The 72089-nt window shown below is 35.8% G+C and overlaps 4 protein-coding genes and 1 long non-coding RNA gene across 6 annotated transcripts; 4 read left to right on the top strand and 1 right to left on the bottom strand.

The window, feature by feature from the left end:
- Nucleotides 1-30500: 30500 nt before the first annotated feature.
- Nucleotides 30501-31184, top strand: LOC136067325 (ethylene-responsive transcription factor ERF095-like). The gene has a single exon (XM_065773008.1). It carries the CDS (start codon nt 30501-30503, stop codon nt 31182-31184), a length of 684 nt encoding a protein of 227 aa, XP_065629080.1.
- Nucleotides 31185-32713: 1529 nt separating this feature from the next.
- On the top strand, nt 32714-33397 carry LOC112024166 (ethylene-responsive transcription factor ERF095). The gene has a single exon (XM_024056813.2). It carries the CDS (start codon nt 32714-32716, stop codon nt 33395-33397), a length of 684 nt encoding a protein of 227 aa, XP_023912581.2.
- Nucleotides 33398-35841: 2444 nt separating this feature from the next.
- On the bottom strand, nt 35842-36294 carry LOC136067324 (uncharacterized mitochondrial protein AtMg00810-like). The gene has a single exon (XM_065773007.1). It carries the CDS (start codon nt 36292-36294, stop codon nt 35842-35844), a length of 453 nt encoding a protein of 150 aa, XP_065629079.1.
- A 6956-nt stretch (nt 36295-43250) lies between these two features.
- LOC136067332 (uncharacterized) lies at nt 43251-47701 on the top strand. Of its 2 annotated transcripts, none has more exons than XR_010628807.1 (3): nt 43251-43632; nt 46527-47014; nt 47164-47701. It is a non-coding gene; the product is annotated as an uncharacterized LOC136067332 (long non-coding RNA). The 2 variants fall into 2 exon arrangements; XR_010628806.1 differs by having other exon boundaries at nt 46527-47045.
- A 9302-nt stretch (nt 47702-57003) lies between these two features.
- LOC136067323 (ethylene-responsive transcription factor ERF096-like) lies at nt 57004-57599 on the top strand. Its single transcript, XM_065773006.1, has 2 exons — nt 57004-57314; nt 57356-57599. The coding sequence occupies exons 1-2, from the start codon at nt 57004-57006 to the stop codon at nt 57597-57599; spliced, it is 555 nt and encodes a 184-aa protein (XP_065629078.1).
- Nucleotides 57600-72089: the final 14490 nt, after the last annotated feature.

The following is a 72089-nucleotide window of genomic DNA, read 5'->3' as shown; positions in this document are numbered from 1 at the left end:
GAGAAGGAGGAGATAATTTTACTGTAACTCCAAGAGTTGTAATCATCTTTCATTCAATAACATACCTCTTCGGACACACATTTCTTAAGTAAGATGAGCATGATCTTGTGTTAATGGATCCTTAAACACCATAACTAATCACTGTTTAATTCGCAACCAGCCCAGCTCTTTCGCCCACTCTCTACAAATTCATTGTCTTGGGTTTATTGGGCTCGTAATCCATCCTTCTTGGGCTTGGGCCACAAAAACAGACCCTACAATTGGCGCCGTCTGTGGGAAGGGCTTGTGCAGGGGTGAAAACAATAGTTGATGATGGTTGAATGGAGTCAACAACGGGCAGAGTCTAGGGCATCCCAGCATGTGGACCCTTTCCTTAATTTGGAGTAGAGACAGGATTGTGAGGGCAGTGCGCACACCGTGCACACTGGGCAAAGCCAGTCACGCAGTGGGAATCATGTATCCCATGCACAGAAGAACCGGGATTTGCAGCTGGAGGTTGAAAAGTTAAAAAGAGAGTTGCGTCAGGCAAAACGGAAACGGGTTCCTTCATATTACGATGAGGAGTCTGATGACCAAGAGGATTCCGCTTACCAATAAAGATCACGAACGCCAGTCAGTGAGTCCTTTTCCTACCAGGAGGAGCGTCGTTATGAGAGGCAACCTCAGAGCCCACCATGCGGAGGTGTAGGGAACGATGCCATGAGCAAGGTCTTGAACCAAATCTCTAGATAATGTAGGACACAATTTACTATTTAATTATTGTAAATTATTATTTTTGGTATTTTTATGTAAAAAAACGTTATTTTAGGTATAGGTGATTTATTTCCTTGTTTTTAGGTGCATTTAATGTTTTTTAGGTCAAATTTGGTTCTTGTTATGATTATGTATCAATTAGGAGTTATTTTAAATTATATTTTCTTGTCTGTCAAGTTTTAAGGAGCCTTTAAATAGGCCCTAAGTCTGTAAACGTTTTTCATAATCTATTATCAATAAAAATTCAGACTTGTGTCTTTTGTGTTCTCTGGTGGATTCCAGACCTATTATCTTGTAAATTTAAGGAACCCCTCGTGGATTCGAGGTTTACTACCCAGCGAGTTAGTAGTGTTTCTCAAGAAAAACCTTGATGTATTTGCCTGGGACGCCTATGAAGCCCCAGGGATGGACCCAGAATTCATTTGTCACCATCTGAGAGTCAACCCACTGATAACCCCTAAGAAGTAGCCTCCTCGGCGCCCATCCAAGGAACACGCTGAGGCAGTAAGGGAAGAAGTAGCGAAGCTCAAACAAGCTGGAGCTATTAAGGAAGTTTTCTACCCCGATTGACTAGCGAATACTGTGGTAGTGAAGAAAAAGAATGGGAAATGGCGAGTATGCGTGGACTTCACCGATTTAAATAAGGCTTGCCATAAAGATCCATTCCCTATGCCAAAGATCGATCAGCTAGTGGTTGCCACTGTCGGCCATCCTTGGATGAGCTTCCTGGATGCCTTCCAAGGCTACCACCAGATACCCTTAGCCCTAGACGACCAGGAAAAGACCGCTTTCGTCACCTCTTTTGGTAACTACCACTATAAGGTAATGTCATTTGGCTTAAAAAACGTGGGGTCTACCTATCAGAGAATGATGACGAGGATGTTTGAGCCACAGCTCGGTAGAAATATCGAAATTTATATAGACGACATGGTGGTGAAAAGCAAGGTTGTTGCTGAGCATGTGAAGGACCTTGGAAGTGCCTTTGAAGTCCTTAGGGAGTACAAGCTGCGCCTAAATGCCTCCAAGTGCTCAGTCGGTGTGGGATCTGGCAAGTTTTTGGGATACATGGTGACTCACAGGGGAATTGAGGTTAACCTCGACCAGATAAAGGCCATCAACAATTTACGAGCTCCTCGGAATCCCAAGGAAGTCCAGAAACTGACTGGAATGACTACTGCCCTGAATCGATTTATCTCCCAGTCAGTAGACAAGTGTCAGCCTTTCTTCTCTCTGCTCAATAAGTGGAAGGGATTCGAGTGGATTGAAGAATGCACTGTGGCCTTTCAGCAACTCAAAGACTATCTAGCTCGACCACCAATCATGTCCAGCCCTGAGCCGGACGAAGTTTTGTTTGCCTACATTGTAGTGGCCCCCTATGCTATGAGCTTGGTGTTGGTCCGAGCAAATTGCGGTGTGCAAAGACCAGTTTATTGCATAAGTAAGTCGCTGCATGAAGCCGAGATCCGTTACCTGCCATTGGAGAAGGCCATCCTAGCAGTAGTGCTTGGTACACAAAAGCTACCTCACTATTTCCAGGCCCATACGGTCATCGTCCTTACTCAGGTCCCACTCAAGGCTGTACTCTGAAGCCCTGACTACACCGGGTAGATTGCTAAATGGGGTACGATCTTAGGGGCATTCAACATTAAATATATGCCCCGCACGTTGGTCAAAGGCCAGATCTTTGCGGATTTAGTGGCCGAGTTCACGGAACCCCATTTAGAAGAAGCGATACCAACGTCAGACATGGATGAAAAGTTGGTTGGCATGATCTCTCAACAAAGTCCCTCCCATTGGAAAATGTACGTGGATGGCGCAGCAAATCAAAAGGGTTTTGGTGTAGGACTAGTATTAATATCTCCAGAGAAGATAGTTATCGAAAAATCGCTAAGACTGAACTTCACGGCCAAAAAATAATGAGGCTGAATATGAAGCCCTGCTGATAGGAATGGCCATGATTCGGAGAATGGGAGGAAAATCATTGGAAGCGTTCTCAGACTCGAGATTGGTGGTTGGTCAAGTGCAAGGTGAATTTGAAGCTAAGGATGAGAGAATGCAGGGATACCTGAGCCGAGTTAAGCACTTGCGGTCGGGGTTTGACTTTTTTAATTTGTTGCACATCCCCAGAAATGGTAATGCACATGCCGATTCTCTAGCCACGCTTGCTACCTCATCGGCGCAGAATTTACCGAGAGTCATCCTCGTCGAGGACCTGCAGGGGCCTCTAGAAGCAGGAACAGAGGTAGTGCAGGTTCACCAGATCAGGACCGAGCCTAGTTGGATGGATCCTATCATTAACTTCTTGCAATGTGATATTTTGCCCAAAGAAAAGGGGGAGGCAGATAAAGTCCGAGGGAAAGCAACCAGGTCTTGGCTGTTTGAGGACTAGAGACTGTACAAACGCTCCTATTCAGGACCTTACCTACTATGCATTCATCTTGGAACCGCTGAGTTGCTATTGGAAGAGCTACATGAAGGGATTTGTGGGAGTCACATTGGGGGTAGATCTTTGGCTCATCGAGCCATTACTCAAGGTTATTGGTGGCCGAATATGCAAAAGGAAGCCCAGGAGTATGTGAAGAAGTGCGATCAATGTCAACGATTTGCGCCGAATATAAACCAGCCGAGTGGGACCCTCAACCTACTATCTAGTCCGTGGCCATTCGCTCAATGGGGCTTAGATATCGTGGGGCTATTCCCTAAGGCCATAGGGAACAGGAAATACCTACTGGTCGGCACTGACTACTTCACCAAATGGGTCAAAGATGAACCTCTTGCCAACATCCGAGATGTAGATGTACAAAAGTTTGTGTGGAAGAATATCGTCACTCGTTTTGGGGTTCCTCATACTCTCATCTCGGACAATGGTCTACAGTTCGATAGCAAAGCATTCAGGAGTTATTGTAGCGAATTGGAAATCACAAACAGATATTCCACCCCAGCTTTTCCCTAGGGTAATGGCCAAGCAAAAGCTGTCAATAAGGTCATTGTAAATGGCCTAAAGAAGAGACTGGACGACGCAAAGGGTAAATGGGTAGAAGAATTGCGCATGTACTTTGGGCCTACAGAACTACGCCTCGTAGATCTATCGGGGAGACCCCTTTTTCAATGACCTATGGGGCTGAAGCGGTAATACCTTTGGAGACTGCGTTCCCGACGTTGAGAACTAGTTCATTCAATCCGATTGACAACAATGAGCAGCTAGAGAAGAGTTTGGACCTGGTTGAGGAAAAAAGGGAAAATGATTTGGTTCGTCTGGTACATTATCAACAAAAGGCAGGGCTACGACGCCAACGTAAGACCAAGACCTTTGGAACCTGGTGATTTAGTGCTGAGGAAAGTTGTCGACACTACAAAGAACCCAGCTTGGGAAAAATTAGGGCCTAATTGGGAGGGGCCATATCGTATTACTTCAGGGGCTGGCATTGGGGTGTATTTCCTTGAAGATCTAGATAGCCATGTGATACCCCGCCCTTGGAATGTAAATAACCTCAAAATGTACTATTATTAATCGAATCTTCCCTTTAATCAACGTGCCAACTCGTCATTTGAAGCACATATTTTCTAAGTGTTTAAACTTAAATCCATTCATGCCTGTAATCCTCGGACCAGATGATTTGGGTTAGTTAACACTCCGTTATAATTTCTCTAAGTGTTTAAACTTAAATCCATTCATGCCTGTAGTCCTTGGATCAGATGACTTGGGTTAGTTAACACTCCATTGCAACTTCTCTAAGTGTTTAAACTTAAATCCATTTATGCCTGTAGTTCTCGGACCAGATGATTTGGGTTAGTTAACATTCCGTTGCAACTTCTCTAAGTATTTAAACTTAAATCCATTCATACCTATAGTCCTCGGACTAGATGATTTGGGTTAGTTAACACTCCGTTGCAATTTTCTAAGTGTTTAAACTTAAATCCATTCATGCCTGTAGTCCTTGGACCAGATGATTTGGGTTAGTTAACACTCTGTTGCAATTTCCTAAGTGTTTAAACTTAAATCCATTCATGCCTGTACTCCTCGGACCAGATGATTTGGGTTAGTTAACACTCCGTTATAACTGCTCTAAGTGTTTAAACTTAAATCCATTCATGCCTGTAGTCATCGGACCAGATGATTTGGGTTAGTTAACACTCCGTTACAACTTCTCTAAGTGTTTAAACTTAAATTCATTCATGCCTGTAGTTCTCGGACCAGATGATTTGGGTTAATTAACCACTCCGTTACAATTTCTCTAAGTATTTAAACTTAAATCCATTCATGCCTGTAGTCCTCGAACCAGATGATTTGGTTTAATTAACAATCTGTTACAATTTCTTTAAGTGTTTAAACTTCAATCCATTTATACCTGTAGTCCTCGGACTAGATGATTTGGGTTAGTTAACACTCCATTACAATTTCTCTAAGTGTTTAAACTTAAATCCATTCATGTCTGTAGTCCTCGGACTAGATGATTTGGGTTAGTTAACACTCCGTTACAATTTCTCTGGGTGTTTGAACTTAAATTTAGTCATGCCTGGAGTCCTCGGATCAGATGATTTGGGTTAGTTAATATAAATTGAAACTCTCGAATGTGTTTAAGTTAATTCAAATTTATGATAAGACTCCTTAATCATACTTAATTCAAAAAGGAGGGGTAATAATTCTCTCTACGCATATCTGAAAAGACCTGCGAAGCTCCTATAACCACTTGCTGCTTTCGTGGCTTGTTAGTAAGCCTTATACTAACTGTTCCTTTTAGTGCCAATTTTAGCTACTTACGTCATCTACATGACATGATATATAAATTGTCACCATAATTACAAGGGACAGTTGCTTGCAACAATAACAAGTCATAAGATATACAATGAAGAGACAAAAATTTCATTAATTAAGAGAAAAAGAGTTTCCAAAATCCTTACATAACAGAAGAAACTATTGTAAGTACAAAATTGAAACCCCTAAAATTCTAGGCCTTCTTCTAAGAGACCAAGGAATCAGCAGCTTGGTCCGTGGACTCTTGAAGGGTCTTTTTCTCCCCCAAAATTTTGTCCTTGCCCTTGGGAGCCTCAATAGGCTTGTTCAGATCATCGGGCCGACTAGATTCCGTGGAAACCTCAAGGCTGACTGGTGGGAGTTGGCCGACCAAGGATTGCTCCGAAGCCTCAGGGAGCTGTGTAGGAGGAGGTGGATCAGACCCTGGGAGCTCTCGAATCTCAGGATCATAATATACACTCCCAGGTAACCTTAAGTCAGTTTCCGGGGGGACTCCAGTAGCATCCAATGCCTTTTGCCAAGTTATGTCGCAGTAGTCCTGACTAACCGCGGCAAATTGCTCCGAAAGCTGGGTCCCGGTCTCATCCACCCCCAGCTGGTAAGCTGCTTTCCTCTCAGCCTCAACTGCCTCCTTGGCCAGTCGATCATTCTGCTCGGCTATTCGGGCGCTCTCCTTAGCCTTTTGAAGTTCGGCCTTGAGACCCTTCACCAGCTCCCTCTCGATTGCCAGGTTGATCTCTGCCATGTGCAACCTTTTACACTGATCTTCGGCCTGAGCCTCAGCGTTTTTAAGTCCAGCATCGAGGCTATTCTTCTGGTTGGTCATCTCTTTTAATTGCTCGGAGAGCAGAGAATAATTCTCCTTCAGGCTGCCCAAAGATCTTTCTGCCTCTGATTGAGATTGGGCTACAACTCGGGCTTCGAGGTGGGCTTTCTTATTCCACTCCTCGGCCATATATATCTGCTGAGTAATCTGCATGACAAGAATTTTCAACATAGAGTAAAGACAGGAGGTAAAATAAAAAGCAGCACCTAAATTAAGAGGATCAGTTCACTCACTATGGCTATATCCCTCTTGAGGGATAGGAAGAGGTCGTATTGGTTAAAGCGTCGATACGAATCCATATCCTTTGGGAGAAGAAGAGGCTGCTCCAGAGCCTCGGCAACAACACCTGCTCTTCCCTCGTCGTAGTTTCTGAGGTGTCCTAGGGGATGGGGGCTCCATCTAGCTCCAGCTTTGGGGACCAAGTGCGGGGCCCTCGGCATACCTCGGTTACATGGACATCCTCTCGGCTCTTAGTAGAAGAGGCCCTCTTGTCCCGGTGACCTTTCGCCACCTTTTACTGCTTGGTTCCTTTTAGGGGAGCCACCTCCCTCTCCTCAGTGTCAACGATGGGTCTCTTCTTCTTCGGATCTGGCACTTGCTTGATGCCAAGATCTAGAGGAATCTGAGGGGGTGGCAGTGAAAGGTTCGCAGCTGGTTGGGACGTGCCAGTGCCTTTGGTCTCTGCCTTTTTGTCCCTATTTTTCATTAAAATTTTCAAGTCCACCATATCTTCGTTCGAAGAGTCTTCGGGAAGGGCAGTTATCAAGACGGGATGGATACTGGACTACCTGTCGCCTTCTTCTTCGATGTCTGAAAGCTCTATCACTCGTTCCCCTCCTAAAGCTTCTCCCCCGAACTCAAATTTATCTATCTACTCCTCTAGCGAGGAGGTAAAGGAACCAACCCTTTCGCCTACTACTACCGGTTCAAGGGGAATTTGCTAGATAGGCTAGACGAGCGGGAGTACACCCTGAGGATTTGGATGTGGAACGGGCGCGAGGTCGTATAGTGCCAAGAAACCTTTCCGAGCAACGTCTATTCGGTTGAGACGATAATCTCCCTGAGTTATCGCGTTGCCGATCTGCTGATAGTCCTTCGGTTTTTCTGTATACCCGAGGATAAGCGGAACCGACCTAAGCTGCCTGTCCTCGCTTACAAAGATCTCCGATCTTAGTAGATAATTAAGGGCGGCTGTGTTTGTGAGGCTAAGCCGAGGAGTAACCTGGTCTCTATTTGTTAGAAATCAGAGCAAAATTCGGTCAGAGACTTGAAAATAGTAGTGTGAAGAGAATTAAAAATTGCTAGAAGTCGAAGACCCTAAGCCTATTGTTAGTGAACCTAAGTCTAACATGTTTCACCTGGCTCTCCTTACTTGGTTGGGCAACGATGATCGTCGTGCCATTCGCCCGAGACGATCACATAGTCGTCCTTCATCCCTTTATTGGATTTAGGAAGACAGGAGATAAGCCTAACAATATCGGACCGGGATTTTAGGTAATATCCAGCCCCTTGCTGGCTGTGACACTCGTACATGTATACCACGTCCAGCCAGGTGAGCCCCAATCCTAGGTGACAGTTAAGATCCTCAACTGCTCCTAAGATCCTAAACATGTTGGGCGCACACTGGTCGGGACTAAGCCTATGGTTTCGAAGGTAGTTAGTAGTGATGGGTCCCATAGGGATTGTCATCCCCCATTCTAGGAAAGCAATGACCGGGATTACGACTTCGCCCGTTCTTCGATCCGTTAGTATTTTCTCTGAAGGGCAATACCTCACACCCACATTTGGGGGTATGCGATAGGTGGCCCTAAATTCCTCCAACTGGGTAGGACTGTCCACCACATATTGCAGTTTGCCCATCACACTTAACGGAAAGATGGAAGCATTGAGCGTAGCGACCAGGGAGTGATTGTTCAAAAGTCAAGAAAACTAGCCGTAGAGAAAATTGAAGGATCGAAAAGATAAAAACTTACAGGAATTGAACTGGAGATTGATCTTCGAACTCACACAAGGATCCTCAAAGGTTCTAGAGAAGACTGGGATCGATGACTGAAAGAGCGTGGTGAAGTTGTGTGCTTGTTCTTGCTGGGAAGTCTGATAGTTTGCAAAGTGAAGAAGGAGTAACTTCTCCTGAGATTTTATACGAGGTCAAACGAAGGGGCAGGAGTTACCTCGCCCAAATCCCAGAGAGGAACCATGCCCGTTAGATCAACAATCCACCGTTGGATACAAAGGACAAGGCGCCGCCTGGAGTAATTAATGCAGCGCCTTGGAAATACGAAAGTAACAGCGGCAATAATAAAGCGCTTATATCTAGGCCTACACATGTGCCAGTTCAAATATTTGTCTGTTCTCAAACTTCTCACCTCGTGGCAAGTCAAAATCCCACTTTTTCTCTTCGGATGCGAGGGAAAAATTAGGATTTTGTGGGGCTATTGTGGGGGGGTGAAAGCCCAGACATACCTATTGGCCGGGGGCCCTGTCTTGAGGAGTACTGTACGTCCGAAGAGGAATAACGGGTTGGGGTAGAATTCATCTGAACGCAACCAACTCAGAAGTGTGGGAAGAGTAACATCCGAAGAGGCCACCTTTTGTCCAAATAGGTTCTACTCCTCAGATACGAATAGTCTTAACCAAGCCAACAAATGGAAGGTTCGAATGAACTCTCTGGCAATCCCAATGACAAAGATAAGCTCTGGGCATACCTGGGGATGATAAGGACGAGGAAATATCTCAAGGAAAAGCTGCCACCACCACATTAAATGCACTGCAGCTGCTTTTCTGGCCGCATTAATGTGGAGAAGACCCCTGAACAATGTAATCTTAGTTACTACCACTCACGGAGGGGTAAAGAGAATACCTTATGGGACATGCACTCAAGTGGATGTTTAGATGGAGAACAAGTGGACGATGAAGATAATGGAGGAGGGTGCTATATAAGGAGAAGAGGTCTTTGATAGTAGGGATCGAGAAAAAGGGGGAGAGAAGGAGGAGATAATTTTACTGTAGCTCCAAGAGTTGTAATCATCTTTCATTCAATAACATACCTCTTTGAACACACATTTCTCAAGTAAGATGAGCATGATCTTGTGTCAATGGATCCTTAAACACCATAACTAATAACTGTTTAATTCGCAACTAACCCAGCTCTTTCGCTCACTCTCTACAAATTTATTGTCTTGAGTTCATTGGGCTTGTAATCCATCCTTCTTGGGTTTGGATCACAAAAATAGACCCTACAGTATGTTTGTCATTTTTTGTATATATATATATATATATATAAAGAAAAAGTAAAGTAATTATTTAAAAATAGGAAAAGAAAAACTGAAGGTGTTTTTTCTTTTTTTTGCTACACGTGGAGCTTTTAGATGGATAAAAACTTTTTGAAGGTGGGACCCAAATGAAATGATTGATCTCCATCCATCTTCTTCATGAGTCTGTTTAAATTTGCATTGCTGCGCTTGGACGGCATGTGATGTTTGACAGCGGAGCATCCCAACCAACCTAACTGTACGATGGATTTATATATGGTCCCCTTCTTCCAATCAGTCTGAAAGAGTCAAACCACATGTATGGTTTTCTTATCCTTTTTACCGTACGTACTACGTAAGCATACGTCATTTAAATGAGACATATTTTTTTATATTTATATATTGATTGAATAATATTTATATTTCGATATTTTTTATTTATAAAAAATTTATGTTTTGCTTTTTAAGATATAAAATTACTATTGATTATGTTTTTGTATTCAAATTTTGTTATTTTTTTTTTAAATTGTAATAGGATTAAAGGAAATGTTAAAGAATGTCCTAAGTATATTAGTTTATGAATTATTTTCAAAAATATTTTATAAAAAAATGATAAAATAATTACAAAATAATAAGACAGTGACACATAGAAGTGTTTACCGAGCATACAATATCATCATGATATAGGGACTTATTGCTAATTTCTTGACATCATTGTTACCCTTGCTTGTGACCATTTAAATTTTGTAATAGCAAAATCTACTAACCGAAGCCTTGACATCTTGTAATAGCTATCCAACACATGCATTAGAAGAAAGAATCTAGCATATTTTTATAAAATTCAATACGGAGTATTTTCATTTATGTAAAAACTATCAATTTAAAAAAAAAAAAAAGAGAATGAATCTGTCTTGACAATGTTAGACTTTAAGTATTGGACATTGAAGTTTAGTAATGAATCTGTCTAGATAATTATTAATTTCAATAGGGAAAAAAGAGAGTATTCACCATTCATATATGTTTGAGAGATTGAAATTTTTGTACTCTTAAAAAGTACTATCATAAACAAAGTAAAATGTATTTGCATAGTGTATAACATTCAAAAATAGAATAATTTTGTAAGAATAAATTTTATTCATTAAAATTTTTGGGTCTTAGTTACACTTTAAGACATAAACAATGCATTCTACCAGTTATTTTATTTATTTATTTATTTATTTATTTTTTAACTAGGTGATGAGCCTTCATTTTTTTATACAATAAAATAAATAGATACAATACGTTCTAATGTATCTGGGGGCTTTGGGCCATTGCCTAAATGGCCTAAGGGTTGAGTTGCCCTTATCTCTAACTTTATTAAAAAAAACTAAAGGTATTTATCTCTAAAAATTATAAAGTGGAAGATTCATTTTTTTATGAACTTAATATTTAAAATAATTACTTGTTGATGATGAAATAGCGTTACATTAATCATAACTTCAACATGTGGTTGTTATTTTATGCTAAAAAGAGTCTAGAGCACAATATAATCTTATAACATTTTTATAACACTCTTAATATAATCTTACAACATATTTATAACACTTTTATTTTAGGTTGTGGTGAGACTAAATAAAATTTTTAATTTATTATATTTTTTTATTGTGAAAATATTATGAGATTTTATTAAGTTCATAAAAGAATTCAATTCTAATTCCATACTTAAAAATGTATTGGGAGATGAAAAATTAAATTGGACGGCAGAATTCACCCGAGAGGATGCATCCTGCATGTGTCCAAGTTAGACAGTTATGCCGCCACATATCCATAACAACTGGTTTGACATAAACAAATGAAACATACCCTTTATTTCTAATACTTTTCGGAACAATAAATTGGCTGCTGCCTGCTGAGCTGGCTAAAAATGTTAAACATGTTCAAATCGACAAACCTATTTCACAGTAAAATCATGGGTCCCCTTAGTTTTGGAAACAAGAGCGAAATTGCGTTCCCTCCATGTCAAGGAAGAAAAAAACATTATTTCACCCTCTTTTTCCTCCGACCATTCTTTTGTTTTTACTAGAAAAGGCAATTTTTTTGAAGATAGTGAACAAGACTAGATTACAGATCGAATATGTAAGTTAGAGGCCACCAACGATCTCAAAAACTGAAGACACTCCTCTCAAACCAAACATTTGTAAAATACTTACTGGTTTATTTGAACAATACAGTCCAAGATTAACACTCCAGCCACTGAAGCCCACCAACGCTACCTTTATATATATATAGCGTCAACCAAGTGACCCCCAAGAAGAGACTGAAGGGGTTGGAGAAAGAAATTCCTTCGAAGGGAAACGGTCTCAGAGACAGTGGCTCCAAACCCTTGAGATCCAGCTCTCTACCAAAGAGAGCTGCAGAGGATACCAACTCTATGGCTTTTCTCTGCTCATAACTGTCATCAGATATGTTCTTTTGCTTTGACCAACACTGCATAACTCGCTTCAACTGAACTAGTAAGTGACAATTCTATTAGGCATCTCTGGTTCCAACTCCAAGTAGCACGGGTTGTTACAAAGTATGCTCTGTTTGCTATTTCATTTCATTACTTTTTTTTGTTGTGCATCATTATTTTCATTTCACAAGGTAATAATTAAAGAATCGCTTTGGTTGGTTCTCGAATCTGCTACAGAATACAAAAGTAATTCTGGTGATTTTTGGAATTCTTGAAAAGCTCTAGGACTTCAGGAATTGTGAATTTTCTTTTCAAATGACACCCGGCTTCGTGAGATGTCAACTAACCAACTTCATCTTCATTTTATTTACTGCCACCCGTTCATCATATCTGGTGAATTTTCAACAGCTAACACAGCGGCACAGCCACTTGTGAATTACAAATTATATGCGCAAACACATGACCTCTTAATTTGTAGTTCTCATATTTTTCTTAAATTCTTTTAACTTTTATAGTATATGGACATTTGTAAAAATATCCGCTAGTTGTTCATTTACATTGAAGAATTCCAATTGTATTTCGCCTTCTTACACCAATTTTTTGATGAAATGATGATGAAGTTTAATATGCTTTGTTCTACTGGGAAATACTGAAATTTTAGTTATAGCAAGGTCAGACGCATTATCATAGATTATGATTGCTACAAATAATTTGAGCTTTTTCAACATACTTTTAATCTACGGTCACTAAAAGCCATTGGTAGAAGCCTTAATTTTCTGCGGTTGTACTCAACCGTGGAGTAAAAGCAAGGAAATTAGCATACTTAAACGGTTGGGACAATTGTTGAGATAAGTATTAAAAATAAAGGCGCTCCCCATTTCCGGGTGTTTTTCCCTGCTAATATTTTGGTTTTAACTTTGGCTTGATCACCATTAATTACATGGACCAAAAGTTTGATGGGTCAAGGCCTTAGTGTTGGGATTGATGATTTGGTTTGTCCAATCAATGCCTTTGTGAGGTTGATATAATGCCATGGTTGTTCTCTAAAAGAAAAGGGTCTAAGAATTTAAATGTGGATTCTAGTAAAATTGAGATTTACTGGACCTTAACTAATGCTAAATTTGGTTCTGGGCTAGAGCCAGTGGAGGGATTATTTAGCTGTTGTGTTTTATCAGGAAATAGTTTTACTTCTAAGAGGGAACATATATTTGGGAGGAGGTTTTATGGGGCAAAAACTAAATTTTGTGATAAGGGGAACATGCATGATGTCACAATTGAGTGTGACATACTGACACTGTTGGGTTAGTGATCCGCAGACAGTGATGCCAGGTCAAGAGGTTGAAGTGGAAGTTTAGGGGCAACCACGGCATTGTAGTGGATGGTCTTCCAGTTGAAGTGCTTTGGGATGTTCACTATGGGCAATGCAGTTTTCATATTCCAAACTTGCCTCTCAACTGAGAAGTTATGGTCCAGCCACTCTATTTTTGATCCTTCGGTATTAACTTGATCATACGCTCAGCAATTTAGAGATTCCCAATCACAAGGTCCAGCCACTGAGAAGTTTCTCACTAATTTTGTTTACTTGGAAGAATGAATAGAGAAATGTATTTTTCACTTTTGAGTGTGAACAAATACTTGTAGCGGCGTTTTGCTTAAAAAAATGTGAATTATGGTTCTCCATTATTCATTCTCATTTTACTTCTCAAGTAATTCATAAGTCAAATAGCATAGAACTGTTACTGGTACTCTTGCTTGCTTTTAATAGTTCAACTAAGAATTCTTGTTTTGAACTAGAATTTGAGGCTCCTTAAGAATTTGTGGTAATTGTTGGAAAATTTCAACTCACAACTGACCTTTAGGTGTTCATTGGAAATATTGTTTTAATGGATATTCAAAATGTTAGTGTTGAACTATGATTAATGCCATACATTTATGTCTCCTAAATTCTTTGGGTACTATTTTACCCATTAGATAGCCTACAATCTGATTAATGTATGTACTATTATATATCTATAGGTATGGCATTAAGTCACAAATTGAACTTGATATTGAATCAGTGTGATCTCTCCACACTCCAAAATCCAAATGAACCAGAATTGTTCTTTTTCTTGTGATTTCTTTTGCATATATTGCAGGCCACATATAACCAGAATTCTTTACTTTACTGTGAAACATTGAATCAGTGTGATCTCTCCACACTCCAAAATCCAAATGAACCAGAATTGTTCTTTTTCTTGTGATTTCTTTTGCATATATTGCAGGCCACATATAACCAGAATTCTTTACTTTACTGTGAAACAAAGAGCGGTGGAACTAGTTTCCTAAGCCACATGTTACGTTAAAGCTTGACTTGTTCGTTCAATAGTTGGGAATTGGTGCAAACTTCCTGGCCTTGTTCTACATAGTTAAGGAATTATATCTCTCTGACCCTTGTTAAAGTATTTGGTCAAACTGGAATTTAATTAATTTGTCTTGACAATTTGAAATTTGTGAAACAGTCTTTGCCTTGCTGCACACAGTTGTTGGTATCTGAAATACTACATTTTTTTAAAAAAATTTATTATAAAAAGATTAACTAATTATAGATTCTTTCTTTTTTTATTGCAGGCATACAAGTGTTTTACCTGTATCTGCTATGGATTCAGCTTCTATTGATAATAATGTCATAGCTCTCTGTTTCTTTGATGTACAAGAAAATGGTTTTGTGTTGGAAAATATGGCTAAATAAACAAGATTTGATTCAACAATATAAACCCTAAAAAATTAGCAATGACAAAAAATATATAGATAGAGTTAGAAAGATCTCACGAATTAACTATATAGAATCACGCAAATTGCGTTGTCCTTAAAGGTTGATTCGTACCACTCGGAGTAGAATTCGGTGCGAATGGCTCTCTTGGTCGAACAATCCCCCAAGATTAGATTATAGCAATTTCTTTAAGTTGGACGCACAACCAAGTAAGAAGAACCAAGAACAACCTTATTTGCCTTTTCTTAAAACCAAAATTAGATGCTGAAATTTCTGTGGTGAAAAGCAGAGAAACAAAAGTAGAACAGAGGGAGAGAAGTTGTGGAGTGCGGCTGGAAAAAGAAAAGGTTGATTAAAAGAAAATGAGAGCTAATAAGTGTAATTTTTACATGATTTTTATTATCCTCTTATTTATTAAAATTGTTAGTTTTCCTTTATTTCTTTTGATTTGATTTGATTTTTTATTTATATTTATCTATTCATTTGTGCTTTGAAGGATTGGGAAGATTTCAGATTAATCCACATCTTGTGGATGTAAATCAGTTGACTTGAAGACCCAATTAAATTTAAGTCCAATTCGGATTAGGATTCCAGCCCACACATCAGTTAGTATTTTTGGCATAACTTTCGGCTTAGATGTCCAATCGAGATGATTCAAGTTGGGCTGGAAAGTTAAATTAAAGGGCTACAGCTTTGTAATTTACCAAGAGCCCGAATTCTGAAGTTAAATGGGCCAAAATCGTCGGTTAAGTGAATTCTAAAAATTTGGGATTTTCTCCAAACGAGAATTCAACTTGTAATAGGATTCCTAGACCTATTTAAAGGCTCTTTAGGGCAAATTCAAGGGGAGCTGCATTGAAGAATATTTTTTGGGAGTCTTTCTGAGGAGGAGGATCTGAGGACAATGGCGAGAGCTTCATGTTAATCAACCAATTCAAATGAAAAACATAAGTTTTATTTTTTTTCTTTTTAATTTTATTATGAACTAAATTTTATATTCTAGAGCGTGATGTAGTCTGGCAATGAACACACAATTTATTTTCTGAGTTATTTTATTTTTAATATTTCCATGATTGAGTGTTTAATTCTTATTCTTAATGCTAACTATTTTTTTTTACGAATTATTGTTTGATCAATTGAATTACAATGAGACCGAGAGGTGATTTGTTATTTTAGTTCTAGAATTAAACACCATTAGTTGAGCAAAAGTAGAGATGCTTTACCGCAATTAATGCGATTTTTTAGAAAATTCAAAGAACGTAATTAGTCTCCAGTTAATTAAATTCACATAGAGATATGGAATTGTTAGCTGAAGATATTTTTGATATTATTCGAAAGATGATATTGAATAGTTAAGGAATTTTTAATCATCAACGGGAGATTATTAGAATTTAATAATTAGGAAGAATAAATTGTGTGGGATTTGTTAGGTGAAATCAACTGCTCTAGATCCATTATTGTTTCTTTTTACCTTATTATTTGTGGAACTTGCTTGATTCATTCATAAATTTGGAGATGAGATTGATTGGATATACAATACCTAGACTTGCACTATTCAATTAAATTAATTAAGCTTCCAACCAAACTTCGATAGTTCCTTGCATCCAATTTTTCTATGCTATCATTTGAGTGCAGCTTTCTCGTTCAATGCCATTAGGGTGGACACAGACAGTGGCTTACTATTGTTCATATGGAACCTTTTGAGTAGGTCTTCTAGAGCTTCAATGTGTTGTTCCTCCCAATGGATGCGAATATTTGATTTCTTCATTCATGACTTTTATCCAAATTGCTTCTTTTGCAACTTCTTCAAAATAAAAAATGTTGCTTGTTTTTACTTTTTCAAGCTATTTTCATATGCATTTCTTGCATGTTAAAAATGCCATTTTCGTGCTCTCATTAACCACCGATGTTTCACTATTACCTTTTTTACATAATCTCAATCAACATTTACTTTCCACACATTTCTTGGGGTTTGGATAATGATTTTCTCGCACACAATTTATTTTTTTACATTTTCTATGTATATTCACTTTTCTCACACCTATTTTTAGGTTTTAAAATAAGTATATAAGTGTATATAATTGTGGATATGAGTGTGTGAAAAAAACTGTGAGAAAATATTTACCGCATTCCTTGTTGCAAACTATAATTAGATTATGCTAAAAATAGCTTAGGTAGCTAAGATGAAATATATGACTGCTAGTTTAACTGTTTAAGTATTCTCTAGCGTAGAGTAAGCTACTATGACCATTGATTATTCTCTAAGAAAAGCTTTGTTGGTTCATATAAAATGGTACTTTTTAGATACAATGATGGTACTGACCGAAACCGAAACCCAACAGAATTCGATTAATTTCCAATTACTTCGGTGATCAGTTTCGGTTGAGATATTCATAAACCCAAAATTTCGGTTTCGGTTGTCTAGCACTAAGAAAACCAGCTGGGCCTAACCGATTACATCCCTAGTGCTATTACTAAAATTTACCGTTTGAACTATAGTGACTGCCATCTATGCCAATGCACTGTAGCTTAAAAGTATACCAAAATATTACTATTTTATTGAATCCTCCAATTAAATAATGTTTTTCTTTCCTTTTCTATTTCCTATTTCCTATCCTGTAGCTTTCTCTTCACCCTTTCCCTTAAATTTTTTTTTTTTCTCTCGTCCTCCACTCCTCGTTGACCCATCTCCCCCTCCCCAGCCGTTGACCCATCTCTTCCTCCACTCGCTGCCGACCCAAGCCCCAAGCTGCCACCATTCACTTCTCCCTTTCATTTTTTTTTCTTTCTTCCTCCACTCCTCGCCAACCCATATCGCTCTCTTCCCCCACTCCTAGTCATTTGAGTGTCACTTCTTCTCAAATCAGGTTGTTGTTGGGATTAGTGGTTGGATTGTTGCTATTGTGGTTGAAATCGGGTTATTGCTGTGGTGGGTGTGTTGTTGAGGTAGGTTTGTGGTGGTGGTGGTGGTGGTGGTTGTTGTTGTTGTTGTTGTTTTTTTTTTTTTTTTTAATTTTAAATCAGAGTTCTGGTGGGCTAGTTGTGGTTGTGGTAATGGGCGACTGTGACTGAGTTGGTTGTGCCAGTGGAGGAGGTTGTGGCTCTTGCTTCAGATGAGAGTGAGACTGATATGAAGAGAGAAAGAGGCATTGAAAAAGAAGAAAAAAAATCACCACCCTACCCCTAAGCAGCAGCCAGTCAGCCACCATAGCCCACCCAAAACCAATTAGAACCCACCCAATCACTGCAATGCACATCCAAAAACAACCATACCATAGAGATCAGAACCCATTATTGATGACCCAAGAACTGCTACCACTAAACTGACCCAAACCACGTACATAGAGATAGGCCAACGGCAATAACCCATTGCAGCCCACTATTACCCCTCCCACAGCAACCAAAAAAGGGCCACACATCCAAAACCAATCAAACCACAAAGATTGGAACAAGCTCTAGAAAAAAAGACCACAAAAAAAAAAAACCTCCACAACTAGATTGAATTAAGAATTTTTATATTGTAATCATAAACCTCTCTCTGTTCTAACAAGGTCGGAGATCCTAGTCTTTTTCAATCTCTCCTACGTACGGCCAGATAGTTCAGCGACTAAAATTGGTGAGTTTGGTGGCGTGGCAACTGGCAGGATCAGCGATACGGTGAGGTCAGAGATTGAGTGTGAGAGAGGAAGAGAGGAAGATAGGTTAAGAGAAAAACCATAAGAAGAGAGAGAGATACATATGTGAGATAAAAGAGAGGACAGAGAAAAGTTAAATTTAAAAAGAATAAATTTTTTTACAATTCCTATTTGTATTGTTCTATATTTGGAATTGTATTGTTAATGAATACCAAAATGTTTGGCATTTAAAACATTTGATGTGGGAGGTTTTTTAGTGTTTTGTGTGCCAAGTGCTAAAAATTTAGTATTTGACACAACCGATGTCAATGCTTTGATAGCCACAAAACAACATTCCAAGCTCTTCAATATTTTATCTAAAATACTATTTTTCCCACTAATTTGAATGGATTATTATTAACTGGCACTTTTTTAAAAAAAAAATTGAATAAGTGTTTGAATTATGTTCACAACAAATCAATTGATGTCTTAATCTAATAATAAACACTCATAAAAAAAAAAAGAAAAAAGAAAAAAGAAAAAAGGTAGACACTATAAGTTAAAATTTTATTGTATCTATAAAAAAATTTACCTTATATTATACTCTATTTAAATAATATTTCTTTATTTTTTCACAAACCCATCTACTACCATTTACTTTTCCAAAAAGATTCTCCTAACTAACCCCACAAGAAACGTACAAGTGCCTACAATAAAAGTTACAATCATCTTAATAAATATTTATATTAGAATTATTACAAATTTTCTTGCATAAGTTTACAAATTAACATGTCAACTTAAAACATAAAAAAATTGGTTAAAAAATTTCTATTGCATCTAGTCACCCTAATGCGACTCTGTGTGTGTATATATATATTATAAGAAAAACAAAAAGTATTTATCTCTTAAAGTTATAAAGTAGAAGATTTTTTTTTTTTTTTTGTGAATTTAACAATTAAAATAACATACAGAGAAGTATCAATGAACCTTACATTAACTATATTTATTTTTCAAAAGCTCTATATCTGAACTGGTTGACACATTTTAACATTTCTATAAAAAAAAAATTGGTGTTTAAATCCCCATCTCTATTATAATTTTTGAATTAAAAAAAAAAAAAATTTTTAATTAACTCCAATGTGTGGTCCTTATTGTACGCTAAATCCATAGTTTTTTTGGGGCTTAAATATGTTATATCCTTAAATTAATATGTATGATTTTTTACTAATATAATAAAATTGTACAATATCTTTAAAAAAAAAAGTGTCAATTTGTTATAAATCAAAATAAAATAAAAGATTACAATAAAACTCACTACAATTTAAAATAAAGTATTATCAAAATGATTTTTTTGTCCCCCCCCCCCCCCCCCCTTGGAATTCAAAAATGAAATTGGGTGGCAGAATTTAAGAGAGGATGCATGAGACCGAGTCGGACCTCAGTAAATGGGCCCAAACTAGTTTTGTAAGCAATGCCGAAATATCTTTTTCTCCTGAGCCAGTTGCATGAAATACTAACTCCTATAATGTCTCCGACCTATTTTTGGTTTTTAATAGAAAATTGCAAATTTATTGAAGAAAATGAACAAGTCATGATTTCATTATATATACATTAAAGGATACTGACCATCTCAAAAACTGAAGACACTCCTCAAATCTAATATTTTAGAAAATATTTATTGGGACATGATTAGTTAAAGTATATAAGTGAGTTTCAGTTAGCTCTACTGATAAAATTTCTGATAATTGAATAAGAGATTTGATGTTCAATCTTAGTTTACACCAAAAATTTATTGATGTTTTAATCCAATGATCATGTTAGTTCAACTGGTAAAAAGTCTCTGATGTAATAGTTGGTTTATTTGAAAAATTAATACTGTCCAAGATTATAACACAAAGGCACACCACAATTCCACTTAAAAGCTGTGATAACTTTTAAGAAAAGGTAAAGCAAGTTATACTACACACAACACACTCTCTTATGTAAAGGCATGTGCACATGGGCTTTTTTGTCAATCAAGAAAAAATTAATCTTCACTTAGTTTTCTCTCCATTTTAGGGAAAAGACATTTTGGTGGGCTCGAGAAGAAAACACTTGGACTCTACCATTTATTTTCTTTTCTCTTCACCCAACCAAATACACTCCAAAAAAGTTTTCCTCTCTATTTTCTCTCCAAAATTTTTCATCCACCATATTTTACCTCCAAACAAACACACCCTAAAGGCAGGGTCGGCCCTAGGCTTAGGCCAATTAGGCCATTGCCTAGGCGCCCTTACTAGGGAAGGCTCTAAATTTGGGGGTAAATTTATTTATTTATTTATTTATTTTATATGAAAATATTTTTGGGAGATATTAAAACATTTTAGTTTACATTTTTTTTCACTATTAAGAAGGCTCAAAGAATTAAGTAATGCTAGAGATAAAGATAAGACAAATTTAAATAAATAAGTCTTACATATAGATGTGTTACTAATCACAAGTAATTCAAATAGGAAAATGTTAAAAATACTATAAATTTTACTACATAACTTTTATTCATTTAATTACCTAATCGAAGTATATATGTGTCGAAACTCTCTTTTAGAGACTTAAATCTCGGCCATTGCTTTCTACACCTCACAAAAACTTATACTTGTAGAGTGATCACTATACCAAGGGTGCGTAGTGGTCTCCATAATTTTTATAATTTAATGTGACAATGAATATAATAGGTAGATTTCAACAAACTATTGAATTCATTTTTGAATGAATATTTGTGATTAGTGATATATCTTTGTAATTCTCATATTGTAAATTTTATAATATTTCTAGTATTTTTGTAAGCCTCATGTCATTGATCACATTCATTACAACACTAGTTTGTGGTTAAATTTGTTATAACTTTAGCATTTTCTTAAAAAAAAAAAAAAAATCATATTAAAGAGTAAAAAGAATGGATTTTTAAAAAATTATTAAACAAAATGCTAGTTAAATATTATTTAGATGATAACATAAATACCCTATTTGAAAATTTCACCTTCGGCCTCGGAAAGGCTTGGGCTGGCCTTGCCTAAAGGGTTCGCACTTGACTACTTGTGATGTACTAGTTTGGATGGTCAACTACGCGTACGCATGTCTGATACTTTAGCGTTGTAAATTTGTAATAACAGACATACACGAAATCGGAAATACCAAGGAAAGCAGCACACACAGCAACATGCAAGAACAAATAAAAATTTCACAAAGATATTATTCTTCTCTTTTGCATAAGCTGTTAGCTACAGAGTAGCATTAAAGATTAAAAAAACTTTGATCATTACAAACTTTGAGCTCCAACAAAATAGCATAAAGGGTGAGTTCCAACTGTTAGAGATATATTAGCCCATTAGCATATGCCCAAGCTTAATTCTATTTTGTGTATAAGCCAAGTCTCCTATTTGTACTAGAAGTCTATTAGTCTAGGATTTAGTCTACTATATATACACATATTATGATTCATTGTAACACAAAATTTGTACTACACTCTAATATATTATTGATGTAGCTCTTTAGGGTTTCTTCAGTGAATGTAGGCCATTAGGCTAAACCACGTAATCCTCGTGTGTTATTGTGTTCTATACTTTATGTTTTTGCTTCCGTATCCATACTAGCATATTCAACATTGTGTATCGCTGCTAATATTTAACATGGTATCAGAGCCACCTTCTTGTGGCCATGGTTTTTTGTCTTTACGGTATATTTAAGAGTAATTTTTGTCTTCCACAGTGTTTTTTTCGCTGCATTCATCTTCTTTGACTTCCTACTGCTACCGTCAAAACTCTCTGTTATAGTCATGCCACCGTTAGAAGTCGTATCAATACTGCGAGACCATTGCCTTCCTCAAACTACCGTAACAGAGCCAAACTTCATTCAAGAGATCTTCTTAACCTTATCAAATCTCAAGATTTCATCAAGTTTCTATCTCGAGTTTGAGAGGAGGTGTTAGAGATATATTAGTCCATTAGCATAGACCCAAGCTTAATTCTACTTTGTGTGCAAGCCAAGTCTCATATTTGTACTAGAAGTCTATTAGTTTAGGATTTAGTCTACTACATATATACACATGTTATGATTCATTGTAACACAGGATTTGTACTACACTCTAATATATTATTGATGTAGCCCTTTAGGGTTTCCTCCGTGAATGTAGGCCGTTAGGCTGAATTACGTAATCCTCGTGTGTTATTATGTTTTATACTTTATACTTTTCCTTCCGTATCTATACTAGCATATTCAACATTGTGTATCACTGCTAATATTTAACACCGACAATTAAAAATTTTGGCCATTGACAATCATTCAAAATTAAGAATTCGATGCATCCATTCAAAGACAGGTAGAAAACACTTCAATTCTACCAGTTGTAGACTCTGTAAGCATTGAATTGATATCACCTCTTTGGAGATTGTTAGGATTCTTAGAACAAGAAAAAGGAATATGAGGATTTCTCCTTCCTACTTGACACATTACAGATATTAGCCAAATATTAATTATTAGAAAATTCATATAAGTCTCTTGAAAATTCTCCATTTCTTTTCTTACTATAAAAATTTACTGAATTTTCAAAAGTTCAAAATGAATTTTGTTCTTGAACTTCTTTGATTTTCACGATCTCTCTATAAGGCTTTATATCCCTCTTTACAACATATAAATTTTCTTTAAGTCACCACACCATCTTTTTTTTTTTTTTTTTCCTTTTATTACACCATTCTCTACGAATACTAAATTTAAAATTTCTTCCACACTCATTATAGACGTTATATGCCTCTTGTTAAGATCAAATTCAATGCCAAGTTTTGGAATATAATTATAGTACCCAAAATTTGACCAACACCATTGTTTTTCTTTTCCATGTAACTATTAAATATAACTTAAAATGTACAAGAAACATGATTTACCACTGAAAAATTAAAATAAATAAATGAATGATGATGGAACTTTTGTAGTCTTATATGGTAATTGGATATTAACAATGAAAGAAAACCCCATAGTTTTTTCATATTTAACCTACATAAATTTATTAACTTAATCATACTCATAAAGGAAGACTTAAATTTAATCTTTTAATTATTTTGACATCTCATAAATTAACATAGGATTGAATAAGAAATCAAAAGTAAATAATACACGATTAGATGTCCTTCTCTTATACTTTTTTTTTTTAATGAATATCTTCCCATACTTTGATAGTTTGAAAAGAGATTTCTTCTCCTTCTTCGCTCTTTTTTTTTTCTTTCTTTTTTCTAAAAATTATACCGAATAGTTTCAAATTCTAAAAATTATACCGAATAGTTTCAAATCTAATTTGGCTGGTAAGAAATATTTTTCTCATTAGTCATTTTATTTTGCACTTGTTTAAGATTTAAGCATTAGTGATGTTAAAAAAGAAAGAAAAAGAAAAGTCTTAACATCAGTGGCAGCTCCAGAATTTTTTTCTTGGAGGGTTCGTAGTGACAGATCTAGGAATTTTTCATGAGGGGCAAGTAAAAAATAAAATAATTAATTTTTTTCTATATATACAACTTCTATATTATATACATGTTATAAAATAATTTAAAATAGTATTTAAAATATAATTTAGTATACAATACAACTATATTGTACAATAGTTTAAAAAATTTATAAATAGTTTAAAGATTGGTAAGACAATAATCATTGAATGCATAAACAAATATAATTAAATAACTAATCATACATTTTTTTCAAATCAATAATACTAATTATATTTATATGTAATACAATTAAATAAAAATATATGATAAAGAAGAATAGTAACACACCTAGTAGTTGGACTAGCATTAAATGTGAAACTAAGAAAAAATAGTAACTGATATAAATTTATACTTTTGAAGTGTATGACTTCTTAATTAATTATACATGTGGTCAGTCTCTGGGAATTGGAGCAAGCACTAAAAAAACTTCTTGGACATGAAAATCTATAGAACATTTATCAAACCACTTGATCAAATAGAGAGAAAACTTAAAAACAAAGAAAGGAGAAAGAAAGATAGAGAGAAAGAGGAAAGAATAAAAAATATAGATATAGATATGTTGTGATGATGGTGTATTTTTTTTTTGTTGATGAAGAAGAAAAGTGGAAGGAAAAACAACTTCATTTTGTTGTCAATGGAAAAGTAAGCTAGACTCCTGGAAATAAATAAATAAATAAATAAATATATTTTTAACAAATGAGCAAAAATTTGGAACATAATTTTTTCTTATAAATTTAAATATTTTAAGAGTAATGCTGTTAATATAACACTTTTATAACAAAATCTACGTGGCAAGTTGTTAAAGGTATGTCAAAAAGTAATATCAATTGTGGGTTTTAATAAAAAATCTAATTACAATTTGCCACTTAACTTTTATTGTTAAATTATTATGAAAATATTGTGAAGGTAGCTTTAAGATGATCATATTCAAACTTATTTCAATTGGTTTTAAACAAAATTTAGGGTTAGAGTGTTCAAAAAAAAATTATTAAAAATTTTATATATAAAAAAAAAAAATTTGGCCAAGTCAGGGGGTTCATTTGAATCCCCTGACCTTGGGGTAATGCCATCCCTACTTAACATTATTAGTTTTGCATTGGATTTAAAATGGTTTTTTCCATTAGATTTTGCTTGAATTTTAATGAGATGACATTGGATTTTAATCTCCATCGTAAGTTAATCGGTGATCGATGTATCAACTTTTGTTCAAAACAAAAGGAAATATCCTATTATAATTTTACTGAAGGTAAGCTGAACCCAAGAACTAGGGTCGTCCACTAATTCTTTAATGACCATTTTCAATTTTTCTCTTCCCTATCATATACAAAATAGAATTATTATCATCTAATTACCCACTTTAATTAATAACAAGGAAAAAAGTAAAAATAAAAAGAGTCATTTCATTTTTAGTAACATATATTACATTTTTTTGCAAGTGAGGTGGTCATGTGACCACCCAAAGTAATAGCTGGTTTATTTGATACATTCCAAGATTAACACTCCAGCCACTAATGCTCACCAACGCTACCTTTATATCGTAAATCAAGTGATCGCAAGAAGAGAGCCAAAGGGTTGGAGAAACCAAAAGTACTGAGGATTTTATTTATGTTTCAATTTTTTATAGAAGTCACAAATGGTCGTCTTCTTCTGTAGATAAAGCACACGGCCTCAGAGTCATGGATGAGTTAATGAAAGGAGCACTAATGAGACTAATCGAGTACAGATCACAGGTGCACAGTTTCATATTCACTTGGGAGTCAATTCCAAACAATAACATTATCTTTAAACTCACAATTCTTCTCCCTCATTGTTTCAATAGTCGAGATATGATTGAATGATGTATTTCTGTACCCATGAAGATACCGATTGACTCTTGAGGCAAATCTGTTTCATTGAAGATATGATTTTTTGACTTTAGGGTCGAGATGATGCTTGTTTATCATTGCATTTTAGAATATTTCAAACTACAATCATGTAACTTTTTCTGGACTCACAGCTCACCAACGCACCAACCAACTAAACTAATTGACGTTGTTTCGGTTGGAGAGGAGGACAATAAGGGTCGTACTTTTGATGTACCAGTTTGGATGGTCAACCATGTTGGAGTGTCTGGCTTCAACATTGGTCCACCCATTTGAGCCAGATATATTTGTGTTTGACTCTGTTTCACTCTGCACCTAGTATACATCGTTATTGCTTTTTTCTTTTTTTCTTTTTCTTTTATCAAATCTCAATTCACTAATTTTATTACAATACTTGATAACAAATTTTCAATTCCTACCAACTAAAGTTTTTTATTTATAAAAATATATTGATGCAAGAGTCTTCACTCTTCTGAAGGTTTCCTCATCCAACGAATTGTTGACGTCAAAGATATCTATGAGTACCGTAAAACAAAAGAAAAATGTATCGAATGGCACTAATATGGTCCTGGCCTAAGAGCACCAATAATTAAATCACATTTATCATATACTAAAATACAATTATAACATGTTTAATCATATGCTATATTTAATAAAGCACATGACTTCTTCTTTTAATAACTTTTTAAAATCTAGTATATGCACGTGCCTCTAACTAATTTTTTGTGTAATTTCAAATATTATAGTAAACTTGGGGCCTCATAATATCTAAGATTATGAATTCGAAACCTCTTATCAGCATTTTGGGATCACCCCATGAGATTTCTTCCTGTAATAACCTACTGCGTGTGAAATGAAACAGAGAACTACATACATCCGAGAGAATAGTCAAATACTTGAAGAAGCCTGGACAACCTCATTTTTAAAATTAAAAAAAAAAAGTTTATTATAATATTTCAAAAATAACAAAGGTTTGTTATAATAAAATATTATATTAACAAGTTCTTCCACATTCCTGTATGGCCTCCACATTTTCACAATTTATTTATTTTTGAAATTTTTTTTACTAATTAAAAAAAAAATTCCAACTTTAATCTCGCCTTTTGGTTTTGTAATGAATATATCATATGTGGAGTTCCGCATGGCCTCCACGTTTTAGCAATTCAAATTTTATGTTTTGGGTTGGTGGAATATCAAAGAACTGAAAAATGTCAAAAATGAGTTATTTTAATAAAAAAAAAAGTTTATTATAATATTTCAAAAATAACAAAGGTTTGTTATAATAAAATATTATATTAACAAGTTCTTCCACATTCCTGTATGGCCTCCACATTTTCACAATTTATTTATTTTTGAAATTTTTTTTACTAATTAAAAAAAAAAAAATTCCAACTTTAATCTCGCCTTTTGGTTTTGTAATGAATATATCATATGTGGAGTTCCGCATGGCCTCCACGTTTTAGCAATTCAAATTTTATGTTTTGGGTTGGTGGAATATCAAAGAACTGAAAAATGTCAAAAATGAGTTATTTTAAACATTTTCCCTTCTCTTAATTATTTTTCAGTTCTTTGACCAAATTTTAATAAGTTATTACTGGAGTGAAGGCTCACTTATAAATATATGCTTGATTAAAAATTACATATTTCAAGAACTTTAACATAGCAGAGCTCAAAAGCAATAGGTTTCTAGGCACACAATAGGTTGTGATCATCAATTACAGTTTAACAGTCATTATTGCAATAAAACCAATGACAATCCTATCTGGATGAAGCTTCAATATAAATACGATCATGCAGGGGTCCAATTCAACAACCTAGTTCATTCATGTATGTCACACTAATTTTCTTGACTCTACAACTACAACAAACAAACACACCTCAGTAAACGATCCATGATACAAAAGTTGAAGTTGCAGAAACTAAAAAAATGCAAATTCACAAATAACAAAGAAGATTGAACATCACTTACAGGTTACAAGCAGTGAAGAAGATGATCGAGAATAGAGAGGCAAGAGACCAATGATCATCAAACGGAAACTATAATTGATTGCGAAGGAGAGCTCCGTGGAGGTGCCGTGAGGTTGCTAAGGGCCAAGGGGGCTGAAAGTCTGATGTTTTTATTTTTATTTTTATTTTTTTTTATAATTTTATAATTTATTATAATTTACAAGTATGGGCCGAGTGTGGGTAATATCTATACCCTACCTGTTACTTTCGAGTAGTATCCAAACCATACCCAATTATTATTCATCCATGATGTACCGGGTATTACTCGGAACCTACGTATTGGATAGGGTCATGTATCTATTACCCATGAATTTGGCCATTTCTACTTAGATCCCCTTTTCATATCTATCACTGTATTAAAAAGAAATAAAGTTCTCGGCATCCAAAAGAAATATATAGCTTCAGCAAGTCAAAGACAACAGGGAATAAGGGCAAAAGAGGCATTTGCGTTTCCTATCTCATTTTCTAGCATGTTTTCTCTATGTTTAATATGTATTTTGGTGGGCCGATGGAAAATACCAAGCCCCACAATTTTCTTCTCTTCGTGTTTTAAACTCAATCAAACAATGACAAATAACATTTTCTCTTCTATATTTTCCATCCTCGTTATTTTCAACCGCTCCAAATATAGCCTAAGTTAGGATAATATTAGGAACACTATACTATGGAGCAAAAAATGTATTGTGAATATCTTGCCTACTTTTGCCAAGGAGGCAAGTAGGCCTTATAGCTTAGCTTTGAGTGGGTTATTATTGGATAATCCGAGATTATACTCCCCCTTCTCACATAGGAGTGTGTTTCACATATTATGGAACTCATCCTGATGTAGGACACAATTTACTATTTAATTATTGTAATTTATTATTTTTGGCATTTTTATGTAAAAAAACGTTATTTTAGGTTTAGGTGATTTATTTCCTTGTTTTTAGGTGCATTTAATGCTTTTTAGGTCAAATTTGGTTCCTATTATGGTTAGATATCAATTAGGAGTTATTTTAGATTATATTTTCTTGTTTGTCAAGTTTTAAGGAGCCCTTAAATAGGCCCTTAAGTCTGTAAACGTTTTTCATAGTCTATTATCAATAAAAATTCAGACTTGTGTCTTTTGTGTTCTCTGGTGGATTCCAGACCTATTACCTTGTGGATTCAAGGAACCCCTCGTGGATTCGAGGTTTACTACCCAGGAACTAACAGTTTAGTTTCTGTCCATCAAAAGAGAGCATCGTGTGTGCTTTTCTTCAGGCTTCCGCGACATCAGTTGGTATCAGAGCCTTGATTTACCCTGGTCTGATTGCTAACCGGCGAGACGGTAACCACCACAACAACGACGAATAACTTAGCAAGTATTACGTGACGTACAACAAGCACTCACAAATATCTATGCTAGGATGGCGCCATTGAAGAATGGAAACAATAGGGATAACTGCAGCGGAGACATAACTCACGGGCAACCTATTGGTAAGCAAATTTCATATAGACCTTATAAGAGAATTGCAAGTTTTAATGGTTATTTTTTAAAAGAAGATTTCCTTGATTGGTTACTTGATCTAGAGGATTTATTTGACTATGAGAATATTTGTTATGAGAGAAAAGTTGGACTTGCTTTGTATAAACTTAGTAAGTATGCCTTATGTTGGTGGGAACGAGTACAATCTGATAGAATAATTTGAAGAGACCAGATAGGGCAGTGTTTTAAGACAGTTGGAATGGCTGTCCCAGCTCCCATGTAACATCAAAACATTATAGTATCATTTTTTTTTTGGGTTCAACATCACATAATATTACTTAAGCAACAATAAGTCTGTTACAAACGTGACCAGCTTTGTCTAAATGCATCTCCAGCAGATTCTTTAAATTTTTGTACTGTTTGAAGAATGAACAGTGACTTTTACCTTTAACTACCCACTTTTTTAAATATACTTTCCAACAGATTCTCTATCCCATTCTTTATCTCATTTAAATACTATTTCTTTATTAATTCTTTATTCTTTTTTAACAACTACACATCTTCCAACATTTTTTTTATTCAATACCTAATTATTATAATATAAAAAATATTTGAAGGATGAATAGTAAAAGCTACAGTGTTCTCTACTTATAAAGAAACACTGTAGCAACTCTACTCTAAAAAATAGAGATAGAGAAGCTGTTAGAGTGGATTTTGGAGGGATTAATACTCTAAATTTGGCTTTAAAGAAGCCATTGGAGATGCTCTAATGCTGCTAAATCTCATTTGAATTTTAGGGGCCATAACGTGTCAGGTTATCTTCATCATGGATGTACGTAAAGTAATGTAAATAATACAAGTGAGTAATAAAGTCAGCAACCCACGCCACGCAAATGCAGCAGTGCAAATACCTTCATTAATGATTTAAGGAGACCAATTACATGAGTTTGGATCCCCCACCACACCATCTAAAAGCTCCACGTGACACCTATGTTGGCCCCATTGTAATCCAGCAAGCAAAAAGTACAGGGACCGCGTAAGCTCAGAGGACAGGTTGGCAGCTACATGGACATTGGACTCAGCTATCCCCTCGCTACCCGTTACTATATAAATCTTTTGCTCACCCTCACTGCCTTCAATTGCTTCGAATCGAAAGTCGAAACACAAGGAACTCTCTCACTCTAATCCCTCACTCTCTCTCTCTCTCTCTCTCTCTCTCTCTCATTCCATAAAAAGAAAAAGAAAAAAAAAATTATCATTTTGTCCGAATTCCGAAAGCCACTACTACTACTACATGAGGCATGGATGGTTTTTATGCAAGCAGTGTTTATATGTGGTGTCCTTGGAGGACAATAATAACAGAGGAACAAGAACACGACATTATGGTCTCAGCTCTCAAGCACGTTATCACTGGCGACATTCATGGTCTCACCCACAACACCTCCAACTACTAGAACAACAACCAGTCCCGGCTAGTGCTGCCACTTTCTCATTGCCATCGACCAGCAAGAGGAGCTCGAAGAAGAAGAAGGAGAAGAATGATAATGAGAAGAGATACAGGGGAGTGAGGCTGAGGCCTTGGGGAAAATGGGCGTCTGAGATTCGAGACCCGAGGGAAGCGAAGCGCAAGTGGCTAGGTACGTTCCAGACGGCGGAGGAGGCTGCCCGGGCTTACGATAAGGCTGCCATCAAGTTCCGTGGACCCAGAGCCAAGCTTAATTTCCCTTTCTCAGACTATGGGGAAAAGCCAAGCGACGTAGAAGAAGATCAGGTTGCTGAACAAGACCACAATCTCGAAGTTAATCCAAATGTTAATGCGGAGACAATGACAGAGAGCGAGACACAGACTGTGGAAGTGGCAAATAACAATGACGAAGAGAATGAGTTTTTGGATTGGCTTACGTTGGAAGAACTGGAAGGGTTGTTGAAGGATTGGCCTGACAATCTCAATGACCCTACCAATGACCCCACCCAGTAAAGTAGTTTTCCAATGTACCCTACGGGCCCCACATTGGTAAAACCCTAGGTTATACTATGGTAGAAATAGAGAATCGAATAAGGGAAAAGGGTGCTCTTTATAATTAATATTAAGATCATGTCTATTTCGACCACAATATAGAGTCGAAATGACAGTCCCTTAATTACCCCATGTGGAAACATATGAGTGGTCAGTTTATTGATTTAGGGAGTAAACTAGTCTATGCTCAGAAACCATTTCATTTTTATCAAGTAATGTAGTTAGTTGACTCGATAAAAATAAAATGACCGGTTCACTTTATTTATTTATTTTTTTCCTTTCTTGTTAATTAGAACAGGTAATTAGATGACATGAATGGCCCTCAACAACCACTTGAAGCATAAATTTATTAGATATTCCAAAAATATACTCCGCCTCTCTCGTATAGGATGTAATGTCGCGGAAGCCTGAAGAGAAGCACACACAATGCTTTCTTTGATGGACAGAAACTAAACTATTAGTTCCTGGGTAGTAAACCTCGAATCCACGAGGGGTTCCTTAATCCACAAGGTAATAGGTCTGGAATCCACCAGAGAACACAAAGACCACAAGTCTGAATTTTTATTGATAATNTTCTTAAATGCATCTCCAGCAGATTCTTTAAATTTTTGTACTGTTTGAAGAATGAACAGTGACTTTTACCTTTAACTACCCACTTTTTTAAATATACTTTCCAACAGATTCTCTATCCCATTCTTTATCTCATTTAAATACTATTTCTTTATTAATTCTTTATTCTTTTTTAACAACTACACATCTTCCAACATTTTTTTTATTCAATACCTAATTATTATAATATAAAAAAATATTTGAAGGATGAATAGTAAAAGCTACAGTGTTCTCTACTTATAAAGAAACACTGTAGCAACTCTACTCTAAAAAATAGAGATAGAGAAGCTGTTAGAGTGGATTTTGGAGGGATTAATACTCTAAATTTGGCTTTAAAGAAGCCATTGGAGATGCTCTAATGCTGCTAAATCTCATTTGAATTTTAGGGGCCATAACGTGTCAGGTTATCTTCATCATGGATGTACGTAAAGTAATGTAAATAATACAAGTGAGTAATAAAGTCAGCAACCCACGCCACGCAAATGCAGCAGTGCAAATACCTTCATTAATGATTTAAGGAGACCAATTACATGAGTTTGGATCCCCCACCACACCATCTAAAAGCTCCACGTGACACCTATGTTGGCCCCATTGTAATCCAGCAAGCAAAAAGTACAGGGACCGCGTAAGCTCAGAGGACAGGTTGGCAGCTACATGGACATTGGACTCAGCTATCCCCTCGCTACCCGTTACTATATAAATCTTTTGCTCACCCTCACTGCCTTCAATTGCTTCGAATCGAAAGTCGAAACACAAGGAACTCTCTCACTCTAATCCCTCACTCTCTCTCTCTCTCTCTCTCTCTCTCTCATTCCATAAAAAGAAAAAGAAAAAAAAAATTATCATTTTGTCCGAATTCCGAAAGCCACTACTACTACTACATGAGGCATGGATGGTTTTTATGCAAGCAGTGTTTATATGTGGTGTCCTTGGAGGACAATAATAACAGAGGAACAAGAACACGACATTATGGTCTCAGCTCTCAAGCACGTTATCACTGGCGACATTCATGGTCTCACCCACAACACCTCCAACTACTAGAACAACAACCAGTCCCGGCTAGTGCTGCCACTTTCTCATTGCCATCGACCAGCAAGAGGAGCTCGAAGAAGAAGAAGGAGAAGAATGATAATGAGAAGAGATACAGGGGAGTGAGGCTGAGGCCTTGGGGAAAATGGGCGTCTGAGATTCGAGACCCGAGGGAAGCGAAGCGCAAGTGGCTAGGTACGTTCCAGACGGCGGAGGAGGCTGCCCGGGCTTACGATAAGGCTGCCATCAAGTTCCGTGGACCCAGAGCCAAGCTTAATTTCCCTTTCTCAGACTATGGGGAAAAGCCAAGCGACGTAGAAGAAGATCAGGTTGCTGAACAAGACCACAATCTCGAAGTTAATCCAAATGTTAATGCGGAGACAATGACAGAGAGCGAGACACAGACTGTGGAAGTGGCAAATAACAATGACGAAGAGAATGAGTTTTTGGATTGGCTTACGTTGGAAGAACTGGAAGGGTTGTTGAAGGATTGGCCTGACAATCTCAATGACCCTACCAATGACCCCACCCAGTAAAGTAGTTTTCCAATGTACCCTACGGGCCCCACATTGGTAAAACCCTAGGTTATACTATGGTAGAAATAGAGAATCGAATAAGGGAAAAGGGTGCTCTTTATAATTAATATTAAGATCATGTCTATTTCGACCACAATATAGAGTCGAAATGACAGTCCCTTAATTACCCCATGTGGAAACATATGAGTGGTCAGTTTATTGATTTAGGGAGTAAACTAGTCTATGCTCAGAAACCATTTCATTTTTATCAAGTAATGTAGTTAGTTGACTCGATAAAAATAAAATGACCGGTTCACTTTATTTATTTATTTTTTTCCTTTCTTGTTAATTAGAACAGGTAATTAGATGACATGAATGGCCCTCAACAACCACTTGAAGCATAAATTTATTAGATATTCCAAAAATATACTCCGCCTCTCTCGTATAGGATGTAATGTCGCGGAAGCCTGAAGAGAAGCACACACAATGCTTTCTTTGATGGACAGAAACTAAACTATTAGTTCCTGGGTAGTAAACCTCGAATCCACGAGGGGTTCCTTAAATCCACAAGGTAATAGGTCTGGAATCCACCAGAGAACACAAAAGACACAAGTCTGAATTTTATTGATAATAGACTATGAAAAACGTTTACAGACTTAAGAGCCTATTTAATGGCTCCTTAAAACTTGACAAACAAGAAAATATAATCTAAAATAACTCCTAATTGATATCTAACCATAATAGGAACCAAATTTGACCTAAAAAGCATTAAATGCACCTAAAAACAAGGAAATAAATCACCTAAACCTAAAATAACGTTTTTTTACATAAAAATACCTAAAATAATAAATTACAATAATTAAATAGTAAATTGTGTCCTACATCAGACCCCTCCACTTGAAACAAACTCGTTCTCGAGTTCATCTTTGAAATCTGGAATCTCCCATGCCAAGAGAACAAATACGTTGAATACTTCATCTTCTTTGTCTTCTTGCCAAACTTGAGAGTCATTAATTGGGCAACTTGAACTTCTTCTCCCTTGATATTCATGTAATTGACAATATTCACCAAATAAGAGTCAATGATCAAATCAAATCTTTCCACCCCAATAAAATCAATAAACTTTGTTTCGGTGTCTTCCAATAAAATAATAGGAGTTTGAATGTTGCAATCATCTAACTTGATTTCATCGAGATCGTTGACAACTTCCTCTATAATTTCTTCTTTAATGGTCTCTACTATCTCAACTTCAAGATCTTTCTCTATAATGGGGTCTTCATTAATCTCCTCTACAATCTTGATTTCAGATTCTTCTTTGACTTCTCCATATTCTTCAAGAACAATATTTGCTTCAACATGTAAGTCTTCCTTTAGCGGTGGAATATTTGGCTCTTCAAAATAATTCAAGTATATATTTCTTGGCCAATAATAATCTTGTATTGTATACGACAAGATTTCTTCACAATCCAAAGGATAAAATTTGATAGCAAGCATCTTTTTCATCCTTGGCCATGATCGAATTTTGTCTTTACCTTGTCGGTTTTATGAGTCAAATCATGTGGTGCTTCTTCTTCTTCTTCTTCTTCTTCTTCTTTTTTTTTTTTTTTTTTTTTTTAAACTTAAATCATTGTCTTATATTTTAAGATTGCAAGAAAAATCAGATGTTTATGACTATGAGTATTTAAATTCTAATTTAATCTCATTTTTGTAAATGTTAGAAATACTGAATAAATAATTGTATTGTATTTCTCAATAAAAGAATATACATGAGTGCTTTTATATAGGAGGCATATGAGTGCAGTACAAGTAAGAGTGTAGTACAAGAATGTGTGCTATACAAGTAATCTAGTTGGGCCTAAAGCCTACAACAATATATATGTTAACAGCCTCCCTCAAACTCAAGGTGGATGTGAGACTAATTTGAGGTTGTCAACTAAAGTATAAAGGCGTCCCTTAGGATGTGACTTGGTGAAGATATCTGCAAGTTGATCTTTAGAGGAGACTGAGATCAGCTTGAGAGCACCATGGACAAGATGATAATGGATAAAATAACAATCGATCTTGATGTGTTTAGTCCGTTTATGGAAGACATTGTTGTGAGTAATATGAATAGCACTCTGGTTGTCACAATAAAGAGGAGTAGCAGAGGATGTAGACACACCTAAGTCTTTGAGAAGCCATCGTAGCTAAAGAAGCTCAGATGTGGTATCAGCAAAGGCACGATATTCTGCTTTAGTACTGGAGCGGGCCACATGAGTTTGTTTCTTACTTCGCCAAGAAATCAGAGAAGAACCAAGAAGAAAGCAATAACCAGTAGTGGACCTGCGATCAATGAGATCTCCTGCCCAATCAGCATCAGAAAATGCACGAAGAATAAGAGGAGACTAAGTAGAGTAGAAAAGATCATGGAAAAGAGTGTCATTTAGGTATCGAAGAATGCGCAGAACAGCAATATAGTGAGTCGATCATGGAGCAGATAGATACTGGTTCACTTGGTGAACAACATAGGAAATGTCTAAATGAGTGACAGTGAGATAAACTAAGCTGCCAACCAAGCGTTTGTAAAGAGAGAGATTAAACAATGGTTTTCCCCCTGAGGGAGTCAGATGCACATTAAGGTTAACTAGAGTGTCAACAATTTTGCTATCAGTGAGTCCAGCTCGAGACAATAGTTCAAAGGCATACTTGAATTGAGTAATATAAAGTCCATCTATAGAATGAGTGATTTTAAAACCCAATAAGTAGTTGAGATGTCCAAGATCTTTCATCTCAAACTGCTCACTGAGAAAAGCCTTGAGTTCTTGAATGCCACTGAGATCATCACCAGTTATAATCATATCGTCCACATATAGGAGAAGTAAAATAGTGTCTTTGTCAGTGCGACGAAGAAATAAGGCAGAATCATAATGACTGGCCATGTAACCCAAGCGAGAGATGGTAGAGCCAAATTTGGCAAACCAAACTCGTGGAGCTTGTTTAAGGCCATAAAGTGCACATCGAAGGTGACAAACCTTATTTGAGTCAACAAAGAGACTAGGAGGAGGTTGCATATACACTTCTTCACTTAAATCCCTATTACGGAATGCATTTTTAACATCCATCTGAAAAAGGTCTCATTTACTAGCAACAGCAATAGCTAAGAAGGCATGAACAGATGAGATACGAGCAACCGGAGCAAATGCCTCTTCATAATTAATCTCATACTCTTGTGTAAAATCTTTTGTAACAAGACGAGTTTTGTAGTGCTCAATGAACCCATCAGAGCGGGTCTTAATCTTGTAAATCCATTTACAACCAACCACAGATTTTCCAAGAAGAAGTGTCACCAAATCCCAAGTATGGTTTTTATATAATGCATCAAGTTCCTCTTTCATTGCAATCTACCATAAATTGTCAGTGGAAGCCTCACGATAGGTGTGAGGCTCGTGTAGTATAGCACGGGCAGTGTAATAATTAGGGATGGCAATTTAGATCCGACCCGCGGATACCCAGCCTGGCCCGGCCCTAATGGGTCGGATTTTACCTGATTCGATAAAGAATAGGGTCGGGTATGGGTTTTTAAAATAAAAAAAAAAAACCCGAAGCAGGTTTGGGTTGGGTCCGCGTTTTATTAATAAAACCCGAACCCGTCCCGAAACCCAACCTGGATATGACCCGGTTACTATAAAATTACTAAAATAACCCTTATATATATATATATATATGGTTGTAATTTGTAAACCCTAACTCCCTAATTCACTAACCCAGACCCAGCCGCCTCTCCCTAGCCCTCAATCTCTCTCTCTCTGTCACTCATACCCTCAATCTCCCTTTCTGTCACTCACGCACGCCCTCAAACTTAATCTCTCTGTCACTTACGCAGCCACGCACAGCACAAGCACGCAGCACTCAGCCACACACGAGCACACAGCCATGCACAAGAGCACGTAGCCACGCCTCGGCCTCACAGTCACTCCACGGCCTCACTCTGAGCCACGCCTCTAAAACCCAAGGCTGAAGACCTTCAGTTCTCTCTCTGATCTCGAACTTAGGACCAAGACTCTCTTCTCCTTCCATTTGTTTTTTTATCTTCTTCTTTATATTTTATTTTTTGTTTGATCCGAAATCTACTCCGTTGGATTGGTTATTTTTGGGTTTGAGGATTGAAAAATGGGATTTAAAAAAAAAAAAAAATTTATTTGGGTGTGGCTTTGGGGATTTGAAAGAAGGGATTTTTGAGATTTGCTTGTTTGTCCGTGGGTTTGATGTTGAGTTTGGAGCTTGTTTCAAAAATGCTTTCTTTCTGGTTGGGCTTAACGGGGCCCGTAGGGCCCAGCGGGGGCGGGTCCGGGCTTTAGAAAAAAAATCCATTTACTAAACGGGCCAGGTCGGGGCGACAGGTCTTGGCCCACAGGTCGGGTCCGGTATGCAAAAACCCGGCCCGAACCCGACCCGTTGCCATTCCTAGTAACAATGATAGTCAAGTAAATGTGCAGGAATAGATCTTACCTGAGTTAAGTGACAAGGTGGAATGTCTTGTGCAAGATCTTCAGGCAGAGCAGGAGCAGGAGACCCAAGCTCAAAATTGGGGTTGGGTAGCTCATCTTCAACTTGTTCATCTTCCACCTGTTCATTAAAGTTTGAACTAGGAAAGGGATCAGTGATATCTAGTGGTTGGACAGAGAAGTTTACAGCAACAGAATCAAGAGCAACTACAGGAGGATCAGGAGCAGCTACAGAAGGAATATGTGTCTTATGTGGAAAAAGATCTAAGACAGAGGAGGAAGATAGGGAAGCACTAAAATGAGAGAGCTAGACAACATTGCGAGAGATACGAAGACGATAAGAGACAGGATCATAACACCTATACCCCTTTTGAGTTTCACCATAGCCAAGAAAACAACAAAGCCTTGACCGAGGCTTAAGTTTGTTATGCTCATATAGCTGAAGAAGAACAAAACAAGTAGAATCGAAGGAGTGAAGGTGGTGATAGTTCGGAGCTGACCCAAAAAGGCGCTCATATGGAGTTTGATTTTGGATAACAGGACTCAGAATGCGATTAATAGTATGAATAGCATGAAGAGCAGCTTCACCCCAAAAAGGAGCAGGAACTTTAGCAGAGAGAAGGAAAGCACGAACAGTGTCAAGAATATGACGAAATTTTCGTTCGACTCTACTATTGCTGAGAGGTACCTAGACAAGTTAGTTGATGAACAATGCCATAGGAATGCAAAACAGCTTGGAAAGCATATTGAGTGTATTCAAGAGCATTATTAGATCAAAAAATTTTGATGTGTCTGGGAAACTGAGTTTCAACCATTTTTGCAAAATTAGAATATACTTCCAATAATTCAGAACAATGTTTCAAATTAAAAATCCAACTATAGCGAGAGTAATCATCAACAAAGACAACAAAATATCTAGACCCACCAATACTAGAGACAGAAGAAGGCCCCCAAATATCAGAATGAATAAGGTCAAAGATATCAGTGGATATTGATTCACTAGTATTGAAAGGCAAAGCTGGTTGTTTTCCTAACTGACATGAAACATAATCAAAATTTTCTGTAGACATTGAACCTAACAAACCTCTAAAAGCCAATTGTTGTACCCAGGAGGAAGATGCGCGACCAAGTCGAGCATGCCAAAGTGCAAGGGAAGGAGTGGAAGAAACTGCAACAGCTACAGCAACAAAAACAGGAGTAACAAGTGGAAGACGAAGGTTGTCCACGGGAAACATACACCTAACTCTGGGACCGGTCCCAAGCTCCTGTCCCGTCCTAGGATCCTACATAATATACCCAAAATAATCAAAGGTAATGCGATAACCCAACTCTGTTAATTGTCCCACATAAAATGAATTATAAGAAAGATCAAGAGCATTAAAGACTCTAGGAACTGAGAGGTTGGAGGTTGAAACTAAACCTATATTATGACCAGACATTGTAGAACCATTTGCTGTACGAATATTAAGAGGGTGCAGTACAGGTTTAAGGTCAGAAAATAAGGACAAGTGAGGTGTCATGTGATTGAAACAAGCAGAATCCATAGGCCAAGAGGTAGGAGACATATCAGATAAAGCTGAGAGAGAAGAGGAATAAGATGCATTATTAACCATATGAATGACATTGGCGACGATATTTATAAGGTCATCTTTGGAAATTGAGAAAGTGGATCCAGAAGACTTAGACTGTGCACAGACAAGAGCCATTGGTTGGACACTCTCAGTGTTAGTAACAGTAGCAGTAGAAATTGAAACAGCTGATTTATTGTGATGATAGCAAGTCTCAATATTGTGGCCAAAACGTTTGCAAAATTTGCAAAAATGTTTGATGGATTGGTAGCGACGATTGTTGCAATAAGAAGAAGACATGTCCTTATTCTTCATTTAGAAGCAAAATATGCAAAAATGGACTGCAAAAATGAAATCTATGCGAAAAACTGGGTATGGAGCACCTGAACTGCAAAAGTCAACAATCAATCCTGGTCAAAGTCAACTCTAGAAGTCAACGGTCAATAGTGTCAAAGTCAACAGATGACATCAGCAGGCTAACTGTGAGATGACGTTAGCAAATGACAAGGCACTGAGATCAGCTAGGGTTGACATGGAAGAGCAATTTTCGTGCGTGTGGTGCGTGGCGTGCGTGAGACAGAAGAGACGGCACGTGAGAGCGCGTGAAGGCGTGTGGAACTGTAGGTGCGGCGCGTGTGAGTGCATGAGGAGGAACCCAGTTGTTTAGTGGCGCGTGGGAAGCACATGGAGCGCGTGCGTTGCGAAGCAGAACCTTTGAGAGGCGCGTGGGGGTGCGTGCAGTCTCCGATGGCTTTGAGGCTTTCACGGGTGTGTAGATCAGTGCAAGACAATCTTTGTGGTACCTTCACAAATGTAATCGAAGCAATATTGTTGCGGTGATGCAACAGGCAGTGATCTTTGTAGCGTGAAACTTCTCAATAACAGCGGCTATAGGTCTGAAACCCAAAGACAACAAAGGTTCAACGGCGAAAGGCTGCGGTGGCTGTTATGATGGCGGAAGCGATGTTGAGAATGGAGTCACACCAATAAAGACAAGACTGCTAAGAAAATGTCAGAGCAGTGGCTCTGATACCATGTTAGAAATACTAAATGAATAATTGTATTCTATTTCTCAATGAAAAAATATATATGAGTGCCTTTATATAAGAAGCATATGAGTGCAATACAAGTAAGAGTGTAGTACAAGAATGTGTGCTATACAAGTAATCTGGTTAAGCCTAAAGCCTACAACAATATATACGCTAACAGTAAAAATATGGGTTTCCTTTAGAAAAAAAAAGAAAAAAGGAAAAGGTGGGTATTCACATTCTCACTTTTACACATTCTTCTTTACACGTCAACCAATAGATATAAAACAAAAATAATTATAATTATAAACTAACAATTTTTTTTTTTTTTTTGGTATTATACATGTTATCCAAAAATAATACATGAATTTGCCACTATTTTGTTTCTCATTAATTTTTTGGAGGAAGATAATTAAAAAAAAAAAAAAAGACGATATATATTGGGTTTATAAATCTAAGGATATTTAAAAAAAAAAATTCAATATAACTCTAAGAGACGAATTAAATATAAAAATCTCATTATTTTTTACAATCTTATTAGATTTCAAATTAGACCAATTCATTATTCATAAACATCCAAATCACCAGTATCACATTCCTAGGAATTTGAATATCAAAAGTAATGTGAATTCTACCAAATTAAACTCACATAATTTAAATAGTATGTTTGTCATTTTGTGTATATATATAAAGAAAAAAATAAAGTAATTATTTAAAAATAGGAAAAGAAAAACTGAAGGTGTTTTTTTTTTTTTTTTCCTACACGTGGAGCTTTTAGATGGATAAAAACTTTTTGAAGGTGGGACCCAAATGAAATGATTGATCTCCATCCATCCTCTTCATGAGTCTGTTTAAATTTGCATTGCTGCGCTTGGACGGCATGTGATGTTTGACAGCGGAGCATCCCAACCAACCTAACTGTACGATGGATTTATATATGGTCCCCTTCCTCCAATCAGTCTGAAAGAGTCAAACCACATGTATGGTCTTTTTTTTTTCCTTTTTACCGTACGTAAACATACGTCATTTAAATGAGACATATTTTTTTTATATTTATATATTGATTGAATAATATTTATATTTTGACATTTTTTATTTATAAAAAATTTATGTTTTGCTTTTGAAGATATAAAATTACTATTGATTATGTTTTTGTATTCAAGTTTTGTTAATTTTTTTTTTTAATTTTAAAAATTGTAATATGATTAAAAGAAATGTTAAAGAATGTCTTGAGTATATTAGTTTATGAATTATTTTCAAAAATATTTTATAAAAAAATGATAAAATAATTACAAACTAATAAGACAATGACACATAGAAGTGTTTACCTAGCATACAATATCATCATGATATAGGGACTTATTGCTAATTTGTTGACAACATTGTTACCCTTGCTTGTGACCATTTAAATCTTGTAATAGCAAAATCTACTAACCGAAGCCTTGACATCTTGTAATAGTTATCCAACACATGCATTAGAAGAAAGAATCTAGCATTTTTATAAAATTCAATACAGAGTATTTTCAATTATGTAAAAACTATTAGTATAAAAAAAATATCATGTTAGAGATAGTCATTATCTCTCTTGACAATGTTAGACTTTAAGTATTGGACATTGAATTTTAGTAATGAATCTGTCTAGATAATTATTAATTTCAATAGGGAAAAAAAAGAAGAGTATTCACCATTCATGTATGTTTGAGAGATTGAAATTTTTTGTACTCTTAAAAACTAAAAAGTTCTATCACAAACAAAGTAAAATGTATTAGCATAGTGTATAACATTCAAAAATAGAATAATTTTGTAAGAATAAATTTTATTCATTAAAATTTTTGGGTCTTAGTTACACTTTAAGACATAAACAATGCATTCTACCAGTTATTTTATTTATTTATTTATTTATTTATTTTTAACTAGGTGATGAGCCTTCATTTTTTTATACAATAAAATAAATAGATACAATACGTTCTAATGTATTTGGGGGCTTTGGGCCATTGCCTAAATGGCCTAAGGGTTGAGTTGCCCTTATCTCTAACTTTATTAAAAAAAACTAAAGGTATTTATCTCTAAAAATTATAAAGTGGAAGATTCATTTTTTTATGAACTTAATATTTAAAATAATTACTTGTTGATGATGAAATAGCGTTACATTAATCATAACTTCAACATGTGGTTGTTATTTTATGCTAAAAAGAGTCTAGAGCACAATATAATCTTATAACATTTTTATAACACTCTTAATATAATCTTACAACATATTTATAACACTTTTATTTTAAGTTGTGGTGAGACTAAATAAAATTTTTAATTTATTATATTTTTTTATTGTGAAAATATTATGAGATTTTATTAAGTTCATAAAAGAATTCAATTCTAATTCCATACTTAAAAATGTATTGGGAGATGAAAAATTAAATTGGACGGCAGAATTCACCCGAGAGGATGCATCCTGCATGTGTCCAAGTTAGACAGTTATGCCGCCACATATCCATAACAACTGGTTTGACATAAACAAATGAAACATACCCTTTATTTCTAATACTTTTCGGAACAATAAATTGGCTGCTGCCTGCTGAGCTGGCTAAAAATGTTAAACATGTTCAAATCGACAAACCTATTTCACAGTAAAATCATGGGTCCCCTTAGTTTTGGAAACAAGAGCGAAATTGCGTTCCCTCCATGTCAAGGAAGAAAAAAACATTATTTCACCCTCTTTTTCCTCCGACCATTCTTTTGTTTTTACTAGAAAAGGCAATTTTTTTGAAGATAGTGAACAAGACTAGATTACAGATCGAATATGTAAGTTAGAGGCCACCAACGATCTCAAAAACTGAAGACACTCCTCTCAAACCAAACATTTGTAAAATACTTACTGGTTTATTTGAACAATACAGTCCAAGATTAACACTCCAGCCACTGAAGCCCACCAACGCTACCTTTATATATATATAGCGTCAACCAAGTGACCCCCAAGAAGAGACTGAAGGGGTTGGAGAAAGAAATTCCTTCGAAGGGAAACGGTCTCAGAGACAGTGGCTCCAAACCCTTGAGATCCAGCTCTCTACCAAAGAGAGCTGCAGAGGATACCAACTCTATGGCTTTTCTCTGCTCATAACTGTCATCAGATATGTTCTTTTGCTTTGACCAACACTGCATAACTCGCTTCAACTGAACTAGTAAGTGACAATTCTATTAGGCATCTCTGGTTCCAACTCCAAGTAGCACGGGTTGTTACAAAGTATGCTCTGTTTGCTATTTCATTTCATTACTTTTTTTTGTTGTGCATCATTATTTTCATTTCACAAGGTAATAATTAAAGAATCGCTTTGGTTGGTTCTCGAATCTGCTACAGAATACAAAAGTAATTCTGGTGATTTTTGGAATTCTTGAAAAGCTCTAGGACTTCAGGAATTGTGAATTTTCTTTTCAAATGACACCCGGCTTCGTGAGATGTCAACTAACCAACTTCATCTTCATTTTATTTACTGCCACCCGTTCATCATATCTGGTGAATTTTCAACAGCTAACACAGCGGCACAGCCACTTGTGAATTACAAATTATATGCGCAAACACATGACCTCTTAATTTGTAGTTCTCATATTTTTCTTAAATTCTTTTAACTTTTATAGTATATGGACATTTGTAAAAATATCCGCTAGTTGTTCATTTACATTGAAGAATTCCAATTGTATTTCGCCTTCTTACACCAATTTTTTGATGAAATGATGATGAAGTTTAATATGCTTTGTTCTACTGGGAAATACTGAAATTTTAGTTATAGCAAGGTCAGACGCATTATCATAGATTATGATTGCTACAAATAATTTGAGCTTTTTCAACATACTTTTAATCTACGGTCACTAAAAGCCATTGGTAGAAGCCTTAATTTTCTGCGGTTGTACTCAACCGTGGAGTAAAAGCAAGGAAATTAGCATACTTAAACGGTTGGGACAATTGTTGAGATAAGTATTAAAAATAAAGGCGCTCCCCATTTCCGGGTGTTTTTCCCTGCTAATATTTTGGTTTTAACTTTGGCTTGATCACCATTAATTACATGGACCAAAAGTTTGATGGGTCAAGGCCTTAGTGTTGGGATTGATGATTTGGTTTGTCCAATCAATGCCTTTGTGAGGTTGATATAATGCCATGGTTGTTCTCTAAAAGAAAAGGGTCTAAGAATTTAAATGTGGATTCTAGTAAAATTGAGATTTACTGGACCTTAACTAATGCTAAATTTGGTTCTGGGCTAGAGCCAGTGGAGGGATTATTTAGCTGTTGTGTTTTATCAGGAAATAGTTTTACTTCTAAGAGGGAACATATATTTGGGAGGAGGTTTTATGGGGCAAAAACTAAATTTTGTGATAAGGGGAACATGCATGATGTCACAATTGAGTGTGACATACTGACACTGTTGGGTTAGTGATCCGCAGACAGTGATGCCAGGTCAAGAGGTTGAAGTGGAAGTTTAGGGGCAACCACGGCATTGTAGTGGATGGTCTTCCAGTTGAAGTGCTTTGGGATGTTCACTATGGGCAATGCAGTTTTCATATTCCAAACTTGCCTCTCAACTGAGAAGTTATGGTCCAGCCACTCTATTTTTGATCCTTCGGTATTAACTTGATCATACGCTCAGCAATTTAGAGATTCCCAATCACAAGGTCCAGCCACTGAGAAGTTTCTCACTAATTTTGTTTACTTGGAAGAATGAATAGAGAAATGTATTTTTCACTTTTGAGTGTGAACAAATACTTGTAGCGGCGTTTTGCTTAAAAAAATGTGAATTATGGTTCTCCATTATTCATTCTCATTTTACTTCTCAAGTAATTCATAAGTCAAATAGCATAGAACTGTTACTGGTACTCTTGCTTGCTTTTAATAGTTCAACTAAGAATTCTTGTTTTGAACTAGAATTTGAGGCTCCTTAAGAATTTGTGGTAATTGTTGGAAAATTTCAACTCACAACTGACCTTTAGGTGTTCATTGGAAATATTGTTTTAATGGATATTCAAAATGTTAGTGTTGAACTATGATTAATGCCATACATTTATGTCTCCTAAATTCTTTGGGTACTATTTTACCCATTAGATAGCCTACAATCTGATTAATGTATGTACTATTATATATCTATAGGTATGGCATTAAGTCACAAATTGAACTTGATATTGAATCAGTGTGATCTCTCCACACTCCAAAATCCAAATGAACCAGAATTGTTCTTTTTCTTGTGATTTCTTTTGCATATATTGCAGGCCACATATAACCAGAATTCTTTACTTTCTCATTTTACTTCTCAAGTAATTCATAAGTCAAATAGCATAGAACTGTTACTGGTACTCTTGCTTGCTTTTAATAGTTCAACTAAGAATTCTTGTTTTGAACTAGAATTTGAGGCTCCTTAAGAATTTGTGGTAATTGTTGGAAAATTTCAACTCACAACTGACCTTTAGGTGTTCATTGGAAATATTGTTTTAATGGATATTCAAAATGTTAGTGTTGAACTATGATTAATGCCATACATTTATGTCTCCTAAATTCTTTGGGTACTATTTTACCCATTAGATAGCCTACAATCTGATTAATGTATGTACTATTATATATCTATAGGTATGGCATTAAGTCACAAATTGAACTTGATATTGAATCAGTGTGATCTCTCCACACTCCAAAATCCAAATGAACCAGAATTGTTCTTTTTCTTGTGATTTCTTTTGCATATATTGCAGGCCACATATAACCAGAATTCTTTACTTTACTGTGAAACAAAGAGCGGTGGAACTAGTTTCCTAAGCCACATGTTACGTTAAAGCTTGACTTGTTCGTTCAATAGTTGGGAATTGGTGCAAACTTCCTGGCCTTGTTCTACATAGTTAAGGAATTATATCTCTCTGACCCTTGTTAAAGTATTTGGTCAAACTGGAATTTAATTAATTTGTCTTGACGATTTTAAATTTGTGAAACAGTCTTTGTCTTGCTGCACACAGTAGTTGGTATCTTAAATACTACATTTTTTCTTTAAAATTTATTATAAAAAGATTAACTAATTATAGATTCTTTCTTTTTTTATTGCAGGCATACAAGTATTTACCTGTATCTGCTATGGATTCAGCTTCTATTGATAATAATGTCATAGCTCTCTGTTTCTTTGATGAACAAGAAAATGGTTTTGTGTTGGAAAATATGGCTAAATAAACAAGATTTGATTCAACAGTATAAACCCTAAAAAATTAGCAATGACAAAAAATATATAGATAGAGTTAGAAAGATCTCACGAATTAACTATATAGAATCACGCAAATTACGTTGTCCTTAAAGGCTGATTCGTACCACCCGGAGTAGAATTCGGTGCGAATGGCTCTCTTGGTCGAATAATCCCCCAAGATTAGACTATAGCAATTTCTTTAAGTTAGACGCACAACCAAGTAAGAAGAACCAAGTACAACCTTATTTGCCTTTTCTTAAAACCAAAATTAGATGCTGAAATTTCTGTGGTGAAAAGCAGAGAAACAAGAGCAAAATAGAGGGAGAGAAGTTGTGGAGTGCGGCTGAAAAAAGAAAAGGTTGATTAAAAGAAAATGAGAGCTAATAAGTGTAATTTTTACATGATTTTTATTATCCTCTTATTTATTAAAATTGTTAGTTTTCCTTTATTTCTTTTGATTTGATTTGATTTTTTATTTATATTTATCTATTCATTTGTGCTTTGAAGGATTGGGAAGATTTCAGATTAATCCACATCTTGTGGATGTAAATCAGTTGACTTGAAGACCTAATTAAATTTAAGTCCAATTCGGATTAGGATTCCAGCCCACACATCAATTAGTATTTTTGGCATAACTTTCGGCTTAGATGTCCAATCGAGATGATTCAAGTTGGGCTGGAAAGTTAAATTAAAGGGTTACAGCTTTGTAGTTTACCAAGAGCCCGAATTCTGAAGTTAAATGGGCCAAAATCGTCGGTTAAGTGAATTCTAAAAATTTGGGATTTTCTCCAAACGAGAATTCAACTTGTAATAGGATTCCTAGACCTATTTAAAGGCTCTTTAGGGCAAATTCAAGGGGAGCTGCATTGAAGAATATTTTTTGAGAATCTTTCTGAGGAGGAGGATCTGAGGACAATGACGAGAGCTTCATGTTGATCAACCAATTCAGATGAAAAACATAAGTTTTATTTGTTTTCTTTTCAATTTTATTATGAACTAAATTTTATATTCTAGAGCATGATGTAGTCTGGCAATGAACACACAATTTATTTTCTGAGTTATTTTATTTTTAATATTTCCATGATTGAGTGTTTAATTCCTATTCTTAATGCTAACTATTTTTTTTTACGAATTATTATTTGATCAATTGAATTACAATGAGATCGAGAGGTGATTTTTTATTTTAGTTCTAGAATTAAACACCATTAGTTGAGCAAAAGTAGAGATGCTTTACTGCAATTAGTGCGATTTTTTAGAAAATTCAAAGAACATAATTAGTCTCCAGTAAATTAAATTCACATAGAGATATGGAATTGTTAGCTGAAGATATTTTTGATATTATTCAAAAGATGATATTGAATAGTTAAGGAATTTTTAATCATCAACGGGAGATTATTAGAATTTAATAATTAGGAAGAATAAATTGTGTGGGATTTGTTAGGTGAAATCAACTGCTCTAGATTCATTATTATCATATTTTTACACTGTTAGATTTTTACACTTTGTTAATTCTTTTTATTCATAGATTTATTTTTATTAAATAGTTTAATTTAATTCAGATAGTAGAACGTTCCATTTATTTTCGATTTTCCAAATAATAATTTATTTAGTGAATTTTGGTATTGAATAACATAGTTAATCCCTATGGGTTCGACATTCGTTTTCTAAAAAAAACACTTTACTACTTGTTACGATTCTATGCGCATGTAGATTATTTTACGCGAACAAGGGCTGAAGGGTTTTATAAGCCAAAGGTAAAGAAAAAATAGTGAGTTGGCTCCAATGGTCACTGTGCATGCCCAACATGCAACTTATTAAATGTCCAACGGGCTGCTTAGGTAGAGACCAATAGGCTAAGCCAAAATGGATAGAAGGAAAAGAAATTTCAATGGTGAAGAGCAGAGAAATAAGAGCAGAATAGAGGGAAAGAAGCTATGGGGTGCAGCTAGAAAAAGAAAAGAATGATTAAAAGAAAATGACAGCTGAAGGGTTTTATAAGCCAAAGGTAAATAATGAATAGTGAGCTGGCTCCAACGGTCACTATGCATACCCAACAGGTAGCTTATTAAATGCCCAACGGGTTACTTGGGTAGAGACCAATGGGGCAGAAGGGTTTTATAAGCCAAAAGTAAACGGTTTTAGACCCTTTAAAACAACCAGATTAACTTAGTTAATTAGCCAAGTGATTAACTTAGTCAATTTCAGCAATTCTAGGTTATCACAAACATACAATCATATCAAAAGTATAACGCAACGGAAATATAAAAGACACAATGATATTATGACCCAGGAAACCACATGGTAAAAACCTAGGGAGGATTTGACCTAACTATCCTCAAGGTAAACCTGAATCCACTATGTGAAAGAATTGAAGTTCATACAAAAGGACTTACAAGCTCCCCGCTTGACTTCCTAATGTTACCCACCAGTAGAACTTACTGACACGACCACGTGCAAGCTCCGAATCCACGGACTCTTTCTTTCTTGGATTCTCCAATCAGCTACAAGCACCCACGCTTGTTATTCTTTAAGCTCCAATGGCAGCAACTGAGTTAATCATCAAGATGTTGAAGTAATCTCTACCTTGAAAACCCTAAAATTTTCGTAAAGGAAAGCTCCTCAAAGATCTCACAAGAGATTTACACAAAATAACAATATGAACAACAACTCAACTAGAGCAACTCTAAAAACGTGGCTAGGGTTTTTCTTTATATACCTAGGGTAAAAACAGAAAACCCAAAACGTTTAATGAGTTAGGGCTGAGTTGGAATATTCTGTAGAAAAACATTCTGCCTGAGATTCGATCGATCGAGTCTTTCCTTCGATCGATCGAGCCAGGCCGAAATGCACCAATGCATCTGCAGCCACTCAATTCCAACTTTACATGAAAGACCCAACTTTGAGCAAGTCTAAACAAGACTAAACAACCTGTTTTGATCATGGTTTGCCAACAATACAAATAGAGTTCTAAATACATAAAATCCTAAATTTTTAGACCCTAACAAAAAGAAAAGAAGGAATAGTAGGCTTGCTTCAACGGTCATTATGCATGCCCAACGAAGAAATAGAGGCAAGCCCAAACCTAACCCACACCCAACTCTAACATCTAAGGTGGATGATGGCTTATAAACACATAACATGGTTCACTCCTAACTAATGTGGGACACAAAGCACAATGCTAAGTGTTTGAACACAACCCACTCCAACATTTTGTACCTGGATAGAATAAGTAGGCAAAAGTACTCTTACAATCAACAATTGAGTCTGCCCAATAATTATCTGTATATCCCACAAGCTTATTGTCTTTTTCTTTCACATACCTGATACCAAGTTTCTTTGTACCTTTTAGACACTGTAGAATTTGTTTCTTTGTACCTTATTATTTGTGGAACTTGCTTGATTCATTCATAAATCTGGAGATGAGATTGATTGGATATACAATACCTAGACTTGCACTATTCAATTAAATTAATTAAGCTTCCAACCAAACTTCGATAGTTCCTTGCATCCAATTTTTCTATGCTATCATTTGAGTGCAGCTTCTCGTTCAATGCCATTAGGGTGGACACAGACAGTGGCTTACTATTGTTCATATGGAACCTTTTGAGTAGGTCTTCTAGAGCTTCAATGTGTTGTTCCTCCCAATGGATGCGAATATGAGATTTCTTCATTCATGACTTTTATCCAAATTGCTTCTTTTGCAACTTCTTCAAAATAAAAAATGTTGCTTGTTTTTACTTTTTCAAGCTATTTTCATATGCATTTCTTGCATGTTAAAAATGCCATTTTCGTGCTCTCATTAACCACCGATGTTTCACTATTACCTTTTTTACATAATCTCAATCAACATTTATTTTCCACACATTTCTTGGGGTTTGGATAATGATTTTCTCGCACACAATTTATTTTTTTACATTTTCTCTGTATATTCACTTTTCTCACACCTATTTTTAGGTTTTAAAATAAGTATATAAGTGTATATAATTGTGGATATGAGTGTGTGAAAAAAACTGTGAGAAAATATTTACCGCATTCCTTGTTGCCAACTATAATTAGATTATGCTAAAAATAGCTTAGGTAGCAAAGATGAAATATATGACTGCTAGTTTAACTGTTTAAGTATTCTCTAGCGTAGAGTAAGCTACTATGACCATTGATTATTCTCTAAGAAAAGCTTTGTTGGTTCATATATAATGGTACTTTTTAGATACAATGATAATACTGACCGAAACCGAAACCCAACAGAATTCGATTAATTTCCAATTACTTCGGTGATCAATTTCGGTTGAGATATTCATAAACCCAAAATTTCGGTTTCGGTTGTCTAGCACTAAGAAAACCAGCTGGGCCTAACCGATTACATCCCTAGTGCTATTACTAAAATTTTACCATTTGAAATATAGTGACTGCCATCTATGCCAATGCACTGTAGCTTAAAAGTATACCAAAATATTACTATTTTATTGAATCCTCCAATTAAATAATGTTTTTCTTTCCTTTTCTGTTTCCTATTTCCTATCCTGTAGCTTTCTCTTCACCCTCTCCCTTAAATTTTTTTTTTCTCTCGTCCTCCACTCCTCGCTAACCCATCTCCCCCTCCCCAGCCGTTGACCCATCTCTTCCTCCACTCGCCGCTGACCCAAGCCCCAAGCTGCCACCATTCACTTCTCCCTTTCATTTTTTTTTCTTTCTTCCTCCACTCCTCGCCAACCCACATCGCTCTCTTCCCCCACTCCTAGTCATTTGAGTGTCACTTCTTCTCAAATCAGGTTGTTGTTGGGATTAGTGGTTGGATTGTTGCTATTGTGGTTGAAATCGGGTTATTGCTGTGGTGGGTGTGTTGTTGAGGTGGGTTTGTGGTGATGGTGGTGGTGGTTGTTGTTGTTGTAGTTTTTTTTATTTTTTTTATTTTTTTATTTTTTTTTTATTTAAATTTTAAATCAGAGTTCTAGTGGGCTGGTTGTGGTTGTGGTAATGGGTGACTGTGACTGAGTTGGTTGTGCCAGTGGAGGTGGTTGTGGCTCTTACTTCAGATGAGAGTGAGACTAATACGAAGAGAGAAAGAGGCATTGAAAAAGAAGAAAAAAATCACCACCCTACCCCTAAGCAGCAGCCAGTCAACCACCATAGCTCACCCAAAACCAATTAGAACCTACCCAATCACCGCAATGCACATCCGAAAACAACCTAACCACAGAGATCAGAACCCACTATTGATGACCCAAGAACTGCTACCACTAAACTGACCCAAACCACGTACACAGAGATAGGCCAACGGCAATAACCCATTGCAGCCCACTATTACCCCTCCCACAGCAACCAAAAAAGGGCCACACATCCAGAACCAATCAAACCACAAAGATTGGAACAAGCTCTAGAAAAAAAGACCACAAAAAAAAAAACCTCCAGAACTAGATTGAATTAAGAATTTTTATATTGTAATTATAAACCTCTCTCTTTCTTACTATAAAAATTTACTGAATTTTCAAAAGTTCAAAATGAATTTTGTTCTTGAACTTCTTTGATTTTCACGATCTCTCTATAAGGCTTTATATCCCTCTTTACAACATATAAATTTTCTTTAAGTCACCACACCATCTTTTTTTTTTTTTTTTTCCTTTTATTACACCATTCTCTACGAATACTAAATTTAAAATTTCTTCCACACTCATTATAGACGTTATATGCCTCTTGTTAAGATCAAATTCAATGCCAAGTTTTGGAATATAATTATAGTACCCAAAATTTGACCAACACCATTGTTTTTCTTTTCCATGTAACTATTAAATATAACTTAAAATGTACAAGAAACATGATTTACCACTGAAAAATTAAAATAAATAAATGAATGATGATGGAACTTTTGTAGTCTTATATGGTAATTGGATATTAACAATGAAAGAAAACCCCATAGTTTTTTCATATTTAACCTACATAAATTTATTAACTTAATCATACTCATAAAGGAAGACTTAAATTTAATCTTTTAATTATTTTGACATCTCATAAATTAACATAGGATTGAATAAGAAATCAAAAGTAAATAATACACGATTAGATGTCCTTCTCTTATACTTTTTTTTTTTAATGAATATCTTCCCATACTTTGATAGTTTGAAAAGAGATTTCTTCTCCTTCTTCGCTCTTTTTTTTTTTCTTTCTTTTTTCTAAAAATTATACCGAATAGTTTCAAATTCTAAAAATTATACCGAATAGTTTCAAATCTAATTTGGCTGGTAAGAAATATTTTTCTCATTAGTCATTTTATTTTGCACTTGTTTAAGATTTAAGCATTAGTGATGTTAAAAAAGAAAGAAAAAGAAAAGTCTTAACATCAGTGGCAGCTCCAGAATTTTTTTCTTGGAGGGTTCGTAGTGACAGATCTAGGAATTTTTCATGAGGGGCAAGTAAAAAATAAAATAATTAATTTTTTTCTATATATACAACTTCTATATTATATACATGTTATAAAATAATTTAAAATAGTATTTAAAATATAATTTAGTATACAATACAACTATATTGTACAATAGTTTAAAAAATTTATAAATAGTTTAAAGATTGGTAAGACAATAATCATTGAATGCATAAACAAATATAATTAAATAACTAATCATACATTTTTTTCAAATCAATAATACTAATTATATTTATATGTAATACAATTAAATAAAAATATATGATAAAGAAGAATAGTAACACACCTAGTAGTTGGACTAGCATTAAATGTGAAACTAAGAAAAAATAGTAACTGATATAAATTTATACTTTTGAAGTGTATGACTTCTTAATTAATTATACATGTGGTCAGTCTCTGGGAATTGGAGCAAGCACTAAAAAAACTTCTTGGACATGAAAATCTATAGAACATTTATCAAACCACTTGATCAAATAGAGAGAAAACTTAAAAACAAAGAAAGGAGAAAGAAAGATAGAGAGAAAGAGGAAAGAATAAAAAATATAGATATAGATATGTTGTGATGATGGTGTATTTTTTTTTTGTTGATGAAGAAGAAAAGTGGAAGGAAAAACAACTTCATTTTGTTGTCAATGGAAAAGTAAGCTAGACTCCTGGAAATAAATAAATAAATAAATAAATATATTTTTAACAAATGAGCAAAAATTTGGAACATAATTTTTTCTTATAAATTTAAATATTTTAAGAGTAATGCTGTTAATATAACACTTTTATAACAAAATCTACGTGGCAAGTTGTTAAAGGTATGTCAAAAAGTAATATCAATTGTGGGTTTTAATAAAAAATCTAATTACAATTTGCCACTTAACTTTTATTGTTAAATTATTATGAAAATATTGTGAAGGTAGCTTTAAGATGATCATATTCAAACTTATTTCAATTGGTTTTAAACAAAATTTAGGGTTAGAGTGTTCAAAAAAAAATTATTAAAAATTTTATATATAAAAAAAAAAAATTTGGCCAAGTCAGGGGGTTCATTTGAATCCCCTGACCTTGGGGTAATGCCATCCCTACTTAACATTATTAGTTTTGCATTGGATTTAAAATGGTTTTTTCCATTAGATTTTGCTTGAATTTTAATGAGATGACATTGGATTTTAATCTCCATCGTAAGTTAATCGGTGATCGATGTATCAACTTTTGTTCAAAACAAAAGGAAATATCCTATTATAATTTTACTGAAGGTAAGCTGAACCCAAGAACTAGGGTCGTCCACTAATTCTTTAATGACCATTTTCAATTTTTCTCTTCCCTATCATATACAAAATAGAATTATTATCATCTAATTACCCACTTTAATTAATAACAAGGAAAAAAGTAAAAATAAAAAGAGTCATTTCATTTTTAGTAACATATATTACATTTTTTTGCAAGTGAGGTGGTCATGTGACCACCCAAAGTAATAGCTGGTTTATTTGATACATTCCAAGATTAACACTCCAGCCACTAATGCTCACCAACGCTACCTTTATATCGTAAATCAAGTGATCGCAAGAAGAGAGCCAAAGGGTTGGAGAAACCAAAAGTACTGAGGATTTTATTTATGTTTCAATTTTTTATAGAAGTCACAAATGGTCGTCTTCTTCTGTAGATAAAGCACACGGCCTCAGAGTCATGGATGAGTTAATGAAAGGAGCACTAATGAGACTAATCGAGTACAGATCACAGGTGCACAGTTTCATATTCACTTGGGAGTCAATTCCAAACAATAACATTATCTTTAAACTCACAATTCTTCTCCCTCATTGTTTCAATAGTCGAGATATGATTGAATGATGTATTTCTGTACCCATGAAGATACCGATTGACTCTTGAGGCAAATCTGTTTCATTGAAGATATGATTTTTTGACTTTAGGGTCGAGATGATGCTTGTTTATCATTGCATTTTAGAATATTTCAAACTACAATCATGTAACTTTTTCTGGACTCACAGCTCACCAACGCACCAACCAACTAAACTAATTGACGTTGTTTCGGTTGGAGAGGAGGACAATAAGGGTCGTACTTTTGATGTACCAGTTTGGATGGTCAACCATGTTGGAGTGTCTGGCTTCAACATTGGTCCACCCATTTGAGCCAGATATATTTGTGTTTGACTCTGTTTCACTCTGCACCTAGTATACATCGTTATTGCTTTTTTCTTTTTTTCTTTTTCTTTTATCAAATCTCAATTCACTAATTTTATTACAATACTTGATAACAAATTTTCAATTCCTACCAACTAAAGTTTTTTATTTATAAAAATATATTGATGCAAGAGTCTTCACTCTTCTGAAGGTTTCCTCATCCAACGAATTGTTGACGTCAAAGATATCTATGAGTACCGTAAAACAAAAGAAAAATGTATCGAATGGCACTAATATGGTCCTGGCCTAAGAGCACCAATAATTAAATCACATTTATCATATACTAAAATACAATTATAACATGTTTAATCATATGCTATATTTAATAAAGCACATGACTTCTTCTTTTAATAACTTTTTAAAATCTAGTATATGCACGTGCCTCTAACTAATTTTTTGTGTAATTTCAAATATTATAGTAAACTTGGGGCCTCATAATATCTAAGATTATGAATTCGAAACCTCTTATCAGCATTTTGGGATCACCCCATGAGATTTCTTCCTGTAATAACCTACTGCGTGTGAAATGAAACAGAGAACTACATACATCCGAGAGAATAGTCAAATACTTGAAGAAGCCTGGACAACCTCATTTTTAAAATTAAAAAAAAAAAGTTTATTATAATATTTCAAAAATAACAAAGGTTTGTTATAATAAAATATTATATTAACAAGTTCTTCCACATTCCTGTATGGCCTCCACATTTTCACAATTTATTTATTTTTGAAATTTTTTTTACTAATTAAAAAAAAAATTCCAACTTTAATCTCGCCTTTTGGTTTTGTAATGAATATATCATATGTGGAGTTCCGCATGGCCTCCACGTTTTAGCAATTCAAATTTTATGTTTTGGGTTGGTGGAATATCAAAGAACTGAAAAATGTCAAAAATGAGTTATTTTAAAAAAGAAGAAGAAGAGAGAAGAAAGAAGCACCACGTGATTTGACTCATAGAAAATTTGGAAGAGACCAGATAGGGCAGTGTTTTAAGACAGTTGGAATGGCTGTCCCAGCTCCCATGTAACATCAAAACATTATAGTATCATTTTTTTTTTTGGGTTAAACATCACATAATATTACTTAAGCAACAATAAGTCTGTTACAAACGTGACCAGCTTTGTCTAATGCTGGTAAATCTCATTTGAATTTTAGGGGCCATAACGTGTCAGGTTATCTTCATCATGGATGTACGTAAAGTAATGTAAATAATACAAGTGAGTAATAAAGTCAGCAACCCACGCCACGCAAATGCAGCAGTGCAAATAACTTCATTAATGATTTAAGGAGACCAATTACATGAGTTTGGATCCCCCACCACACCATCTAAAAGCTCCACGTGACACCTATGTTGGCCCATTGTAATCCAGCAAGCAAAAAGTACAGGGACCGCGTAAGCTCAGAGGACAGGTTGGCAGCTACATGGACATTGGACTCAGCTATCCCCTCGCTACCCGTTACTATATAAATCTTTTGCTCACCCTCACTGCCTTCAATTGCTTCGAATCGAAAGTCGAAACACAAGGAACTCTCTCACTCTAATCCCTCACTCTCTCTCTCTCTCTCTCTCTCTCTCTCTCTCTCTCATTCCATAAAAAGAAAAAGAAAAAAAAAATTATCATTTTGTCCGAATTCCGAAAGCCACTACTACTACTACATGAGGCATGGATGGTTTTTATGCAAGCAGTGTTTATATGTGGTGTCCTTGGAGGACAATAATAACGGAGGAACAAGAACACGACATTATGGTCTCAGCTCTCAAGCACGTTATCACTGGCGGCATTCATATTCTCACCCCACAACACTTTCAACTACTAGAACAACAACCAGTCCCGGCTAGTGCTGCCACTTTCTCATTGCCATCGACCAGCAAGAGGAGCTCGAAGAAGAAGAAGGAGAAGAATGATAATGAGAAGAGATACAGGGGAGTGAGGCTGAGGCCTTGGGGAAAATGGGCGTCTGAGATTCGAGACCCGAGGGAAGCGAAGCGCAAGTGGCTAGGCACGTTCCAGACGGCGGAGGAGGCTGCCCGGGCTTACGATAAGGCTGCCATCAAGTTCCGTGGACCCAGAGCCAAGCTTAATTTCCCTTTCTCAGACTATGGGAAAAGCCAAGCGACGTAGAAGAAGATCAGGTTGCTGAACAAGACCACAATCTCGAAGTTAATCCAAATGTTAATGCGGAGACAATGACAGAGAGCGAGACACAGACTGTGGAAGTGGCAAATAACAATGACGAAGAGAATGAGTTTTTGGATTGGCTTACGTTGGAAGAACTGGAAGGGTTGTTGAAGGATTGGCCTGACAATCTCAATGACCCTACCAATGACCCCACCCAGTAAAGTAGTTTTCCAATGTACCCTACGGGCCCCACATTGGTAAAACCCTAGGTTATACTATGGTAGAAATAGAGCATCGAATAAGGGAAAAGGATGCTCTTTATAATTAGTATTAAGATCATGTCTATTTCGACCACAATATAGAGTCGAAATGACAGTCCCTTAATTACCCCATGTGGAAACATATGAGTGGTCAGTTTATTGATTTAGGGAGTAAACTAGTCTATGCTCAGAAACCATTTCATTTTTATCCAGTAATGTAGTTAGTTGACTCGATAAAAATAAAATGACCGGTTCACTTTATTTATTTATTTTTTTCCTTTCTTGTTAATTAGAACAGGTAATTAGATGACATGAATGGCCCTCAACAACCACTTGAAGTATAAATTTATTAGATACTCCAAAAATATACTCCCTCTCTCTTGTATAGGATGAGTTCCATAATATATGAAACTCACTCCTATGTGAGAGGGGGGAGTATAATCTCGGATTATCCAATAATAACCCACTCAAAGCTAAGCTATAAGGCCTACTTGCCTCCTTGGCAAAAGTAGGCAAGATATTCACAATACATTTTTTGCTCCATAGTATAGTGTTCCTAATATTATCCTAACTTAGGCTATATTTGGAGCGGTTGAAAATAAAGGAGATGGAAAATATAGAAGAAAAATGTTATTTGTTATTGTTTGATTGAGTTTAAAACACGAAGAAAAGAAAATTGTGGGGCTTGGTATTTTCCATCGGCCCACCAAAATACATATTAAACGTAGAGAAAACATGCTAGAAAATGAGATAGGAAATGCAAATGCCTCTTTTGCCCTTATTCCCTGTTGTCTTTGACTTGCTGAAGCTATATATTTCTTTTGGATGCCGAGAACTTTATTTTTTTTAATACAGTGATAGATATGAAAAGGGGATCTAAGTAGAAATGGCCAAATTCATGGGTAATAGATACATGACCCTATCCAATACGTAGGTTCCGAGTAATACCCGGTACATCATGGATGAATAACAATTAGGTATGGTTTGGATACTACTTGAAAGTATCAGGTTGGGTATAGATATTACCCACACTCGGCCCATACTTGTAAATTATAATAAATTATAAAATTATAAAAAATAAAAACATCAGACTTTCAGCCCCCTTGGCCCTTAGCAACCTCACGGCACCTCCACGGAGCTCTCCTTCGCAATCAATTATAGTTTCCGTTTGATGATCATTGGTCTCTTGCCTCTCTATTCTCGATCATCTTCTTCACTGCTTGTAACCTGTAACTGATGTTCAATCTTCTTTGTTATTTGTGAATTTGCATTTTTTTAGTTTCTGCAACTTCAACTTTTGTATCATGGATCGTTTACTGAGGTGTGTTTGTTTGTTGTAGTTGTAGAGTCAAGAAAATTAGTGTGACATACATGAATGAACTAGGTTGTTGAATTGGACCCATGCATGATCGTATTTATATTGAAGCTTCATCCAGATAGGATTGTCATTGGTTTTATTGCAATAATGACTGTTAAACTGTAATTGATGATCACAACCTATTGTGTGCCTAGAAAACTATTGCTTTTGAGCTCTGCTATGTTGAAGTTCTAGAAATNTTTTTTTTTTTTTTTTTTTTTTTTTTTTTTTTTTTTTTTTTTTTTTTTTTTTTTTTTTTTTGACCTTAAATCATTGTCTTATATTTTAAGATTGCAAGAAAAATCAGATGTTTATGACTATGAGTATTTAAATTCTAATTTAATCTCATTTTTGTAAATGTTAGAAATACTGAATGAATAATTGTATTGTATTTCTCAATAAAAGAATATACATGAGTGCTTTTATATAGAAGGCATATGAGTGCAGTACAAGTAAGAGTATAGTACAAGAATGTGTGCTATACAAGTAATCTAGTTGGGCCTAAAGCCTACAACACTATATACATTAACAGTCTCCCTCAAACTCAAGGTGGATGTGAGACTAATTTGAGGTTGTCAACTAAAATATAAAGGCATCTCTTAGAATGTGACTTGGTAAAGATATCTGCAAGTTGATCTTTAGAGGAGACTGAGATCAGCTTGAGAGCACCATGGACAAGATGATAATGGATAAGATGACAATCGATCTTAATGTGTTTAGTTCATTTATGGAAGACATTATTGTGAGTAATATGAATAGCACTCTGGTTGTCACAATAAAGAGGAGTAGCAAAGGATGTAGACACACCTAAGTCTTTGAGAAGCCATCGTAGCTAAAAGAGCTCAGATGTGGTATCAGCAAAGGCACGATATTCTGCTTTAGTACTGGAGCGGGCCACATGAGTTTTTTTCTTGCTTTGCCAAGAAATCAGAGAAGAACCAAGAAGAAAGCAATAACCAGTAGTGGACCTGCGATCAATGAAATCTCCTGCCCAATCAGCATCAGAAAATGCACGAAGAATAAGAGGATACTGAGTAGAGTAGAAAAGACCATGGAAAAGAGTGCCCTTTAGATATCGAAGAATGCGCAGAACAGCAACATAATGAGTCGATCGTGGAGCAGACAGATACTGGTTCACTTGGTGAACAACATAGGAAATGTCTAGATGAGTGACAGTGAGATAAACTAAGCTGCCAACCAAGCGTTTGTAAAGAGAGAGATTAGACAATGGTTTTCCCCCTGAGGGAGTCAGATGCACATTAAGGTCAACTGGAGTGTCAACAATTTTGCTATCAGTGAGTCCAACTCGAGACAAGAGTTCAGAGGCATACCTGAATTGAGTAATATAAAGTCCATCTATAGAATGAGTGATTTTAAAACCCAATAAGTAGTTGAGATGTCCAAGATCGTTCATCTCAAACTACTGACTGAGAAAACCCTTGAGTTCTTGAATGCCATTGAGGTCATCACTAGTTATGATCATATCGTCCACATATAGGAGAAGTAAAATAATGCCTTTGTCAGTGCGACGAAGAAATAAGGCAGAATCATAATAACTGACCATGTAACCCAAGCGAGAGATGGTAGAGCCAAATTTGGCAAACCAAACTCGTGGAACTTGTTTAAGGCCATAAAGTGCACGTCGAAGGTGACAAACCTTGTTTGAGTCAACAAAGAGACCAGGAGGAGGTTGCATATACACTTCTTCACTTAAATCCCCATTACGGAATGCATTTTTGACATCCATCTGAAAAAGGTCCCATTTACTAGCAACAACAATAGCTAAGAAGGCACGAACAGATGAGATACGAACAACCGGAGCAAATGCCTCTTCATAATTAATCCCATACTCTTGTGTAAAACCTTTTGTAACAAGACGAGTTTTGTAGTGCTCAATGAACCCATCAGAGCAGGTCTTAATCTTGTAAATTCATTTACAACCAACCACAGATTTCCCAGGAAGAAGTGTCACCAAATCCCAAGTATGGTTTTTATATAATGCATCAAGTTCCTCTTTCATTGCAATCTACCATAAATTGTCAGTGGAAGCCTCATGAGAGGTGTGAGGCTCGTGTAGTATAGCAAGGGCAGTGTAACAATTAGGGATGGCAATTTAGATCCGACCCGCGGATACCCGGCCTGGCCCGGCCCTAATGGGTCGGATTTTACCCGATTCGATAAAGAATAGGGTTGGGTATGGGTTTTTTTAAAAAAAAAAAACCCGAAGCGGGTCTAGGTTAGGTCTGGGTTTTATTAATAAAACCTGGACCCGACCCGAAACCCGACCTGGATATGACCCGGTTACTATAAAATTACTAAAATGCCCCTGATATATATATGGTTGTAACTTGTAAACCCTAACTCCCTAATTCACTAACCCAGACCCAGCCGCCTCTCCCTAGCCCTCAATCTCTCTCTCTCTCTCTGTGTCACTCATGCCCTCAATCTCCCTCTCTGTCACTCACGCACGCCTTCAAACTCAATCTCTCTGTCACTCACGTAGCCACGCACGACACGAGCACGAGCACGCAGCACTCAGCCACGCACGAGCACACAGCCACGCACAAGAGCACGCAGCCACGCCTCAGCCTCACAGTCACTCCACGGCCTCACTCTGAGCCACGCCTCTAAAACCCAAGGCTGAAGACCTTCAGCTCTCTCTCTGATCTCGAACTTAGGGCCAACACTCTCTTCTCTTTCCATTTGTTTTTTTATCTTCTTCTTTATATTTTATTTTTTGTTTGATCCGAAATCTACTCCGTTGGATTGGTTATTTTTGGGTTTGAGGATTGAAAAATGAGATTTTTTTTTTTAAAAAAAAAAATTTATTTGGGTGTGGCTGTGGAGATTTGAAAAGAAGGGATTTTTGAGATTTGCTTGTTTGGCCGCGGGTTTGATGTTGAGTTTGGAGCTTGTTTCAAAAAAGCTTTCTTTCTGGTTGGGCTTAACAGGGCCCGTAGGGCCCGGCAGGGGCGGGTTCGGGCTCCGGAAAAAAAATCCGTTTACTAAATGAGCCAGGTCCGGGCCGCAGGTCTTGGCCCGCAAGTCGGGTCCAGTATGCGAAAACCCAGCCCGAACCCGACTCGTTGCCATTCCTAGTAACAATGATAGTCAAGTGAATGTGCAGGAATAGATCTTACCTCAGTTAAGTGACAAGGTGGAATGTCTTGTGCAAGATCTTCCGGCAGAGCAGGAGCAGGAGACCCAAGCTCAAGATTGGGGTTGGGTAGCTCATCTTCAACTTGTTCATCTTCCACCTGTTCATTAAAGGGTGAACTAGGAAAGAGATCAGTGATATCTAGTGGTTGGACATAGAAGTCTACAACAACAGAATCAGGAGCAACTACAGGAGGATCAGGAGCAGCTACAGAAGGAATATGTGTCTTATGTGGAAAAAGATCTAAGACAGAGGAGGAAGATAGGGAAGCACTAAAATGAGAGAGCTAGACAACATTGCGAGAGATACGAAGACGATGAGAGACAGGATCATAACACCTATGCCCCTTTTGAGTTTCACAATAGCCAAGAAAACAACAAAGCCTTGACCGAGGCTTAAGTTTGTTATGCTCATGTAGCTGAAGAAGAACAAAACAAGTAAAATCGAAGGAGCGAAGGTGGTGATAGTCTGGAGCTGACCCAAAAAGGCGTTCATATGGAGTTTGATTTTGGATAACAGGACTCGGAATGCGATTAATAGTATGAATAGCATGAAGAGCAGCTTCACCCCAAAAAGGAGCAAGAACTTTAGCAGAGAGAAGGAGAGCACAAACAGTGTTAAGAATATAACGAAATTTTCGTTCGACTCTACTATTTTGCTGAGAGGTACCTGGACAAGTTAGTTGATGAAAAATGCCATAGGAATGCAAAACAGCTTGGAAAGCATATTGAGTGTATTCAAGAGCATTATTAGATCAAAAAAATTTGATGTGTCTGGAAAACTGAGTTTCAACCATTTTTGCAAAATTAGAATATACTTCCAATAATTCAAAACAATGTTTCAAATTAAAAATCCAACTATAACGAGAGTAATCATCAACAAAGACAACAAAATATCTAGACCCACCAATACTAGAGACAGAGGAAAGCCCCCAAATATCAGAATGAATAAGGTTAAAGATATCAGTGGATATTGATTCACTAGTATTGAAAGGCAAAGCTGGTTGTTTTCCTAACTGACATGAAATACAATCAAAATTTTCTGTAGACATTGAACCTAACAAACCTTTAGAAGCCAATTGTTGTACCCAAGAGGAAGATGCGCGACCAATTCGAGCATGCCAAAGTGCAAAGGAAGGAGTGGAAGAAACTGCAACAGCTACAGCAACAGAAACAGGAGTAACAAGTGGAAGACGAAGGTTGTCCACGGGAAACATACACCTAACTCTGGGACCGGTCCCAAGCTCCTGTCCCGTCCTAGGATCCTGCATAATATAACCAAAATAATCAAAGGTAATGCGATAACCCAACTCTGTTAATTGTCCCACATAAAATAAATTATAAGAAAGATCAGGAACATTAAAGACTCTAGGAACTGAGAGGTTGGAGGTTGAAACTAAACCTATATTATGACCAGACATTGTAGAACCATTTGCTGTGCGAATATTAAGAAGGTGCAATGCAGGTTTAAGGTCAGAAAATAAGGACGAGTGATGTGTCATGTGATTGAAACAAGCAGAATCCATAAGCCAAGAGGTAGGAGACATATCAGATAAAGCTGAGAGAGAAGAGGAATAAGATGCATTATTAACCATATGAATGACATTGGCGATGATATTTATAAGGTCATCTTTGGAAATTGAGAAAGTGGATCCAGAAGACTTAGACTGTGCACAGACAAGAGCCATTGGTTGGACACTCTCAGTGTTAGTAACAGTAGCAGTAGAAATTGAAACAGCTGATTTATTGTGATGATAGCAAGTCTCAATATTGTGGCCAAAACGTTTGCAAAATTTGCAAAAATGTTTGATGGATTGGTAGCGACGATTGTTGCAATAAGAAGAAGACATGTCCTTATTCTTCATTTAGAAACAAAATATGCAAAAATGGACTGCAAAAATGAAATCTATGCAAAAAACTGGGTATGGAGCACCTGAACTGCAAAAGTCAACAATCAATCCTGGTCAAAGTCAACTCTAGAAGTCAACGGTCAATAGTGTCAAAGTCAACAGATGACATCAGCAGGCTAACTGTGAGATGACGTTAGCAAATGACAAGGCACTGACATCAGCTAGGGTTGACATGGAAGAGCAGTTTTCGTGCGTGTGGTGCGTGGCGTGCGTGAGATAGAAGAGACGGCACGTGAGAGCGCGTGAAGGCGTGTGGAACTGTAGGTGTGGCGCGTGTGAGTGCGTGAGGAGGAACCCAGTTGTTTAGTGGCACGTGGGAAGCACGTGGAGCACGTGCGTTGCGAAGCAGAACCTTTGAGAGGCGCGTGGGGGTGCGTGCAGTCTCCGATGGCTTCGAGGCTTTCACGGGTTGTAGACCAGTGCAAGACGATCTTTGTGGTACCTTCACAAATGTAATCGAAGCAATATTGTTGCGATGATGCAACAGGCAGTGATCTTTGTAGCGTGAAACTTCTCAATAATAGCAGCTATAGGTCGGAACCCAAAGACGACGAAGGTTTAATGGCGAGAGGCTGCGATGGCTATTATGATAGCGGAAGCGATGTTGAGAATGGAGTCACACCAATAAAGACAAGACTGCTAAGAAAATGTCAGAGCAGTGGCTCTGATACCATGTAAGAAATACTGAATGAATAATTGTATTCTATTTCTCAATGAAAGAATATACATGAGTGCCTTTATATAAGAAGCATATGAGTGCAATACAAGTAAGAGTGTAGTACAAGAATGTGTGCTATACAAGTAATCTAGTTAAGCCTAAAGCCCATAACAATATATACGCTAACAGTAAAAATATGGGTTTCCTTAAAAAAAAAAAAAAAAAAAAAAAAAAGGAAAAGGTTGGGTATTCACATTCTCACTTTTACATATTCCTCTTTACACGTCAACCAATAGATATAAAACAAAAATAATTATAATTATAAATTAACAATTTTTTTTTTTTGGGTATTATACATGTTATCCAAAAATAATACACGAATTTGCCACTATTTTGTTTCTCATTAATTTTTTGGAGGAAGATAATTAAAAAAAAAAAAGACTTGATATATATTGGGTTTATAAATCTAAGGATATTTAAAAAAAAAAAAATTCAATATAACTCTAAGAGATGAATTAAATATAAAAATCTCATTATTTTTTACAATCTTATTAGATTTCAAATTAGACCAATTCATTATTCATAAACATCCAAATCACCAGTATCACATTCTTAAGAATTTGAATGCCAAAAGTAATGTGAATTCTACCAAATTAAACTCACATAATTTAAATAGTATGTTTGTCATTTTGTGTATATATATAAAGAAAAAATAAAGTAATTATTTAAAAATAGGAAAAGAAAAACTGAAGGTGTTTTTTTTTTTTTTTTTCCTACACGTGGAGCTTTTAGATGGATAAAAACTTTTTGAAGGTGGGACCCAAATGAAATTATTGATCTCCATCCATCCTCTTCATGAGTCTGTTTAAATTTGCATTGCTGCGCTTGGACGGCATGTGATGTTTGACAGCGGAGCATCCCAACCAACCTAACTGTACGATGGATTTATATGTGGTCCCCTTCTTCCAATCAGTCTGAAAGAGTCAAACCACATGTATGGTCTTTTTCTTTTCCTTTTTACCGTACGTACTACGTAAGCATACGTCATTTAAATGAGACATTTTTTTTTTATATTTATATATTGATTGAATAATATTTATATTTTGACATTTTTTATTTATAAAAAATTTATGTTTTGCTTTTGAAGATATAAAATTACTATTGATTATGTTTTTGTATTCAAGTTTTGTTAATTTTTTTTTTTAATTTTAAAAATTGTAATATGATTAAAAGAAATGTTAAAGAATGTCTTGAGTATATTAGTTTATGAATTATTTTCAAAAATATTTTATAAAAAAATGATAAAATAATTACAAACTAATAAGACAATGACACATAGAAGTGTTTACCTAGCATACAATATCATCATGATATAGGGACTTATTGCTAATTTGTTGACAACATTGTTACCCTTGCTTGTGACCATTTAAATCTTGTAATAGCAAAATCTACTAACCGAAGCCTTGACATCTTGTAATAGTTATCCAACACATGCATTAGAAGAAAGAATCTAGCATTTTTATAAAATTCAATACAGAGTATTTTCATTTATGTAAAAACTATTAGTATAAAAAAAAAATATCATGTTAGAGATAGTCATTATCTCTCTTGACAATGTTAGACTTTAAGTATTGGACATTGAATTTTAGTAATGAATCTGTCTAGATAATTATTAATTTCAATAGGGAAAAAAAAGAAGAGTATTCACCATTCATGTATGTTTGAGAGATTGAAATTTTTTGTACTCTTAAAAACTAAAAAGTACTATCACAAACAAAGTAAAATGTATTAGCATAGTGTATAACATTCAAAAATAGAATAATTTTGTAAGAATAAATTTTATTCATTAAAATTTTTGGGTCTTAGTTACACTTTAAGACATAAACAATGCATTCTACCAGTTATTTTATTTATTTATTTATTTATTTATTTTTAACTAGGTGATGAGCCTTCATTTTTTTATACAATAAAATAAATAGATACAATACGTTCTAATGTATTTGGGGGCTTTGGGCCATTGCCTAAATGGCCTAAGGGTTGAGTTGCCCTTATCTCTAACTTTATTAAAAAAAACTAAAGGTATTTATCTCTAAAAATTATAAAGTGGAAGATTCATTTTTTTATGAACTTAATATTTAAAATAATTACTTGTTGATGATGAAATAGCGTTACATTAATCATAACTTCAACATGTGGTTGTTATTTTATGCTAAAAAGAGTCTAGAGCACAATATAATCTTATAACATTTTTATAACACTCTTAATATAATCTTACAACATATTTATAACACTTTTATTTTAGGTTGTGGTGAGACTAAATAAAATTTTTAATTTATTATATTTTTTTATTGTGAAAATATTATGAGATTTTATTAAGTTCATAAAAGAATTCAATTCTAATTCCATACTTAAAAATGTATTGGGAGATGAAAAATTAAATTGGACGGCAGAATTCACCCGAGAGGATGCATCCTGCATGTGTCCAAGTTAGACAGTTATGCCGCCACATATCCATAACAACTGGTTTGACATAAACAAATGAAACATACCCTTTATTTCTAATACTTTTCGGAACAATAAATTGGCTGCTGCCTGCTGAGCTGGCTAAAAATGTTAAACATGTTCAAATCGACAAACCTATTTCACAGTAAAATCATGGGTCCCCTTAGTTTTGGAAACAAGAGCGAAATTGCGTTCCTTTCATGTTCCGACCATTCTTTTGTTTTTAATAGAAAAGGCAATTTTTTTGAAGATAATGAACAAGACAAGATTACAGAATATGTAAGTTAGAGGCCACCAACGATCTCAAAAGCTGAAAGACGCTCCTCTCAAACCAAACATTTTGTAAAATACTTACTGGTTTATTTGAACAATACAGTCCAAGATTAACACTCCAGCCACTGAAGCCCACCAACGCTACCTTTATATATATATATATATATAGCGTCAATCAAGTGACCCCCAAGAAGAGAGTGAAGGGGTTGGAGAAAGAAATTGCTTCAAAGGGCAATGGTCTCAGAGAAAATGGCTCCAAGCCCTTGAGACCCAGCTCACTACCAAAGAGAGCTGCAGAGGATACCAACTCTACGGCTTCTCTGTTCATCACTGTCATCAGATATGTTCTTTTGCTTTGACCAACACTGCATAACTCGCTTCAACTGAACTAGTAAGTAACAATTTTATTAGGCATCTCTGGTTCCAAGTAGCACGGGTTGTTACAAAGTATGCTCTGTTTGCTATTTCATTTCATTACTTTTTTTTTTTGTTGTGCATCATTATTTTCATTGCACAAGGTAATAATTAAAAAATCGCTTTGGTTGGTTCTCGAATCTGCTTCAGAATACAAAAGTAATTCTGGTGATTTTTGGAATTCTTGAAAAGCTCTAGGACTTTAGGAATTGTGAATTTTCTTTTCAAATGACACCCGGCTTCGTGAGATGTCAACTAACCAACTTCATCTTCATTTTATTTACTGCCACCCGTTCATCATATCCGGTGAATTTTCAACAGCTAACACAGCGGCACAGCCACTTGTGAATTACAAATTATATACGCAAACACATGGCCTCTTAATTTGTAATTCTCATATTTTTCTTAAATTCTTTCAACTTTTATAGTATACGGACATATGTAAAAATATCCGCTAGTTGTTCATTTACATTGAAGAATTCCAATTGTATTTCGCCTTCTTACACCAATTTTCTGATGAAATGATGATGAAGTTTAATATGCTTTTGATCTGCTGTGAAATACTGAATTTTTAGTTATGGCAAGGTCTGACGCATTATCATAGTATATGATCGCTACAAATAATTTTAGCTTTTTCAACGTACTTTTAATCTACGGTCACTAAAAGCCATTGGTAGAAGCCTTAATTTTCTGCGGTTGTACTCAACCGTGGAGTAAAAGCAATTAAATTAGCATACTTAAACGGTTGGGATAATTGTTGAGATAAGTATTAAAAATAAAGGGGCTCCACATTTCCGGGTGTTTTTCCCTGCTAAGATTTTGGTTTTAACTTTGGCTTGATCACCATTAATTACATGGGCCAAAAATTTGATGGGCCAAGGCCTTAGTGTTGGGATTGATGATTTGGTTTGTCCAATCAATGCCTTTGTAAGGTTGATATAAAGCCAAGGTTGTTCTCTAAAAGAAAAGGGTCTAAGAATTTAAAAGTGGATTCTAGTAAAATTGAGATTTACTGGACTTAACTAATGCCAAATTTGGTTCTGGGCTAGAGCCAGTGGAGGGATTATTTAGCTGTTGTGTTTTATCAAGAAATAGTTTTACTTCTAAGAGGGATTTAACCCATATTTGGGGGGAGATTTTATGGGGCAAAAACTAAATTTTGTGATAACGGGCAAATGCATGATGTCACAAATGAGTGTGACATACTAACACTGTTGGGCTTGGTGATCCGCAGACAGTGATGCCAGGTCAAGAGGTTGAAGTGGAAGTTTAGGGGCAACCACACCTTGTAGTGGATGGTCTTCCAGTTGAAGTGCTTTGGGATGTTCACTATGGGCAATGCAGTTTTCATGTTCCAAACGTGCCTCTCAGCTGAGAAGTTGGCCGCTCTATTTTTGATCCTTCGGTATTAACTTGGTCATACTCTCAGCAATTTAGAGATTCCCAATCACAAGGTCTTGGTTTCTCACTGATTTTGTTTACTTGGAAGATTGAATAGAAATGTATTTTTCACTTTTGAGTGTGAACAAATACTTGTAGCTGCGTTTTGCTTATTAAAAAAAATGTGAATTATAGTTCTCCATTGTTCCTTCTCATTTTACTTCTCAAGTAATTCATAAGTTAAATAGCATAGAACTGTTACTGGAACTCTTGCTTGCTTTTAATAGTTCAACTAAGAATTCTTGTTTTGAACTAGAATTTGAGGCTCCTCTTAAGAATTTGTGGTAATTGTTGGAAAATTTCAATTCACAACTGACCTTTAGGTGTTCATTGGAAATATTAATTGTTTTAATGGATATTCAATATGTTAACGTTGAACTATGATTAATGCCATACATTTATGTCTCCTAAATTCTTTGTGTACTATATTACCCATTAGATAGCCTACAATCGGATTAATATATGTACTATTATATATCTATAGGTATGGCATTAAGTCACAAATTGAACTTGATATTGAATCAGTGTGATCTCTCCACACTCTAAAATCCAAATGAACTAGAATTGTTCTTTTTCTTGTGATTTCTTTTGCATATATTGCAGGCCACATATAACCGGAATTCTTTACTTTACTGTGAAACAAAGAGCGGTGGAACTAGTTTCTTAAGCCACATGTTACGTTAAAGCTTGACTTGTTCGTTCAATAGTTGGGAATTGGTGCAAGCTTCCTGACCTAGTTCTACATAGGTAAGGAATTATATCTCTCCGACCCATGTTAAAGTATTTGGTCAAAATGGAATTTAATTAATTTGTCTTGACAATTCGAAATTTGTGAAACAGTCTTTGTCTTGCTGCACACAGTAGTTCAATTGGTATCTTAAATACTACATTTTTTGTTGGGAATTCAACCTAAATTCCAACCTGTGAGAAACAAAAAAAATAGAGAAAACACACGTCAAAGAAAAATAATCACACGCACAAGATAGTATTTACGTGGTTCGGCAATTTGCCTACGTCCACGGAGTTGCAGGGATTTTACTATTATCAGGAAAAAATACAAAGTACGGCTACAGTGTTTTTCTCTCTCTCTAAAAACACAACAACAGTTGTCACAAACCCTAATTATAAAAGTGGCTTTTATATCCAGCTTACAGGGTTAGAATGGGCTACAAAACGGGCCAAAAATAAACTAGGCTCCACAAAGCCCAACAAATCTCCCACTTGGAGACTAATTCAATCATCAACATCAGCCGCTATCCTCCAAAAGCAATCCCTCATCCCTGCAACTCATCCTCCTGTCCTCAAGCTAGAAGACCAATTGAAGCTGGACACAGCTTCAACTTCTCAATAGTGACATCCTTAGTCAACATGTCTGCTGGGTTCTTAGATCCACATATCTTCTCAAGTGTTACCAATTTATCTTCAACAAGGTACCGGATAAAGTGGTACTTTGTCTGTATATGTTTCGACTTTGAATGAAAAGCCGAATTTTTGGCAAGAAAGATTGCACTCTGACTGTCACTGTGTAGAATGCCCATCTCCTGCTTCTTACCCAATTCATCTAAGAAACCATGTAGCCAAATCATCTCCTTTCCAGCTTCAGTTGCTGCAACATACTCAGCTTCTGTAGTAGACAAAGTAACAATCTTTTGCAAATTTGAAGCCCATGATATAGCTGTACCACCTAGAGTAAATACAAACCCAGTAGTACTCTTTCTACTATCAACATCACCAGCAAAATCAGCATCTACATAACCTTGCAGCTTCAAACTTGCACCTGTGAAGCAAAGACATGTATCTGATGAACCCTTCAGATATCTCAGAATCCATTTGACTGCCTCCCAATGTTACTTTCCAGGCCTACTCATGAATCTGCTCACAACTCCCACTGCATGTGCAATGTCTGGCCTTGTACACATCATAGCATACATCAAGCTACCAATAGCTGAGGCATAGGGCACCTTGCTCATATGGTCCCTTTCTTCTTCTGTCTTCGGTAACTGTTCTTTGCTCAGTTTGAAATGACTACCCAAGGGTGTGCTCACTGGTTTAGATTTATTCATGTTGAACCTACTGAGAACTTTCTTCACATACTCTGATTGTGAAAGCTTCAATATACCATTAGCCCTGTCTCTAATGATTCTCATACCAAGGATTTGTTTTGCAGCTCTCAAATCCTTCATCGCAAACTGTTTTGACAATTGCTTCTTCAGATTATTAATCTCCTCAATGTTAGACCCTGCAATGAGCATATCATCCACATACAACCGTAAAATGATATAAGAATTGTCAAAAAATTTAACATAGTAACAATGATCAGTTTCACATCTCTTGAACCCAATTTTATGCATAAAATTGTCAAATTTTTTGTACCACTGTCTAGAAGCTTGTTTTAGGCCATACAAGCTCTTTCTCAGTTTGCAGACTTGATTCTCTTGTCCTTGAACAATAAACCCTTCTGGCTGAATCATATAAAGGTCTTCCTCTAAATCACCATGAAGGAATGCCATCTTCACATCTAACTGCTCAAGATGTAAGTTTTCTGCAGCCACCATTCCAGCACCAGTCTAATTGTTGACATCTTCACAATTGGAGAAAATATCTCTGTGTAGTCAATGCCTTCCTTTTGCTGGAACCCTTTAACAACTAATCTGGCCTTGTAACGTTTGCTACCATCATGCTCATTCTTTATTCTGTATACTCACTTGTTGTGCAAAGCCTTCTTTCCTACTGGCAATTCA

Source organism: Quercus suber, unplaced genomic scaffold (assembly GCF_002906115.3).
Source record: "Quercus suber isolate HL8 unplaced genomic scaffold, Cork oak 2.0 scaffold_67, whole genome shotgun sequence".
NCBI classification, from domain to species: Eukaryota; Viridiplantae; Streptophyta; class Magnoliopsida; order Fagales; family Fagaceae; genus Quercus; species Quercus suber.
The sequence above is the reverse complement of the archived record's forward strand: the minus strand, read 5'-3'. Positions and strand labels throughout refer to the sequence as shown.

Excerpts from the sequence above, each read along its gene's own strand:
- LOC136067325 (XM_065773008.1), top strand. The coding sequence starts at position 30,501 with ATGAGGCATGGATGGTTTTTATGCAAGCAGTGTTTATATGTGGTGTCC.
- LOC112024166 (XM_024056813.2), top strand. The coding sequence starts at position 32,714 with ATGAGGCATGGATGGTTTTTATGCAAGCAGTGTTTATATGTGGTGTCC.
- LOC136067324 (XM_065773007.1), bottom strand. The coding sequence starts at position 36,294 with ATGGCCAGTCATTATGATTCTGCCTTATTTCTTCGTCGCACTGACAAA.
- LOC136067323 (XM_065773006.1), top strand. The coding sequence starts at position 57,004 with ATGGTCTCAGCTCTCAAGCACGTTATCACTGGCGGCATTCATATTCTC. Across the intron at positions 57,315-57,355 it reads TACGATAAGGCTGCCATCAA|ACTATGGGAAAAGCCAAGCG; the intron begins GTTCCGTGGACC and ends TCCCTTTCTCAG.